The 71,129-nt window shown below is 41.9% G+C and overlaps 2 protein-coding genes across 2 annotated transcripts in view; one reads left to right on the forward strand and one right to left on the reverse strand.

Annotated features, from left to right (window-relative positions):
- Nucleotides 1-8,489: 8,489 nt before the first annotated feature.
- On the reverse strand, nt 8,490-38,690 carry SYNPO2L (synaptopodin 2 like). Its single transcript, XM_054382420.1, has 4 exons — nt 38,586-38,690; nt 26,176-26,327; nt 22,861-23,519; nt 8,490-10,813 (listed from the first exon to the last, which is right to left on the reverse strand). The coding sequence occupies exons 1-4, from the start codon at nt 38,688-38,690 to the stop codon at nt 8,490-8,492; spliced, it is 3,240 nt and encodes a 1,079-aa protein (XP_054238395.1).
- A 10,547-nt stretch (nt 38,691-49,237) lies between these two features.
- The window catches only part of SEC24C (SEC24 homolog C, COPII coat complex component), a 25,171-nt gene continuing 3,279 nt past the window's right edge, over nt 49,238-71,129 (forward strand). The window contains exons 1-21 of the mRNA XM_054382599.1: nt 49,238-49,412; nt 51,564-51,647; nt 54,135-54,276; nt 55,257-55,447; nt 55,920-56,369; nt 57,193-57,323; nt 58,574-58,642; nt 60,369-60,480; nt 61,334-61,461; nt 62,110-62,248; nt 63,243-63,358; nt 64,069-64,193; nt 64,456-64,647; nt 65,616-65,709; nt 67,033-67,149; nt 67,617-67,787; nt 68,122-68,218; nt 68,512-68,657; nt 69,137-69,275; nt 70,016-70,134; nt 70,510-70,689. Coding sequence (XP_054238574.1) covers nt 49,238-49,412; nt 51,564-51,647; nt 54,135-54,276; nt 55,257-55,447; nt 55,920-56,369; nt 57,193-57,323; nt 58,574-58,642; nt 60,369-60,480; nt 61,334-61,461; nt 62,110-62,248; nt 63,243-63,358; nt 64,069-64,193; nt 64,456-64,647; nt 65,616-65,709; nt 67,033-67,149; nt 67,617-67,787; nt 68,122-68,218; nt 68,512-68,657; nt 69,137-69,275; nt 70,016-70,134; nt 70,510-70,689 — 3,117 coding nt within the window. The remainder of the gene's footprint in view (nt 49,413-51,563; nt 51,648-54,134; nt 54,277-55,256; nt 55,448-55,919; nt 56,370-57,192; nt 57,324-58,573; nt 58,643-60,368; nt 60,481-61,333; nt 61,462-62,109; nt 62,249-63,242; nt 63,359-64,068; nt 64,194-64,455; nt 64,648-65,615; nt 65,710-67,032; nt 67,150-67,616; nt 67,788-68,121; nt 68,219-68,511; nt 68,658-69,136; nt 69,276-70,015; nt 70,135-70,509; nt 70,690-71,129) is intronic.

Raw genomic sequence — 71,129 nt, forward strand, 5'->3', positions numbered from 1 at the left:
AGCATTAATACCCAGTACTGTTTGGAAGATCCTGTATAAGAGTGCTGTAATATACCTGTGAGCAATAATCAGCCTTTAGACCCTGCTTGGAGTCAGGATATATATATGGCAATGTCTCAGCCAAAGGTTTGCCGTTTTTCGCTCACTTGCATTCATATAAGCACTCTGTATACCTCACATTGTGCCTGTAGCACTGCTTTACTCTCCCTCATTCATATCTACTGTAACATCATATTGTAAGTTTTCCACTATCCAAAGAGTTCTGCATCCTTCACTGAGCCCAGCAGATACACCAGAATGATTCATGGGGGCCAGACAGCCTGAATCCTGCCTCCACACTCCCATGCTGGTGATCTGGGATTAACTCCTTGGAGCTGTGCCAGTGTAAAACAGGTGTAGGGGATAGCACAATTGAACTGTAAACACCCACTGCTTGATCTGGGCACCATCACTGAGCTTCACGCCTGGTGAAGGCATTTACATTTGCACAAAGCTGGAGGGTGTCAAATACTACTATCACAACTGACCATCTGTCCACACTTCACACCCATTCTGCACAAGTGCAGGTTGCCACAGAGGAGCAGGTCTTACGGTGTTGACCAAGCTCTGCTCACTGCAGGTTGTACAAAGAGGAGTATTTTTTCACCACATTTATTTATCTTGGATTGGTTTAGCACCATGCTGTGCCAGAGAGCCCAGTGCCTGCTGTGAGGTCCAGTCATGCTCTTTGAGATGCTGCTCTTCTATTCAGGTTCCTGCATTCTAAACCTGATTTCTCAGGGGAGCTATGGCCTGTCACAAAGCAGTGGCATGGGGCAGGTGGGGACACGCACAGTGAGAGTAGACATCTTACGCTGCTGTATTGCTTAAAATCAGCAGGCCTTTGCCTCTCCTTTCCCAAAGGCACAAAGTACCGTTGCCTCTTAATTTCAAGAAGTTTATAACCCCATTTTGATAACCATCTAAGAAATTAATGTGATTTCTAAAGTGAGGTGAGAAGCTGAGAAATGCAACTACCATTCTATGTATAGCACTTTCTTGCAGTCACTAGAGTGGTGCTGAACTCTGCTTCCTCTCTATTTCCAGCAGCTGTTTTCAGACTAATAGCTGCTGTGTTATTTCTGCAGTCATCCCGTGTGCCTTCCTGGGCACAAATTGCACCTTAGGGGAACAGTTTGTGCCAGATGGATATCATGTTGAAACCTGCTAGGTTTTGAGGCATTGTGTAGCTGCAAAAGATGATATAACAGGGATGTATGTGGTTGCTCTTTCCTGCTACAGGCATGCCCTGCTGCTCCTTTGCTTCCTCACACCCCAGAGGTTCACAGCTGCTCCTGCAGGCAGCTGCAGGGAGAGGAGCTAAGCATGCAGGAAGGGAGGAAAGTGCCCATGAATAGCTGGTAATTGGAGATGAGCAGGAAATGCATGTGGGTCCTCTTGAAAAACTGAAGAGAGACTAGGGGAAAGCAATAGCAAGGAGATGAAGACAAGAAATGTCTAGCACAGTGTGTGAGGATGTCAGTCAGGATACGATCAGGTGTGTCCAGCAATTAGGACTAGGAACAAGGCACAGACAGCGACTCTAGGAGACAAGACTCCTCTGTGGATCCCCAGTCCAAAGGTCAAGAGACAAGCAGGGTAGAGGAGAGCCAAAGATCTTGACATCCAGCTTCAAGGACTGATGGGAACTGTGGTCTGATGGGAAGAAAACATTTATACACCAAGTTGAGGTCTCATGTGAGAAGTAGGTGGTGAGGAACTGGAAATGAAACAGATTGAGCAAATATGATGGTAAATGAGCTAGAAGTAGGCTTATCTGAAAAGATCAAATGGGGAAATTCCTTTATTCCCTAGATGCTGGTGGGTTCCTAGACTAATCATCAGACTCCTCAGAAAGTCTAGTAGCAAAATCCAAGGCTTAAACCAGTATGTTGCCCAGGTTTTCAGTGGTGTTGTGCCCATGGCTGTAGTCAGGCTCAAATTATGAAGAGATCTTGGCCACCTCCACTTTAGAAGATGATCCATAGCCCTCATTCAGTGCTACATGAAGTTGTGTTCTGTCCTTGCAACCCTGATCCTCAAGAGGTTATTTTCATCTGCATGTGAAGATATACAAACACTGGGTGAAACACAGGTCCTAAGAGTGCAGGTGAAATGTACTGCAGAGCACCTGAGTCTTAAACCCAGAACGAATGTAAAAGAAGGTTTATCCTATTAGTATGGCGCCAGGATTTATAGAGTGATTTGGATAAAGCAGTCTAGCCTCTGACACTTAAGCACCAAGGCACAGCTTTAACTGACACTCTCATCTCCTACTCTAATTTCACGTAAAATTATGTCTCCATTTTCAGTTACCAGGCTGAGAACTAAATCTTGCGCCTTTCTCTTCTCTATGCACAGTTTCTCCTGAGTGATAGAAATGTCTAAGTCACTAGTTTACAAGTGTCGATGGTGGATCTAGCAGACTTCACTGTGCCTGCTACAGTGCCAGGTTCAGTGGCCTTATCCACTGGGAACACGTTACCAATGATATGATCGTCTATGGTGAACTCAGCATGGGTAACAAGTTACGTAGGGCTCTTGCTGTTATCTTTCCTATTCATGCTACTCAGTGCTCAGTGTTGTAAACCATTAGAAGCCTTGCTTGATGAGCTGGTTTAGCTTTGGTTTGGGGTAGGGATGCGGATTTACTTGAGTGTGGTGAAGTTTGGTGGCTAAATTCAGTCTTTGCTTGAATACTAGGAGTTTCCACTTAGGTCAGGGAGGTATATATGTAGCACATATGCTGCCTGTAGGACATTTTGGCACATCATAGAGGAGCTTTTAATCATATGAAGAACTGTCTGTATCTCACTGACCACCTCCCTCTTTCCAAATATACCCTTTGCTTAGATGACTTTAGGAACAGCCTGTACAAAGCTTCACTTTCTCTGACTTCAATCTTCAGAACTAATTTGGGTTTGCACTGCATTGTTGTGCACCTAATTTCAAATGGCCTGACTTCAAATTGTTGATGTCTGCAAAACCATTTCAAGAGCAGCAGGTAAGATCTGCCTCTTTACACAGTGATAGATGGACATAAGCAGCATCTGAGACAGGCTTCGTCAGCAGGGCTGGCTCCCGAACACATTCTGATCATTTGGAAGTGTGGCAACAGCATTAGTCTGGAACTACTCTTTGCCATTTCAATCTCCCAAAGCGAGAGAATTAAACCTTGACCTTGCTCCCCTTTTCTCCTGGAGCCCAGAACTAAAAGAATTCATAAGCAGCAGATTTCAACATGATTCAGTGTATTCAGAAAAAAAAAAGTTGCAAAACTCTTGATTTGGCTTTTTCCCCCTAGTTGTTTATTGTTATGATTATGATTATGATTTTGAAATACATCATATAAAATATTTGTTATTTTAAAATATTTTATATGTACTGAATCTCTTCCACTTTTATGCAGACATTAGAAAGACTTGTCAGTAATTTGTACACCACAGTAAGAGAAACAGTTAGTGCTAGGCTCCCTTCTACCAATAAGTGGGCTTAATGCACAATGAGATGTAGAACTAGGACAGAAATATGTGGGTTTTGATCACTGAGCTGGAGATGCATCTGTTGAAATAAGTGATATGCCCATGGCATGTTGCTTGCTGGACAGCCTGTTAGCCTCCACGTCCCACATGGTACCACCCAGGAATCCGCTCCAAGCTGCAGCAAGCCTCTCACTGCCAAAACTTCTTGGCATGATGTTGGCCTTCTCCTTTGGTATATGGGACTGAGCAACACCATATGGGAACGCCAGAAAAGAACAGATTACAAAGAAAGGATTTCTTAAGATTTTAAACTCTGAGATTTACCACCACTTCTGGCAAAAGCCAAAACCCCAGGTAACTCAAAGAAGAACAGTGGCAACATCTAGTGGTCGTTGAAGTTATAGGCCTGTATTGCTTGGGAGTACTAGGGCTGTGTTTTTTGTTGGACATTTCTCCTTCCATTGGGTATGATTGTAGATAAATGTCTCCACTAAGCACCTTGCTGTTTTCTGGTTTTAAACTACTCTACGAGCAGCACACTGAAGTCCGAGTTCATCCCTATCCTGCTGCATAGCTCTTCTGTTATCTTTCGGCTTTGCTTTGTGCCAGTAACCTCAGGGATGTCTCCTGTTCCACCTTTGAAAGTCTGTTTGTCTGGCTCCTTCTGACATGATCTGCTTGAGAAGACATTACTCTCACTTGAGAAGGTTGTAGAGGTTAACAGGGAATTTAATCAGAGCTCTGGACACAGCAACTGACCTGCAATGTGTCAAACCATCTGGAGTAGTTCATAATCCTACTATGTCAGCTTTACTAAGCTAAACAAGATGCAGTCGTAATCTGCACCCTATGCATCTGTGTTCTTATTTCTTAGGGAGCTGTGGATAGAAGCTCAGGTCTGGTATCTGCAAACATTGCTGCCTCTTTGTGTTTCCTGTCCGCAAATCAATCGGAAGTATGTTAGATAGTCCCGAGACCCATTTCCAGACCACTGCGTAAGAAATCCCTCCTTGAAGTTAATCTGGAAAACATTCTCAAACTAGTACCTAGGCAAGTGTCCAGAGTCTGCAGTCTAAACCTACAGCTGACCCCAGCAGCTCCTGAACTACTCAGCAATTGCTGTCTGTCAGTGACATGCATCTGCGAAGGCAATTTGCTAATGCTTGTCCTAAACTAGGCACAACACACCTCTGAGGACTCAGAAATGTCAGAGACTTTAACATGAATTGGGTTAGGATTAGAGTTAGGAGTAGTCTTGGAGTCTCTGTTTATTTTCTGATTGATTTGGTTTTCTGATCTCTTGGTTAATACTAAGTTGAATCATTCAGTGGTTTATATTAGGATTTACCAGAGCTGACAAACTTCCATAGATACCAGAATTACAAGCAGAGGGTAGGGTTTAGATTAGAGCAGGCTGAGATTCAGGGCTGGGGCAGGACAGCTGGGGCTGGCCCATAAATTTCTTCACCATGTCAGTAAGAGTGGCTTATAGTGTGTAGTACCAAAGGTTTGGATCTCACGTTTTTGCTTGCATGGAGCTTTTTTAATGTATAGGGGGTTTAAGTCAAACTTAGGTGTTTCTATTGCTGAAACATCACATCCTTTTCTGGACTCCTTATATTCTCTTGGCCTTAGTAGTTTGTTGGAAGTGTTAACTGCATGTTCTGTAGACATGGCAATTCCTCCTGGGCACCATGAAAAGAAGAGGACAAAATGGCACATGTAAAGTGCATATCACAAGTTTATTCTGCACAAACAAATGGGAAGTGACTGTAAATTGGGAAAAACAACAAGAAAGAAAGAAAAAGACAAAAAGAGGAAAAAAAAAAAAGGACAGAAAAGAAAAAGAAACACATTTCCATAAACAAAGATGTCAACTCTCTCCTTCTGGGGTCATATCTTCCACCACATAGAGTACTGGGCTGATGGGCTCCCTTTTTCAGAGCACTGACAAGTCTGTTTTAGGAAGAAGGTCTGGTAAGGGATGCTGGATATTATAGCAGAAAGGGAGCACAAGGAACAATCTTGGCTTGCACTGTGCTCATGTCTGGCAAGCAGTCACTCCTCATCATACCAGTTTCTTCAGAGATACTTCCTCTCAGCTGCTGCAGGATCTTGAGCTTATCTCTGGCAAGCGTTCCCATATATCCAGAGGGAAAGGTCTGATACTTGTGAAGCAAAGATAAACTCTCAGAATTGCCATAGCTGCATTGTGTAACCTGCAGCATGTTAGAGAGGAGGGATGATAGGTAGCTTTAAATTGGAGCTCATGCAGACATCTTCAAATGCTTAACAAGGGAACACTGGGATTTGGCCTACCACTGCAGCTTATAACTTAACCAGGTGGGAGCTAAAACTTGTCAAGCAACCGTTTGTGTCTGTGTTTGTTCAACAGCTGAGGAATTAGAAATTTGGAGAGGCTCAAGACAAAATTAGGTGGTTCAAAAGTATTCCTGCAGTTTCGCTTGTGACCTTTCTACCAGGCTAGCCACAATATTTTCATGAGCAGGCACTAGCAGTAGTGCACGTTTCTTCCTTATAACTTACCAGATACATCTTGGCATCTCATGCTATGTACAACCACAGGTCTTCTTTGGGATACTCCACAAGCACTGTAGGCTTCATCTGCAACACCCTGTGCTTCTGCAGATGAAGCCTTGTGTTAGCATAGGATCCAGAAAAGATCAGGAAGGGCTGAGATCCTTCAGACTACTTTGGCTTTGCTTCTAAACTTAGCTTTGAACCAAAGATAACAGAAATGCAGGATCTCTGACCTCCTGATTATTTTCCTTGCTCTGATATTTCATATTTGTTCTCTAAAAGAACCCAACTTTTTTCATATCTTGCCCATTCCATTATCAGAAATGATGGGCCAAATGAAGTTATTCTGCTCACTTGGGTCCTGCATTTAACATTCAACGGTGTTTGGCCATCACTGTTCAGCTTTCATCAGTATCTCCCAGAAATCTGCAGCAGGACCACTGAAATATTACCCACATGCAATCTCCCTTACATGCTAAGACCTCTCTTTTTTCCAGTTGAATTTCCCAAGACACTTAGACCTTGTGAGTGTTTACCTTTAGGGGCATAAGGGAAAGGGACACCGAACATGATTCAGAATTTCTGCAGTTATCTCTTCACTGTAGAATTATCCTGAGTATCCTTTCTCTGCTCCACACAGTCCCTCTATACACCTAAGTTCGGTTACGGTTTCAGTCTGGACTAGCTTTCAGCCTCAGCTAAACCCACTAGCCACTGACAGCAGTCCACAAGGACACTAGAGATAGAGGTTTTGGAGCACTGCTATTCCTTGAGGTCCTTCCCATAGCTTTCCTAGAAAGACAGAAGACTCCTTCTCCCATGTTTGGGAAGAATCACAGAGATTCAGCATGCTACTGCACACAAGATTTTTTTCCAGAAACATTAAGAAGGCAATACAGCACAGGATGGGTGAGAAAGCAATTGTTCAGGTTAGATTTTGAATCATGGCTGCTTCCCTTCACCAGAGCTAAGTGGATTCTGCTTCTACATTATACAACTAGGTGTAGCACTTCTAGCTTAGTCACCTGTTTGCTCATTAACTCAAGACCTTCCTAAAGGTTTTCTCTCCTCCCTCTCCCATGGCTGATAGTCTGCCAGGTGAGGTGTAAGTGCTGACCTCCTCCCTCCCCAGTATGCTCATCCTATGTTTCAGGGTCCTCAGAGCATTTCAGTTCTTACCAAATAGACCCCAAGGATACTTAAATAACTTAGTATGAAATTCTGCTTGTGACTGACTGTCTTCCTGTCCTCTGCTTCCATACTGCAAGTGTCTGTAAAGGGGTTCTATTTCCCTGCTCATCACAGAGTTTTCAGTGTCTTATGTCAGGACCCATTTCCAATTTAGCCATGTTTCTCTCCTAAACTAAACCAAAAAAATGATGTGCAAAAGCATATTCAATCTTGCCTCCTTTTAAAGCCAACTGTACCTTCTCCCACGCAATCCTCCTTTGTACTTACAGCATCTGTATCCTGTTCCAGTGGGACTAATGCTGCAGGGCCTTCCTTGTGTCAGCCAGCCACTGCCTGAGCTTAGCTTTGACTTTGTGTATCCTCAAAAACTGATTCTTTTTTTCTGCGGTTCCTCTAACTTGTGATATCTCCATCAAGTCCATGCCACACCTCTCTTTGGCAAACTGCTTCTAGACCTGATAGTCCTGTTTAGCACCAGCTAGTATGACTCTCCTTTTCATCCCCAGCCCTGATGACTGGAGAAACAGGCAGACATGGCCAACCTCCTGTGCAGGGCACACTGCCAATGTGTGCATGTGCAAACACCTCTGCTCACTCTGCTCTCTTGCCTTCTTTGCCATGCCCCTCCAGAGAGGAGTCTGGCAGAAGTATCCAGGTGAAGCCCCACTTCTGCTTTTACTCCTTGATGAGTGTTGGCTGTGTGCATGGCTGTGTGCACACACAGGTGTGTGGCCACACGCTGACAGGCTCAGAGAAAAGTCTAATGAGGCTTCTATACAGAAGCTAGGGCTTCTGTACTGTGATCCTACCTCTGACCCTTTCTTCCTGGATAGCTTTTGCCCCACCCAGTCTCCTTCCATTCAGAAGTGACTGCAAAGCCCTTGGGAAGGGAAAACCACTACCATTGTCATGTCCTCATGTGAGAGAACCCCTGCCATTCCCCCCATTCAGAGGCAGGTTTTGCTGCTGTGTGCAAATTCCCACTCTCTGTGTACCACACAGGTGCCTTTTCTCCATATTCTTCCCTCTGCTGTAGCCACAGCCAGTAAGTCTTGCCATAAAGCTGCTCATCCGAGACCAAGGGGAAACTGAAGGAGAGGGTGATGCAGAAGAGGAGTAATTTTTTTTCTCTTTTCTTCATTTTATGTCACTCATCCCAATATACTCAGCTGACATGAAAGACAAAATGAGCACTATTTCTGCAGGGCCTGGGCTGGGATGGAAGGGGAGCCTGCCTCAGTGGTGGCCAAAGCTTGGCCTCCACACATTGGCCTGCATCCCTGTTCTTGCTGCTGAAAATTTAGGCCTGGCCACCTGAAACCGAGAGGCCGAGGCTGGGTTTGGGGAAGGCCCCTGACCCACCTGCCCAGTCTCTGGGGAGCCCTGGTATGGCTTGGGGGACTGGCTGAGCTCCACCTGAAAGGTCGCTGGTGTAGCAGGCACAGAAGAGGCCATTTCTGTTCTCCACACTGGCTCATCCAATGTGGTGGCTGAGCGGGGCACAAGCACAGTGGGTGCCAGGCTGGTGGACGCTGGCATGGGAGCTGGAGTGGAGAAGCGACGAATCTCCTGGGTTTTGGCTGTTTTCACAGGGACCTGCTTGGCTGCCATGAAGGAGCTAGCCTGTGGGGCTGTCTGCCTAGAAGAATCCTGAATGCTAGGGCTTGGGGGATCTCCGAAACAGAACATGGCTGACTTTAATTGATAGGGCTGGTGCCGCATTAAATCGATGACCTTAATCCCTGATTTCTGGCCAGGTGCCTTTTTCACTTTGCTCTCTGCTTTGCTAGCCTGAGATTTGCTGGCTGCCAGGGGATAGAAGGGGGAATGCATTGGGTTGTAAGCTATGGGAGGGGGAGCCCGGATATTGGGTGAATATTTCCAGGACGAGGGTAAAGAAGGGGAAGGAGAAGGGGTCCTGGGCTTGGACTCTGGCTTTGGTGTTGTCTCCACCACAAACTTGTCCATGCGGCTCTGGCGCTTGGCAAAGAGCTCTCCCCCCTTGCCTTTAAGCCGAGGCATGTCTTGGGCCCCATTTACCAGTCCAGCATCTTGCTGCTGAGGCTTAGGAGCCACTGGAGGTGGGGTCTTGAACTTGCGTCCAGAGGACTGCATAAAGTTGCAAGCCTCGGCACCCAGGCTGAGGAAATCTTCCTCAGGCCCAGACTCAAAGCCTGCCGCAGGGTGGTCACCTTTTGGCTTCTCATCCAGGTTTTGCACCAGAGACAGGAGCTCAGGGTTGGGTGAATTCTTTTTCTTCTCCTCAATCTTACTGAACATGGGTTTCTTGTTGCCCCGCCGGCGAGCCTCCTGCAGAATGCCTGTGCGGGGAGCTGGCACAGCAATCCTCTGCTCCCTGGAAGTTAAGGGCTCAGAAGGAGGTCGTGGCATTGCTGGTGAGACAGCAGGAGAAGGTTGCTTTGGTGTGGGGGAACTTATCATGTGCTGTGATGGTATTGGATTAATATATAAAGAAGAAGAGGCTGTTCCAGGGACTTGTGCTGTGGAGGCCACATCTCCTCCTGGTTTTGAGGGAGCTGACAGAAAGATAGAGGTGGTGGATGTGCGGGCAGTGTTGGCAGAAGGCTTAGTCTCTGGAGCACTTTCTCCCCCTCTTGGTTGTGAGTCCAGCAGTGGTGTTGGCCTTCCTGGTGCAGGAATATACAGAGATGTGGAAGAGCTGACTGGACCGCGGTGTGTTGGCACTGCTGCGTTGGCAGGTGTTCCTGGAGCCAGAGGTGAGGAAGGGGGAGCCATTGTGCTTTGCCCACCCAGACTTTCACTAGGTTTTTTGGGTGCAGATGGCCTAAAGATGACAGAGGATGTTGCTGGACGTTGGCCAGAGAAACCGGGAGTAAAGGGCCGTGCAGCCCTGTTGAACATGCTTGTTGAGCTTGCAGAGAAGTGGTCAGGGTTGCCTGGGGGAGGTGGAAAGGAAGTGAGGCTAGGGGCAGCCAGGAGCTGAGTGGGGAGGTTGGCTGTCTGCTTGCTGGACACTTGCACACCCTCCAGGTGGATGCTGAGTGGCACACTGCTTGCCTTCTGTGGCACAGGCATATCTCCATTCACTGAATTCTGCTGTGGCTGGGCAGCTGGAGCAAGCTGAGGGCTCTTCTGCACTGAGACTTTCTCAACTGTGTACTTCCCAGCCCGTTCCCTCTGCTGCTCAAATAATCGTGCTCCTTTACCTGAGGCCTCACTCAAACCTTTTTGCTTCTCCTCCTTCTGTTCAGAGTCAGACTTGGACTTTTCAATATCCAGGTAAATGTTGTCACAGTCTGAGTGATTAGTTAGGCTTCGCGCATCAGAGAAACCTTCCTCATCAAATTCAGACTCACTAGTTGGAAAAACTCCGTCTTCTTCCTCGTAGGAGCGGTCTTCGTCAACACTCCCAAAGCTTACCAATGTATACTTCTTAGCCCTCTGCCTGCGCTTCTTGAACATCAGCACCCCCTTGGAGTGGGGGTTGGGTGCATCTGTCAGCAGGGATGCAATGGTTCTGCACTTGGTTTTGGCTTCTTTTACATTCTTCTCTTGGATGCTCTCATGGCGGTGGAGCTCTGCAAGAGAAAAAAAAAGAGACAAGCTCAGAGCTCAGCAAAAAAGCAAGATGGGCAAAGATGAACACGGATATAGATATAGGTATTCTAGTGCCCATACCAGGAAACACATTGTCACCCCCTGCCCTTTTTCTTTCCTGCTTTTGCTGATAGTATCTTTAGGAACTTCTGATAGAAATCTAGGTGCAGTTTTCTCTTTCTCTGCACACACTGGCCCCACTTTAATGGCCAGTCTCTGTCTCTTGGTCAGACCTAGGATTTTCTGTTTCTTAAGCATGTGACCAAGAGTGCCAGGTTGTATCTCACAGCATTTTTATAGTGCATGCCCTTGCTTGTGGGAATTTTTACCGTTTATGTAACACATCTCCCTTAAGGTGGAGCCCTGCTTTTTGTAGACCTTCCTCCTACCTTATGGAAGATGCATGCATGCAATGGGAAAGGCACTCTGCAGGCTCAGCCGGGCTGCTTCTGCTCTGGGCCTTATAGTGCCAGCCACAAAGTCAGAATGTCTTGCAGCAGCATTGTGTGTAGGGCTGTTCACTGCTCTCTGCAGCAGCCCTGCAACAGCAGGAGGCATAATTTCACCCTTGCTGTAGTCCCTTGCCTGTGTTGCCTGCCCAGCAAGGAAGACCAGACCCCACAACTGATCAGCCAGGCCAGAACAAATCTACTTTTATAGACTTGCTTGGAAAAGCCAACACCTATTGGGTCACTGGCATGAAACTGTGGAATGATAATATTCCACCTGCTTTGCCAGCCCAGTGGTCAGTAAAGCCACAGGGAGGAACGTTGAATTCTCTGCCTCATGTGCAGGTACAGCAGGGGGTGAACAAGATTCAAACCAAACTCAGTTGCTCTAAGAAAAGTGCTCTAAGAATCAGTGTTCAAGTGACAGAAGTCAGCACTAAACTTGTATAGAAAAGAAACCCACATACCTAAACCATATATTAATTTCTGGTTCTTTCATTCTGTCATTTTCCTTACTCCTATTGTGTTTTTTTTTCTCCAATATGACAGTACAGATGAAATATACATCCACTGCCTGCACTTCATAATTTGTCCAAAAAATAAACATGTAGCACCTTATCCAGCCCTGACATTTTCAAGAAAGAGGTACCAAATTATGCCCTGTTGTAGAGAAGAAGAGAGGAGAGCTGCAGGTAGTACTAGAGGACAGTGTTAGCTCCAGAGAAGATGGAAGCTTCTCGGTCCTCTCAGGACCTCACTTCTGGCCTTTTATCACAGAGCATTCATTCAATGGGGACCTGCTAATGTGACAAGGTTACCTCCAATGGGTGGCAGAAAGCTTAGTTAAGGATACTTGTTTTCCTGAGGGCTGCAGATATTCCCTAAAACCTGGCTAGGCTGCAAAATTAGGGCAGGTGTCATCATTCCATACTGCACCCGTGTAACCACAGCAGAAAGACCTTCCCTCTCTGAACCCATGTTGAAAGGTGCTGATCTGCAGAATAGTCATCTTTCCAGAAAGCTTAAAATAAATACAAGGAAAGACTCTTCCCAAGGTTTGTGGCCATTCCATACTGCATGCTGCTATTTTGGGATTTCAGCAAGAGGATTTCTCTGGCTTCAGATCAGCTCATGTGGATGCACAGTCTTTTATTCTCCCTTGCACCCAAAAAACTGGGAGCAGCAAAAGCAGTGCCAAAAAGATGGCTTACTATTTGTACTTGCACTTGCAAAGTGAAGGCTCTCTATAAATCTTTCCTTACAGAATGACTCCATCTTGCTGATCCAAGACTAAAGTAGTGTCCAGATTTTTGTGGGGACTTAGTGCTCTTCAGGGCAGTTGTAGACTTGCCCTCAAAGATCTTCATGATGGAAACGAGCTACAGTCCCTAAAGATTTGTCCATTCCACTTAGAAATCTACATTCATACGTCTTTGGGGGTTGTTCACAATGGAGAAAATAAATAGGGATTTCTTTCTTGTTACAAGTATCCTTGCTACAAGCTACTACACCTCACCTGGCCTGTATTTTGCTTCTAAATTTACAAGGAGGACAAGCAGTACACAGAATCTTAGCCAAGTGCAGAATAGGTAAACTCTGGCCCCTGAGTGGTTCACAGGAGGATTTCTGGCATCAAGAGCTAACAGCTGGGAACCTACACCTCCCAAAGTGTCCATGCAGCCACTTCTGACAGCAGAATGTCACGAAAGCACTCAACTCTAGAGTCTGGGCTGTCAGAGAAAATATAGCAGTAGACACCCTTGGCTGTGCTTTCACCAACTCATGGTCCTGGCTCAGCATTAGCATCCATATACAACTTCACTAGGAAGTTCCTCCGAACTGCCTGATGCTCTGATGTAGCTGGCAAATAAGGTCCCCTGGGACCTGCCACTCACCTACTTCTTCCTATTTTCTCCTTATTGAAGGTAAAGCACATACCTAATTATTCCAAACAGGAAAATCATCATGCTATTTAAGCTGCAGTCTCCCACAACAGTTTAAGAAAACAAGAAATCTGTCTGAGATGACTTACTGAAGGCAAAGAGCAAGAATGAAACCAGAACAGGTGAAACAATAGGGGAAGGAGAGGGGAGGAAAAGGAGAGGAGAAGAGAGGAAAGGAAAGGGTGAAGAAAGAAAAAGGAAAAAAAGAAAAAAAGCAAACAAAAGGAAAGAAAAAGGAAAAAGGCAGAAAATAAAAATTTAAAGAAAAAGAAAGAAAAAAAAAAGAAAAGAGACATCTATACCTGCATAAGGCTGATCCAAGCTTGAGAAGGCAGACTCTAGACTTGGAGAGCTGGGCATGTCACAAAGCCTGTTTAATTCACAACTCCCCATAAACAGTGAGAGAGGCAATGAGAAGTTCCCTGCTGGAGCAGAACCAAAACTCTGAGGTGTCCAAGCCCTTTGCTATCAGCTCCACAAGCCTTTTAAAGCCTCTCTTTTGTCTCATAGGCATTGCTGCTCAAAGCCATGAGGTCACTTTGTCTATTTTTGTCTTCTTAGCTTCATCACTGAGCAGTGTGAAGGACATTGTCACCTGCCGTTTAAACACCCTCCTTCTTTCTCCCACCCTCTACTCCCTGTGAGGAGAAACTCCTCTTTTCTTATTTTAAAATAAGAAAATATACTCTGTACTCTCACTTTTGTGGTGCAAGCTTGAAGTTAGTGTTTCCAATGCCTCAATGTCCAACATTTTTGTGCTAAAGAGCCCTTCAAAGCGATGAGTCTAACATAGTCCAACATGCCCCTCTTTGGGCAGGGAAACCCACCCAAGAGGAAGACAACTTTCCTTGTCTGAAGCCCTTAGAGAGAGCACCCAGTTCCAGGTAAATGTAAGGAAGAAAAAAGATAGAGGTGCTTTCTCTTCTTGTGTATATCAATTTCCCTCTATGTTTGAGGAGACCCGGTCCATGACACAGATTTCTGTTGTGTACTGGGATTGAGAAACATTTATCAGAGGGCCATTAGGATCCTGGGTGCCTGCAGTGATTTGGTTTAGTTGAATTAAAATGGCAGATGCTGTTATCTCCACCACTAAAGAGTGTGGCTGTGCCAAGGGAGGATGACAGAGCGTTTGGGGGCCAAAGAGTGGTGTTTTGGCAGCACCATTCAGAGCTCCAGCACTGGAGACTGAGAGGTGTTGAAAGCTGTGATGTTGATAGTGAGGACTGGGGTGGACAGGGAAGAAGGTAATAGAGAGTGCTAGGAGTCTACAAATCTCTGCAGTTGTGGCCTGCTCAGCGTCTCCTCACAGTTTAGGTCTCATTTTACTGCCTCTTTTTGTAAACTGGCAATAGCTCCTGTGAGAGGATCCCAGAGCCCTGGCCAAGGGACACTATCCTGTGATTCTCCCTCCCAGTGGTCCCAATGTTAGCAACAGCATAACCCACACCATCTCCAGTGTTAGTGAGTCTAGAAAATCAAAGTTCTGACCATGTCTCCTGAAATCCATTAACCATTGCTTCATGCCAAGAAGACAACTTCCATAGGCAACAGAGACCTGCCATGACTCATACAGAAGGTTCTACACCAAGAGCAACAGAAGTGGTTCAGCCTTCTCTTTTCTAATGAATATTTACACGTAAAAGGATAGATAGACATATTGGGAAAACCTTGTAGAATCTGATATAGACAATATGCATTTGGAATTGAAAGTACAGCTCTACAGTACCTATTAAGAACATTGAAATGGAATAGGTAAGAGTAAATGGAAAGGTTATAAAACTCTGAAATTCTGTTTGTGTGGTTGATAATTTCTATAGAAAAAAATTGTTAACTTTTAAAGCACTTAGTTCTTGTCTCTACTAAATTCTGTTGGAATAATCCACCAAAAGGAAAAAAAATCTATTAAGCAAAGCATACAAAGATTTTTTTCCATTAACTTAATTTAATTAAATTTCACTGAAGTGAAATTACATTACTAATTACAGTAAAGAGAAGTATAAAAAGTATATTTTTTTTCAAGATCAGGCCCTATTAAAAGCATGCATTTTAATGTATGCCCAGGAAAACTACAAAACAAGCAGGCTTGCACAATGACAGATACTGTTCATGTTCACTAGGAAACAAACATGGTAAATTTCATTACCAAAGATCAAATACTAGAAAAATTGTTACTGTAGAAAATAGCCATACTGCAAGTTTTGGAGATAAAAAGCCTGTTCCTCAGAGATGAAATACTACATAGTCTATGATTTTTTTCATATAGGATCAACTAGAATTTTGTTCTTCCAGCTATTTATGTTAGACAAGGTCATTTTCCATGGCTAATGTTGCAAATATCTCAGTAAGTCATCACAGGCCAAAGCCATCTCATGCTTTTAATACCTGGAGTCATTTCAAAGTAAGAATTGGATAGGTTATATTTGCCTTCTAAGTATTTCCCTGTTGAAAGTTTCAGCCTCTCAGGCTTCAACCAATGTTTGAACTACAAACAGTGAAGCAGAGGACTATATATTCTTTTAGTTAAAAGAAGTGTTAAAACTCAGGAAAGAAAAAATTTTTCTCCTTCTTGGATATTCTTACTCTTCCACCACATAATCTATGCATAATGTAAAATATAGATAAGGCTTCAGCTCCCATTTAAGATGCTACAGGTAAATGCTTCAGTCCTATTCAAGTCTGCAACACTTAGGTGTGTATCTGAGGTTAAATACGTAGTTAAATACTTGTCAAACCAGTGTTTCTTCTTAAGTGGCTAGTGATTTAAAGAGATCCCAGTGGGACACAGCCGCATTGCAATGTCCTGGTTTTAGAAAAAAACTAATTCAAGCTTCTCTGCAGGTTAGACACAGCCCAGTAATTTTGTAGACTTTGACCATTCTTAGCTGTTCCATGACTCCCACACTGCTCCTGAGGGGCTCTGATAGGCAGTGGAGGTGTGGAGGCATTTGTGTTTGTGGCTGCAGTGTATTAGACTCATGGTATCCTGCTGGAGACTTGAATAGCTTATTCACTCAAAAAAAATCTCCCTCAGCTGAGTGAGAGTAGGCCTTTCTTCCTGAGGTGAATGGAAATGTGTCCTCAGTGCAAAAGGTAGCACACATGGCCAGCTTTCCTGTTCTGACAGCTCGCACTCGAGCCCTGGATATTCCCTACACAGCCGTCTGTGACACATCTGCCAAAGGAGAGCTTTCTTTTGCCAGGACAGGTAGCTCCTGTTGAATGCACCAGTGAATGTCTTTTGCAATTTTAGCCTGGTTTCCTAAGAAAGGTTTATGCAATCCTGATGCATGTCTTTCAGTCTTACTTGTTTCATGCTAAAGGCTTTTGAGCCCATTTGCTAATTCCAAGAGTCTAAAGTCACAAAGATGCAGTGCTACTGCAAGCTTGCATAAAAGTAAGTAGCTGAACAGACTTCAACATAGGATTCAAGAAGCTTGAGTGCAGTCTTAATTAGGTACCAAAACCTGAAGAACACACACACCACTGAGAGATTATGAGTTTTCATATTGAATATGAGAGACATCAGGCAGATTTGCATTTTACTAGATATAAGTGAATGAGCCATAAAATAGATCTGTTAATTTTGATGCTCACAAGCTTGCTTCATGACTGACAGCAGGACACCACTGATTCATCTTCTCTTCAATGTTTCCAGGATCTACTCTCTAGCAATACAAACATATGTTCACCATATGGTAGCACTTGCCATATATTCATGTTATTCATTTGATTTTAGTCCTTTTCTGCAACCAGTCAAGCTCCTATTACGTTTAAAAATCCAGCCTTTCATGAGACAACTGTATACCTTCCATACCTTATGTCATCTGCAGATTAACACAGCAATCTCTGCTGAATCCTCAGGTCACCCATTGAAAGTGGTGTTATTGCTATTTCTTGTTACTGCTTGCTGGGTACAACACACTCAGGAGAAATAAAAAGAAAAAAAAAACAAACCATGCAAAAAGCTATCAGGGATTTGCAGTTGAAAAAGCAGACAGGATGACAACAGTGACGTACCGGGAACTCCTCAATCCAGGTAACCTACTCCCTTGCCCAAGCCCCCCACATACCTGGATTTCTGTGAGAAGAAAAAACAGAGAAGAGGTGCAAGGTGTCCCAGACAGGTCCCAGTTCTAAAGATCTGGGGGCTTGGAGGGTCCCCCAGAGCAGATACTGCCTGTTAAGTCTAGATGCAGCTAGAGGACAAGATTAACTGACAGAAGAGACGAGGGTTGGGATTTTTAATAATCTGTCCAACCAGTCATGTACCATTGAGGTGGAGAGGACATTTGATTGACATATGTTAGCATTTAAAGTTCTGTGGGTGAAAATATAGAGGTAGTCTGTTAAATTCAGAAGCCCAGTGAAACACTACTACCAACTTAGCCAGTTAGCTAATCTGACATCATGAGCCATTAATAGTAATGTTTTCTGCTCTATTCTTAGCCAATTGTGCAGTCACCTTACAGTAGTCCCATATCATCCATATTTCTCTCGTTGAAAAAGTCATGTGGAACCCTATCAGGTATCTTGCAGAAGCTTGTGTCCACCTTGCTTCTCTAGCCACAAAGTCTTACCTTACCGAACAGGTCACAGAGTATCTCTTTCTCTAGTTTTTATTAGTCTATATTGGTTTTCCAAAGTGTGCTCAAAAGAACTACTTCATTTCCCCAACTGAAGCTATACATTATGTTTTTTTCTTATCCCTGAGGCTGTGTCTATAAGAAGGGTGCTATTCTTGGCCTTTTCCCCTGAGACCCTTCCTATTATTCCAGGGTATTTATCAAGGTCTGAGAACCATTTTGATACAATTTTTGCTAATTCCTTACCTTTCATCTCTACAGAGAGTATGATTCAGCCTTTTGGTATAGTCAGTGTAGTAAGATATGCTGGATCTACTTGTCCCTGGTCCTGCTCTTATTTCTTTTATATAAGGGGTTGAGTTCTTGGTTAACACAAGCAGTAGATACACTGATGACACTATCTTATAATCTCTGTCTTCTGCCCAAACAACTAATACATCAGCCTGAAAATATCACCTCTGTGCTTTTGGTAGAAGAACAAACTAAAGGCATAAGCTCAAATGCCATACTCAAGCCTAACACCAGAGGAACAAGACTCTGCATGCAGAGTGTTTATCTCACTGTGGTCTTCTTCAGTAAATGCCTTCCAAGCTGCAGAGAGTTCAAAATTGAGTGTTATTAAGTGGGATATTCTTAAGCAAAGGCATAAGACTTGCTTATACTGGTGTATGTCAGTTGATTTCCCAAGTGGAGGCCATTTCCAGTTTAATGCATGCTAAAGTGAGATCAAGACTCTCCATTCACAATTCAGCCATGGAGGCTGTTGTCCTTGTTTTCCTAGTGATTGGCTGCTCACTGAGTAGCAAGGTTATTCAGCATTGCTTCATACTGCTAGGAACAGACTTCTTATAAAACCAGTAGTTCAGGCAATTAAGCTTAATCTCCTAGTCTGTGTAGAATACTTTCCAGTCTACTTTAAAGCAGGTAGGATGGGAATGATTAACTACTAGCCTATACCTTTTAGTCTTCTAGACTGCAGTGACTTGTAAACCCAGTAACTGTGATCATTACAGTCACAACTGTCAAAGCTGAAAGCCAAGAAGAAAATGTGGTGCAGCAAGTTCAAACTGCCTTTCAGGTACTTTTTATCTTGTTCACAGCTCTTGTGGCCTTACTAGTTGTAACAGATGGCTTGCTGCACTCAACCCCTCTGCAGAGAAACATGACTGCAGTCACCCTTAGAGGCAGTAATCTGTATGACCCTCTGATGAATAGGCCACTTATTTATAAGAATCCTATCTTGTCAAGTGATGCTGCTGTACATCCGCTTGAAACAAGTAGGATTTCCTTTTCTGATATGGAATGTGGTGACTTTGATGACTCTGCATGAGCAGCCAGGTCCATATAAAGCAGAGAAGGAAATTTCCCCACCCATTTTTCTTTCCCTTCCCCTACCATACATGGAGAGGCTCTTGAGTCCTAGGAACTAAAAATAGTCTAATGGATAAGTTTAAATTGAGATATTTTGAAGCACTTCTTGCACTGACACAAATTCCTACAGTGTGATTGCAATTTAGGACTAGACTGCTGTCCTGGTATCTGTGAGCAATTGCTATTTCCAGTTGTGAGAAAGCCATTGTCTCTGAGAGGAGATTTAGGATGAAAATACAGGGGTGAAAATACAGTGCACCTTAGAAAGCACAGGTGGCTGAGGAGAAGCAGACCTGGGTACAGATGTAGCCAGAGGCTGGGTTGAGCAGAGAACTGTGGGGAACCAAAGAGCCTCACAACCAACTTCTTGTGACAACTATAGTATGTCCCTGTCACAAGTTCCTGCTTTCCATTAACATCCTGACAGTCATTCAGATTTTATATTTGTATTTTCTGTCTTGTTACATCTTCCTGTCTTTCTGCACTGTCCAAGGAGCCCAGAAATATATCAGGAAGGGATGTGCCTTGGCCCTTTACAGTGACGATGAACTGAGGCCCTGAAGATCTCCATTTTTCTCAGGGATTAATCACCCCTTTAAAGAGAGCAAGTTACTTTTTTAGTGGGAAGGAAACAAAGCAAAGATTTGATTAGTCACAAGTACAAATGCTTTCCTGTGCATTTAAAATACAGCACGTCCCTGTTTGCTGGCTGTTCTCTTGCCCCACTGAGCAACACAGGCTCACATACCAGCCCTGTAGAAAACACCAAGGAAACCAAGAAATCGTTTGGAAAACTGTTTGAAAATTTAGACAGGAGGGAGAATAAATTCTGTTCTTCCCCTCAGTGGGCCAAGATTGAAGCTATTAGAAGACACTCTCCTATGAGACCTGCTAAACAGGAACAGTACATGTCATAATGTATTCCATTGTCTCTCTTGTGTGAGTGTGGAGACAGTATGAGTAGATGGAATGGAAAAACTACCTCTGCTTTACACGCACAAGTATGCCATTCACAAGATAAAATAAAGAGAAGAGAGTTCTTCCAGGAAAGGGAAGTCTGCTCTGGTCTGCCGGGAGCAGTTCTCTAGTTGGAATACATGAGCCTCAGATCCAAATGTAAACAGTTACTGTGCTTTGGGCATTGCTAAGGAAAGGCAGAAAAACAGAGCTTTAAACTCTGTTGGCTCAGTGGGAGCCAGGAGCATCTGGAGGAGCTGAACTGATGCAAGCCAAAACATCCTTGCCAAGACTACATCTTTCTGGCGGGAGGTGTATCTTGTGCCTCTCATTCTGATAACTTTTCTGCAGGCAGCCTCATCATGGAGCCAATGCAGATCAGCAGTCCTACATCCTCCTGTGTCTATTTCAGGTGTAGGTGCTCCTTAACTCTGTTCAGGATATAATGAACATCTTCCAACCCTCTTCCTTCCTTGCTTCTGTCTTTCACAGAGATATTGGCTGCTGGTCATGACTTTGGTTTTAATGGCTGCTGTGCTTCAGCATGATCAGGACTTAGATTTTTACCTTCACATTTACCACCAAGATTCCTAACTCAAGAAAAGGCCAGCCTGGCCATATGAGTTGCCATCCATGTCAGAGTCAACTCATACAAGAGGACACCCATGGCCAAACGTAAACCAGAAGTGGGGTGAGCAGTGGATAGGTAATAGGAGAATAAAATATTATTTCACTCTGCAGTGCTTCTGGGAACCCAACCTCTAGCTGTCAATAGAGTTGCATCATCTTCTGCCATGGGATATTATTTTGCCATCATAAATGCTCTGCATTAAATGCATGGCTTTCCTGTGAGCCTTCTGTACTGACACTCGCCATGAAAATAAGTAGCAATTGCTCATCCACAGCTAGGACTATCAGGTGGCAGGGAGCAGCTGAAAATGCCTTTCTCGACATTCACCTCATGCTTGTACATTATTCCAAGGGGAAAAAAATAGCTTTATCCTCAGGGAGGCTGAAATTGCTACTTTCTTTGCTGGCGTAAGGAAAGCGCATGCTAAAGACTAGAAAGAAATAGTACAAGGCACCATACCAGTTTATTGCCCAGCAAAGCCGTAAGGGACCCAGATGAGTCTGTCCTTTCAATACAGGGTGAAATATTAAGACAGTGTCCTGCCTGATGGAAGCAGATTTGGAAGCAGATTTGAAACTTACCTCTATAGGATCCCTTGGGCAGAATAGATAAAGGAATGACGTTTAGCCTGAGGGAAAGATAGGCTTAACAATTGCCTTGTGATATAATATGGCCTAGGGAAAAATGTCTAGCATTTGAAGCAGAGAATCATAAGTTAGAATTTGTGAGCTTTATTTCTGATTCAGTCTAGTAACTTTTCAGTGATTCCATTTCCCATTCTGTCCTCTAGCTAAACCGCTTTAAAAACCTGCTTTACTGCTAGGCTCAGAGGAGTGTAAATTAGCAAATCATGCTGCATGCCAGGGTACTCATATGAAAACAAGTTTTGATTGCCTCATTTTTAATATTATTGGATAGATTGCAACTGTGAAATCAGTCATCATCTTATTCTGCCTTCATGCTTGGGTTTGAAATACTTCATGTGTAAGACAGCAGGAAAGATATTCACAATTAAGGTTACTTGAGGTCCTTCATCCATGTATTATAGTGGTTTTTTTTCACTATTTTGTTCCACTTAGAAAGGTCTTGACTAGTAAAGATCCTCCTGCAAGGAATTGTTCCTGTCCTTGCTGGCGGCTCTCCACTGCCAGTATTTAAAAACGATAAATTCTACCACAGCTCACCAGCTGCTGCCAGACATGGACACCCTTGCTGGAGTAAGTGCCCACAGAGAAAGCATCCTTCGAAAGTTGATGTAGAAAATTCCCATCCTGAGCCTGACAGGGTGAGAGAATTAAATGAGCTACTGACAACAATCTTTTAGGGATATGCTGACTAAAAATTATGTCTACTTAGTACTTAATTGTTTGCAATATTACATTCCTGTGTGCCCATGGAGAGCTGAACTGAATAGGGGACTCCTCAGAAGGCCCTTGGAATAAGCACACGGTGTTTGGACATGCAGATAGCTAATGTGCAAACTGAGCTGTTTTAAGATATATTAAAGGCCAGGCCTGGGAAACTGAACCCTTAACTTCCTTCCTAACATTGTCATTTTCCCTGAGTCTTCAGCCCAAAGGGTTGAAGAAATCAGTGTTGAAGAAACCAATAACAAATTCTTTACTGTGAGGGTGGTGAGACACTGGAACAGGTTGCTCTGAGAAGTTGTGGGTGTCCCCTCCCTGGAAGTGTTCAAGATCAGGGTGGACAGGGTTTGAGCAACCTAGTCTAGCAGAAGGTGTCCTGACCCATGGCAGGGGGATTAGAATTAGATGATCTTCAACGTCCCTTCCAACCCAAACCATTCTATGATTCTATGACTTCCACTGTTTCCAGCATATAATGTTGCTAGTGCACAGCAGAGTGCGACTCCTAGGTCTCAGACTTTCCCTCATCTGTTCCATCTTAGGTGAGATAGACACCAGTGACAAAGCTGCAAGAGGTGGCCCCAGTCTCTGCAGATCTGACGTGACTCTGTTTCTTCCCAAGCTAGAGGAGCTAACTCACTTGACCTTTGCAGGAATTAGGCATTTAGAAGGAGATTCAGCATAAGAAGGGGCATGGGTGAGTGGCAGAGTGCAGAGGACTTACTGGCCTGCTTGGCTTTCTCTGTGTACGAAGTAGTTAGGTCTTCATCAATTGGGTGCTCCACTGGCCCCACCATGGGGATGAGATGGCGTTCTGCTAAGATAGCCTTGGTGGCATGGGGCAGAAGCATCGCCTCTGGAGAAGGCTCCCGTCCCTCTGTTGATGGTGGCTGCAGCTGTCCCTCGTTCTCAGAGAATGGAGTGTCTGTGCGGCTGCCAGGCAGGCAGATGATCTCCCTCTTAGCCACTCCACCAGAGCTGGCCACCTTGGCTCCCTGTGCAGCAACCTCTGGCATGCTCTCATAGCCACTCTGTTCGGACAGGGACACCTCATCCTGAGGCACATCCGCCTTGCTGTTGATGCTGTCAGGTGGGGAGCGTGGGCTTTTCTTGCGAGCCCGGCGGTGCTTCTCCTGGGCCACGTTGTCAGCATCACTGTCTGTCTCGCCATAGTAGGCTTCACTGTCTGGCGGGGAGGTGAGGCTCTCCAGATGCCTCTGTGACCTTCGTTGCTGTGAGGGCTGTGCAGTGGATGGGGCTCCTGCTGGTTCAGAGCTGAGTAGCTGTGCTGCTGGGCTGAGTGGGGATGGTGGGGAGAGCACTCGCTGCCCTGGAGAAGGGGATCGCTGGAGCCATGGGCCAGTCTGGTCCCCACCAACTATCCTATGGAGAGAAGAAAAGTGGTGAGTGAGGTCTAATTGTTGGGGCTGAGCTGGAAGGAAACCCTGACATGTGAAAGAAGGGTAAGGATTAAGCCAGTGTTTCAGGTGTCTGTCATGTGCACCTGAAGTGCAGACACCAAGAGCAGACTCATGTCTGACATCAGCTACATGCTTTCATCCTGATTTTCTGCTTCAGGACTGAAAACCAGGTGTTAAACACTTGCAAATCAGAATGCTCTGAGAGCATAAAAACGTACCCAGACAGCTTAATCAGCTTCCCCGGCATTTCTCCTGAGGAGGTGAATGCTTCAACGGCAAACATTCCTCAGGACAGTCACTTGCCAGAGGGGGCTGGGTGCCTCAGCTACCCTACCACACTCCAGCTGCTCTTGCAGCTGGGACTGCACCCCCAGACTGCTTTATTCAGAGTAGGCTCCAAACATAGTTGGTGCTGTTTGTTTGCTCTGACTTCTATGTGGGAGTAGATAGCAAATACATAAAAGAAAAAGGCCTGAATGGCTTGGAGGGGCAGGTTGATTATCCTGTGGTAGGAGTTCACCCTCATGTATGGCCTACTCACTTTGGGCTGCTTTGTAAGCTAGCTACCAGTGCCTGGGTGTTGACACCTGCACTGCAGTCATGCTAGCCAGCCCAATCCACGCTGTCATTCACCTTTGGCTTAGACATAGCCACTTCTAGCCAGTAAGCCGGAAAAATGACTAGAGTAGGGGCAGGGCAGACTGGGGCACTGAGCCCCATTGCTTACTGCCAAAGGGAGGGAGAACTGGCTGTGCTGATGGGAAAAGAACCAGCCTGTCCTCTCTCTTCTCAAAAGTGAGTCTGGATTTCAATGGCAGTTTGACTCTGGATGACACAGACAGGGAAGGGAACTTCTTTCCATTACTAGGGTCACCGTGGCTTGTTAGAATTATAAAGAAGCCCCAGGTATTTGCCTTTTGAGCATGCATACTGGCAAGCAAGACAGACAGGATTGCCTTTGTGAAGTTGTGGAATTCAGGACTTGAATCTTAATTCTAAACTGAAAAATTATACAGTCAGTCAAATGCAAACCTTTGTGGAAGCTAAGAGTGGAACAATTTCTCTGACAGTTTATTTTTTTAATATTTGCTGTTATGAACTCTCACTGGGGAGCAAAGCAAAAGAGCATAGTCCTTCCTCTTCTTTAAATACTTAACTGGATAACTGAAAAGCATTACTGCTTGAAAGCCACTTTCTCTTTTTCTGCACCGTCAGCTCTCTCCACACACATCCTGCACTCACAGAAGTACATATATGACCTTGCATACTACAGAGGCATCCAGCTACCTCTCCTTTCTGAACAGGATTGATTAGTATTTTCTATGGGAACACAGGTATGAAGTGGGAATAGAGATGCGACCAAAAAGCAATACTTGATGAGTTCTTCTCTACTCTAAGATGGAGGTTACGTTATTTCTAAATCATTGAATCTTGCAGCCCTATAGAGCTGCAAGAAGCCTGCCTTTATCATTTTGCTAATTTGAAGTCTGCTGATTTTGGACCATTGGAATTTGCCCAGGCACCTGTTGACTGCAGATAGGCTCCTGTGGGGTGACATAAGGCCTTGGCAAAGGACCAGGAGCTATTCTGGACACCTTGTGCAGGGCTCACTCATCTCATTTAATCACAGCTAGGGTTTAGAGTGAGCACATCAGAAGGCACCAGCACTGTCCCTAAAGCCAGAGGGAAAATTGTACACATTCAGGCTTTCCATCTCTGAGAACTGCCCATCTCTGCCCCAGCTTTACAGATGCCAGCAATCAAAGTGGCTCTCCCTCCCCACTGCCCACAGTGTTCTGTCTTTTCAGGACAGTAGAAAATCCCATCTCCCAGCCTTCTTCACCAGGGCCTTATTTCTTGAGGGTGACTTCTCTTTTGGCATTAGTGTGAACTAGCTGGGACCTCACACAGTTTTGTTGCCTTTGCCTTTATCTAATTAATTTACAGCTTGGGCCTTATCCAGCGTGCACTGAGGTGCTGAGCTAGCTTAGCACAGCTAAAACCAGATAATTTACTGGGACCATTTTTTGTGCTTAAATTTGAGTCCTGTCTCCAGTATCCATCTGTACTAGTGACTACCAGAGATACTGCTTCCTTTGAAAACAGACTCAGCTACACATCTTTGTGGAAGTCAGTTCACACCCCATCAGACTACAGTGGCGTCCTGTTGTAATATTCAGGTAATCTTGTCAGCTCAATTATCAATGTGTAGTCAAATCCATTTCTACAGAACAGTTATTTACCCAGAATGAACTGATGTCTCTGTTAATTACCAAGATAAATTGCCCTGAGGCATCTGCTTGCTTAGAGCCTAAATTGTTCATTCTTTGCAGCATAGCCCTCATACTGCAAACACTTCCGTCCAGCCTGAGTGGCAGTGAGGACTAGGTCAGTCCAGCCCCAGGGCTAGGCACTCTGGAGAGCAGCCCAGAGAATGCAAAACTTTTGGATGGCCATATGCTAGCCATGTGAAAGTCCTCCTTAGTACACTCTGAACTATAGACAAACTGAAGGCTTCCTGCCAGCCTTCTTTCTGCCAGGTGTGGATAGCTGCTGTGCTGGATGACTCTGCTCTGCTGCTTGCACTGTCACAGTACTAGTGCTTGGGAGTAGGTTACCTTTTCACACGGATGTTGAGCATGCCATTGGAGGAATCGATGATCTGCATGGCAGTAGCATGGGAGAGGCCAGCACATGACTTCCCATTGATAGATACTAGCACATCATTTTCCCACAGGCCTCCACGGCACGCTTTACTTCTCTTTCTGATCTGGAAAAGCAGAAGGGAGAGAATAGAGGTGAAGGGAAGAACAGTAGCTGTTTGGTTCTGTTACTTGCATCCTGTGCCCCTTCTATTGCTCTGTCCCTGACAGAATAAAATAAGGCCTAAGCCTAGTGCGCTTGCCATGGTGGAGGACCAGCCCTCTTATGTGAGACCTAGGTATGCCTTTTGGTCTCAGTATTCCTCTTAATTCTAGTAGTCACTCTGCTGAGCATAGGTCTGATCTGAGCACCAATTAGAGTCCTTCAGAGCAGGTGAAATACTCAAGAACATCCATATGCTCTTCTCTTTTTCCTTTCTTCTAAGTTGTTAGGGAGTCTGTGTTTCAGAGAGGGAACAGGAACTTTTTCCAGACTATCCCTGTACATGGCTGTGTGCCTTCTATACACCCCTACTATGCTTCCTCGCTATGATCCCAGGCTCATGCAGAGCCCGTGCAGGTACCATCCATAGGGAAGCTTACACTGGGAAGAGATGGTGGCTCCAAGGCACTTCTTACTGTCAAGCCTTCGTGCTCTAAGGGCTTTGGCCAATGTATTTCTAGACATTAGCATCAGGCCATATGGTGTCTTGTTACACAAGTGTATATTTGGATCAAATCTTCTGCCTTAACAGGAACTGTGCAGGATATGCATTGCTGTATCTGCAAACAGAGCCTGTCTCTGTAGTTCCAGCCTAGTTCTCACTGAACCTTGCAAACCAAATGCCCACTCAGCTCAAAACCCAAGACCTCTCCAATTCAGGCAAGCAATGGGATAATCTTGTAGGACAGCTTGGCACAATGCACTCATTTTGCACATAAAAGAATAGCTGTGCAAAAACACTGGGTCAAGGCAAATCAGGTGCTTCTAGAATATTTCTTCAGATCTTGCAGTTAAGCAAGAGACAAATCAGTGCAAAGCTATTTAACAGAGGGTGAAGTGAACAACTTTGGCAGATCCCTGCAGAGAAGTAATAACACAGCAGGACACTTTCTGCCGTATCTTAGAGCCTTGCTGCTCAAGCAACCAGATTCAGCTGTAAAATTGCACAAGCTATTTTGTCACTTTGCTTGCACTCCCATAGCAGCTACTCAAAAAAGGTGGATGTGAGAGAATTTCTGCTCTGTCACTGTTCCTGTAGGGGCAGGAGGGGAGCAGGAAGAGAGAAAGCTGAAGCCCTGAGGAGATCCCATGGCATGGCTGGCTGTTGTCAGGACCCTCTGAACCCATGTGTGTGCATGCCCAAGGGCTCAGCCCTGCTGACTTGTGTTGAGCAAGCAACAGCAGCGCTCCTCCCAGGTCAGCCTGTCAACAGGACTGAGAGGTGTTGGGGAAGCAGATGGAAAGAGGAGAGCTATGCTCCAAGTTGTTTGTGTGTTCACTGACATTTTATCACTCTGTAACTTCTCTGGCTTAAAATAAGGACCGGCTCATTTCAGCTGCCACATCCATCAGCCTCTGTCATTTTAGTCCTTTATCTCTCTCCTTGTTAATATAAGCCTGGAATGAGAATGTGTGGGTCTGTAACGAACTATTGCCAAAGAACCACTTTTCTGTTACAGTATAAATGCTGCTTCCCAACACTCCCTCAAGGTGCAGCTGTTAACTGAGAAGAGATAGCAGACACATTTCCCTGTCCTGCCTACCAACACAGCGGCTAAATTGGACAGGAAGTTGAAGAGAGATTAGAAGGAGGGTCTCCTGGTATTCCACAAAAGGCCAACTGCTGCTCCATGACCAAGTGCTTGGGGCACAGCACTGGATGGGAACACGCTTGCTGAGTATCTCTCCCAATTATGGAATGAGGGGATTAGGGGATAAAGGCTTTCAGCAGGTGCTCAGAGCATTCCTGACATCCCATGATACTCCTCCATGTTCATTAAAATCAACTGGATGTGGACTGGTGGCCATTCAGAGCAGAGCCAGTAAGCTTCCAGCAATCCTCTGGTCCCACAGTACTGCAGGACTTCGAAGGCAAGTGTTTGGAATTCCCAGGCAGGGAGGGTCAGGCTGTACTCGCTACACTGCCTGCTGTTGCTTCAGGCACCTTTAGATCAGAGTAAGCTGGTGGGATGCCTGCTGCCCCATGCTGGCTAAACAACACAAGCAGGCAATGCACATCTTTTGTAGTTAGCAAAGATGCTGGCTTTGGCTTAGGCTATGCTCAGATTCTACTGGCAGAAAGCCCACGCACTAAAGCAGCTATAGTTACTTCCGTGCTGTTGAAGAAGCCTTCAAACTAGTCCCATAATGTGGGAGGTGGCTTTGGGAAAATATACCCAGGCCTCTTCCAGCACAGGAAGAGACATACAGACTCTGAAAAAAAAAAGCACATAAATGTTCCTGTCAGTCTCCCCCAGTTTTATAAAGCCCTCCCTGGAAGTTTATGAATCTGCTTCCCAGGAGCAAAGGGAAACAAACTATTCACAGCTTCGTTTGAACAATTTGACAACCCCCTACCCACTGTGTTTGTCAGGAAGGAAAGCAAAAGGGTTAAAAGCAGAAGAGGATTGTGCAGGGGGAGGAGGAAGAAAGCACAATGATGTGCAGAAAGGACAGGACTCAATTCACAACCATGACAGGCGAGTGCAGTGTGCTGGAGGTTGAAGAGCCTCTGGACAGAGAACAGCACAGGCCTGCTAGTTTTTATATAACTGCAAACACAGTGCTGTTGACACCGTATGACAACCCATAGCCCACATGACTGACTCACAGCAAGGACAGCATGGAGCCTTTGAGGCCTCAGGCCAGGGTGGTTGCCCAGTCAGAAAGCCAGGCTAGCTGCCCACTCTGAAGGTCAGGCTGCCCTTAGGCTCTGCCACTTGCTCCACATGTCCAAAAGATGCCACCTCCTGGGCACCCAGTGAGCCACATGAAGTGTCATTAACAGGGAGCTTCTGCTTAGGTTGCAGACAGATTGAAAGGTATCACACAGCAGTTGTTCTGAAGAGATGAGAAAGCATGGGAAAAGTGGCATTTCAGAGAGAATCCTCTCTGCTTCCTGTAGCAGACCGTTGAAAAGCTTTCTTATGCAAGTGAGAGGCAGCACTGAGGCACTCTGATAAGTAGTCGGGGTTAGGCCCAGACCTAGCCCTTGCTGATTGCACTTTCCAACCTTCTAGCACATACTGTGAGGATTGACCTCTCCTTTTAGGAGGCAAACTCCACAAATTCTCTGAGCCTCTTGTAAGCAGCTGCCTGTTACACTTTTCACTCCATGTCTCAATGAACACACTCCTCCTGGCTCACATGGCAGGAATGTCCTGTTTAGGGAATCCCAGCTTCAGGGCATTGTTGATTTAACTACTGGAAATACAAATTAGTGTGGAAAACTGGAACTATAAAATACTACACAGTTATTTGTAAGATGATCTATCTTACTACCTTTTTGGTGGGACTTCTGTTGTGACAAAGTTCATGGCAGAGAGGTTTGGGTATCTGCAGCACCTAGGTGCATGCACATCCGTGTGCATATTTTCTTCATTACTTTGCCCTCTTTCTATCACTGACCACGTTGAATCAAATAGGAGGGGAAATGCAGAAGCAGAAGAGGGAAGAAAAAGGAAAAGGGTGAAGGTAACAAACGAGGAAGAAAGAATGAAGAAAAAAGCACTGAAGGGAAAGCCAGTGCTAGGAGAGGCCAGGGAAGGCCAGGGCTGGGATCAGGCTTTCCCAGTACAGTACAGCTTTCTTTGTACAGCTCTAAGGAGACAAAAGGACATGCTGATAATTGGACGTGTCTTGGGTGAATACAGCCTAGCTTTTGGGAACAGAATGCAAGCAGGGAGGGGGTCAGATGCAGCTTGGCAGCATCTGTCCTTCAGTAGGGACTATATTTAGATAGTGGCATGTGGGGGTTGAACACAGGCTGCGATGCTAAGAATAGAGTAATCCTGATAGTAACTCAGTGGCTTCACATCTTGCCTGAGTACAGCCCAGGGAACCTGTCTTGAAACTTTGCAACCACCCTCCCTGCTGGCCAGCACCACTTCTTCACACAAACAGAAATTTGCTCTGAGTAATCAGAAATGGATTGCAGTGCCTTTCAAGAGTAAGATATAATAGATTCATGCCATCTTCCCCCTTCCCTCTCCAAGGCACCTTCCACCTCCTCTCATTGAGAGAGATTGGTCTATAAGGCCAGAAAACAAATTACACTTCTCTGTTTAGTTCTAATAACTTCCTGACCAAACATCATATTCATCTTTAAGATGTGATACTGGATAACTTGCCTCTTGGTAAAGCAGGTATGGCATCTCTGCAGACCAAATTCACAGGTCACTGTGAAACTTAGGGAGACTTTATATATGGAAAGAAGGGAGAGAACATATACTTTCTGTGTTGAACACAGCAAAGGAGGGTGATGAAACAATGTGTCTTGAGTGACAGAATAGGCTTGGGTGGCTTCTGGACAAGGAGTTTAGAGTGCAAATTGGTAGTGGCAGAGGATGCTGGTGCTGTAAATACTGTAATATGTTATCATCTGGAGTACTGGTGAGGGGGATATTGCTGTCCCAGTATAGGAAAAAGAACAACTTTGGTGCACTAGACTTAATTCTGATTTGTATCAGTGGGCATAGGCACTTTCCTAGGCAAGCAATCAGGTGTTGTTAGTTTTCTCTCTGTTGTAACTCTGTGCCTTAGTAAGAGCATTTTGTTGTGATAATACAAGGGGGGTGGCAAAGAGAAAACCAACCCCAAACAATCCACCTTCTTTGCCTAAGTAAAAAAATTTAGCACAGGGCTGGTTGCTGGGAGTACCTAATCCAGACCGGGTTGCAAGTAGATAAAAAGAGGTTTTATCTCCGTGGACTTCTGCTACTTGATGAGAGATTAGTTGAAAAGTGAGTGAAGCATAATATCAATGATAAGGAATAATGCCACATGTACTAGAATAGTACTAAAAGAATTTGATAAGCATTTTACTTTCAACAGAGTAAACAGCAGGATATCAAGGGATTTTATATGAAGCAAGGATTCAGAAGGGATAGATATGTTTGTCAAAAAGCAAGAGTATCTAAGGGCTGGTAGAAAAGGAATTGAGTGTGTGAAAGAAGCATGCTTATACATGTCACACATAGGTCCTTTTCTAGAGACATAGCCTTTCTCCTTTCGACAAAAGATTTTAGGATAAAAATCTGAGGGAATTAGAGCTCATAAGCAAATCTAGCCAACAAAATGTCTTTATACAGGGACAGGTGTTGAACTAGGATAGAAGGAGTGAAAAACCATTGAACACAGGACAGAGTCACCCAGAGACATAGCTTCAGTGCTCCTGAACAACATGTTCTTGACCTTAGCACTGCTTGCTGGCACTGTGCTCTAAAGGGCAGTGAGGATGTGAAAAAAAAACCTAACTCAAAACAGACTCTTTTCAGCTACTATCAATTGCTGTACAACAGCAGTCTTTAGTATAATATGCCTCCACAGTATTTATGCTGAGAAAGGGCAAACTATAGGAAGACATACCTACTACTGTTTTGATAGAATAAGGATACAATCCAAGACAAAAGAACACTTATGTTTGAAAAAAGGTTTTGTACAAAGCATTCATCGTATTTACAAGTGGTGGATACTGTACCAAGAACAGCACTCAACAACCCTAAGAGGACCTCTTAGCAATGGTCTGAGGTGCATAGGCACCATTGTTCTGCAGCAGCAAGGGTAGGATCAGCCACAGATATGGATTAGCCAAGTACCCCATTCTCCTGGTGGATTCCAGGAGAACGTTGGTATAGAGAACTTCCTGTGCTTTACAGCATCTTTGTAAGCATCATGTAGGTAAGAACAATCAGGAAAAAAAACAGGTTCAGTCTTCAAAGATGTATTCAGTTGTTCTAGCAAGTAGCAGACTGCATAATGACAGTGAATGAACCTCAGCTCTGAATTGCAGCTGCCTGTAGCATTAAACTGTTGAAATGATCCTCGGCACATCTTTGTCTTAGGACAGGTAATTCTCTCCAGAATAATTCCCAAGGAGAGTGTGGGAGCTAGAGCAGACCATTCTGCCTATGGGCTGCTTGCATACAGCCATCTTGCTTGGTGGAATAGAAGAGGTTAATTGCTGGGCTTTCTTCCATTCTGCAGCAGCGGACATCAGTACCAGAGGGTGGTCCCAGGTACATTTAACACACCAAGTATAGATGTAGCCTGTATGGTTTCACTGCAACTGCTGATAGTCATCAGTCAAGAAATTCTTCCAGGACTTGTGCTAAAGAACAAATACAATGCAAAGATGAAATTGCCATCTACAAGGAGAGGGAAAGCTTTTCTAACAGTTCCCTTCAAAGAAAAGTCCGTGGTCACACAGCTGAAGACAAAACACTCAGGACAGTAATGTGTGAGAGATCAGGACCCAACATCACACTGTCCCAGGAGTGATTGCCTCATATTTTTTAAGGGAAGGGAGGAAGTGGAAAATAAGTAAATAAACAAACAAAGTGAAGTGGCTTGGGCAGTGTGAAAGGAATACTTTAACAAATTGTTAAAGATTATATGAGACTAAATGTAGGGTATAAATCAAGATTCTAATAGAGGGAATGGCATGACCACTGATACAGTCTGTCCACAGAGCCTGTTCCCTGTACTTGTTTCAGAAGGGAGTTCCTGTGTAAGGACATGTCCCTTGCAAAGAGCTCCAAGCCCTGGTAAGGCACAAGGAATTGTGAACCCAATCAGCAATGGTGATTTGCAACCATGATAATACGATTTTCTGTTTAGGCCACCTTCTTACCATTATCCTGGAGATCTTACACCTCTGTCCTTGGAAAGAAGCACGGAGCTTCTTTCCAATTTTTGCTCCTTGCTCACTGCTGTCTCAACACTGTGCAGAGCTTGCAGCTACTCGTCCAGACAGCATCTCTGGAGCCCCCCACATTCTCCCAGCATGTGGTTACTAGTGGGCCCACCTGCTCCTTGGAAAGTCCCACCAGTGCCATAGTCCGGTCTCCCTCATTGGCAGCCAAGGGTGGCACCTGCCTAAGTGTTGATGGGCCATAAAACATGTCCAGAAGCACTCTGAAAGCTGCCTGAAGCACTCCTTCTGCAGCACTGGCAGATATATTTGGCCCTCCAAAATCAGGGTTAGGAACTGCTATAGACTAGGCTGCCAGCAGTGGTTTTTAAGATGTGACAGTAAACATTTGTGAAAACAGAAAAAGAACACTGGAAGAGAAGGTGCTTGCAATTCTGGAAGCTGTCAGATCTATTTGGGTTAGAGCTGGCACCTCCAGCAGGAATAACATGACGTGAGTAAAGGTGAATGGGACAGCCAGGCCATGAGTCACAGAAACAGTGAACTGTGACTGGAGAAAGATACCGGAGAAACTGAGGATATGGAAGAAAGAGGTTAAAAGGAGGTTGTGATGAACTGCTCTTGAATGACAAAGAAATTTTTGGTTTTAGAAGCTATACAGTCCTGTGTCACTGCTTCTCCTAACAGTTCACTCCATTGCTGCAAAGTATTAGTACAGAACAGAGAAACAAAAGGAGCTTCTTCAGTTATCACCACCAAACCCCTGTTGTTTCAGATGCCATACTGCCCAACATCTGTTTGTAGACGACAATCATATAGCTCAAGCTTTTGCTGGGTGAAAGAAGCCTTCCCTCCTCCTCTTCTTTTCTGCAGCTGCTTTACCTTACATTCATTTTCCTTGAAAGTGGCTGGCTCCATAGGTGTGATCTTTCCAGTGAATTCTCACTTGTGCTTTAGACAGTAACCTTGCTATCTCGGATATTGCTACCTGAGGCTCCTTTGTTTATATTTGCCTTTTTTTCAGAGATGCATCGTTTTGCTAGCTCATTATCTTCCTGTGATGCAGTAATGCGCCTGGGACTTTCTCCCCTACTATCAGTACAAGCTAGAAAGCTTCCAATTCTTCAGTATTGCTTGTGTACCAAACTACACCTTGGAGGGCCAAGGTAACAGTAAGTAACTGGATTTCCCTCTCCTGGGATAAATCTTGTTTTGTAGCAGGATCCCTAAATGCCAGTTTGCATGCACTTGCACCATCCTAAAACTGACCTATACATTTTCAGAAAAATTATTTCCTTAATAAAGTTTCATGTTATGTTTCTGCTTTGGCTGATTATGGACTTAATGCTTATGTCCTCTCTTATAACTTTTCTCAGACTAGATATTTAACATTTTGTTTAGTTTCAAGTGTATTTGATGCACATATCCTTACTGCAAAGAAAACCTCCATTTGCAGTTATAAAATCTGGAACCATGTAGTCAATTGGCTTTAATACTATCTTTCAGTGTTGATCATGTTACTTAAATATGAACTTATTCCTTGATATCCACTGAGCACTGCTGGAAGAAGTGCTGTGTGTTTCCCTGATCCTGAGGCAAGCTGAGCTAGATTGCCTCAGATTAATTGAACATGAAACTAGTTATGTATGGCCCAAGAGGCTGTCCACAAGGTAAATAATTCCAGCACCTAGCTCTAGACGTGTCTCTGAACCCATAACTCCCAGGAAGTCCAGCATGTAAAGACCCAGCTGCTTTTCTATCTCTTTGTGCTGGTTGGACTGAGGTTTAAAATGGATTCCTTGCTTGGTCAAATATACATCCTTTTACTCTGTAGAAAAATAGATTCACACTTGATTTCCAACATGTTAATTTATTTTCTTTAGTAGTGACCATTTGAATATCTTGTGCTAAAAACGATGGTTTAAAATCCATCTGCTCACTGCACATTCTGAGTTAGCTGCAACTTGAAAAAAGACAATAATTTAAGCCATGACTGTGAACAGCTTGTGACAGAGCAATCGATTACAGGCCCACTAATGTATTTGAAGAGGATAAAGAATAATGCTGAAAACATTTGAATGTCATTAACTACCATCTCATCTCAAAACAAACAACCAACCAAATCAAACCAAAACAACAAAACAAAACAAAAAAACCCTGAGAACAGTCCTAAACTGTTCTCGCATATGCCTATGAGAGCCCATACTGACTATTTTGTTCCACCCAAACACACACTTGCAGTGTCTAGGTGCTAAAAGTGTCTGATGTGCATATGAATATTACCATATTGATATGCATATTAAAGGGATACCATAAGCATACTTCTAAGAGTGGAAGGTGAGACAAAAGAAGAAGCAAACCAAACCAAATAAAAAGATGATGTAACCTTTAAAAAGAAGACAAGAGAACCTGTTACTTTGTAAACTGATCATATAAGATGATGAATTATGCAGGGATTTGTGAAACAAGAGTGACTCAAATAGGAAATCCCATTTTGTACAACATTTAGTCTTCAGAATGCCTGGCTGCTTGATGTTACCAAATCTTCATTAGGAAACCAGGTCAGATTTAGTCAGACATGTAAAGAACTATCTGTTCACAAATAATTCTCTCTATGTGTAGGGTAAACTACCAGGTCTGTCAGTTCTTACTGACATAAGCATGCTGATAATTAACTGAGGTGAAATAGCTTCCTTCCACACAGCATTACTAGAAAATTAGATGCATTGGTGAAGTTTACAACTTCCTCTTAAACGCTTGCAGGAAAAACAAAGGAAGCAGGAAGTGGGAGATGGAGTGACCGTTAACCAAGTCTGGTCTAGCAATTCCAGCATCTCTACATAGCTATAATATAAATAATCTCTAAATAACTTATTATTTGTTATACTTAAATAATTTCCACTTACTAGGCCCCAGGTACCTTTTTATCATTCTTTTTCATCCAGAAAGGTATATATATAAAAATATTTGATTTGGCATCCAAGAATAAGCATCTTTTCTTAGTGCTATTACCATGATTTTCTAGTCTGGTAGTTGGAATTGCCTAAAATGACAGCACTGGAATCCCGTGACTGCATCCACTCAGTTATCTCCTCACACCTATCAGATTCATGGCTGTATCTCCCATCACATTTTCTCCAAATTCATCTATGCTCCTGTTCTGTCCTTCCCCATTCTGTCCAAATGGGTTTTGCTGCAAGAACCAAAGCACTAATGTTTCTGGTTTTCTAAGCCACAGTTTTTCTGGTCTCATATGAACACTTCCCTTTCTCCCTCAACACTTCTTTCTTTGACAGCAGCTTACTAGTAGACCCTCTCATTTATCTAATCTGTCTTTCTATACACGCACAACACATTCTTTACTGTGCTAATGAGCATCATGTTGTTATTTGACCTTACATCTGCTAGGCAGTCTCCATCTCAGTGACACCTCTCTCTGACCACACTTCCAGTCTGCTCTGATCTCCTGGATGGAGGCTGAAGAGAGCAAATTGCTCATCCATGTGGGTCCCAGCAATAACAAACCAATAGAGAAACAGACAATACTGCCCTCTTTCTCTATGCAGTATATCATGTGGCCACAATCACTTGTCAGGCTTCTTTAGTGATGGGACCTTTCCCATCTGTGGCTCCTAAAATGTCCAAATGGACAGTGCTAATGATGTTAAGAGTGTTGGAAGATGCTTTACAGACACCCTGCTGGTGTCAATAGCAGAATCTTAACTGCAGAGAAATGAAGAGTTTATCTTTCAACTCAAAGACCTGAAAACTGAGATTCAAACTTCTACTTTCTGCATAGTGAGAGGAGGACAATTAGGTTACTTCATGACTACTGGGGTTTATTCTTTCCTAAGTAGTTAACAATCAGATATGATCTTACTGTGTTTGTTGAAAGGATCCAAAAATCCTTTGTTTGGGGACTGTTTAAATACTGTTGCCTTTAAGACAGTGAGTACTTATGGTCACCTGGATGCCACTTGATTCTGGAAAATAATAGCCCAAAATGATAATTATAAAATCTAAGCTCTGCTTGAAGAACAGTATCTACTTTGAGCTTCAAATGGATTTGTATCAATTATATTTCCATAATATCCAAGTGTTGGAAAATAATGTGTGTGTGTGTTATATATGTGCTGGGTTAACACAGCCTGCTCTCTCATCAGCAGATTCAACCCAACCCATGACATTCTATTTGCTAAACTTAAGGTATGACACCCAGTTCTGGGTCACAGCTATTTCTACTTAATATCTTTCTAGACATGCTACTAATCCTTGAGCAATATTCCATTCATCTTAAGGTGCAGCTTAGCCTGGGTTATGTCTAGTTCTTGCTGCTGTTCAATCCTGAGTAATCTTTATAAGACACTCAGCATCTACTCCCTTTTCAGTCCCAGCTTCTTGTCTATTGAGGGAAAAACGAGAGTCAAAATAATTCTAGACTCTACAGAGTTTATGTGGCCATTGAAAATCCCATTTCCTAACAACCACTGATGTCAGATACCTATTTCAAGGACACTGACTCTTTGGCACAGAAGTTGTTTTCCTTGGGGAAAAGGGACCTTTCTTCTTTTAAGAAACATCAACTTTGGGTCCAAGCTATGGGATGCCAAACCATCCGGCAAAAATTACAGACGCTCCTTGACCTGGGGTGAGCCAAATGATACAGAATACTTCATTTAAAAATTGTCAGAGGCACAGTCTACTTAAGGAAACAGAAGGAGCTGGGCATAGCATTTTTTCATTCTTGTTGCCTGGTGCCCTCCAGTGAGACATCCCAAGATATCATTGCGTCAAGGCTGATGCAGTTGCTATGAGCTTAATAAACAGAAGACTTTTTTTCCTCATTTTTAAGCTACTCAGTAGTCTTCATGAAAAGAGAACAGTAACAGTTGCTTATTGAATGTAGTGCAGTTCAAGGTTTATATATATTCCTTTTGTATTATTTCATCTCCTATCCAAACAACTGCTTAATTCGTCAAATGGGACCAATATTTGTCGCTTACAGCATCAAAAATACTCACTTCAGACAGTGAAGAAACAAGAAAGTTTCATCAACAGAAGAGACCTTAAGAAATGTCCATCTATTTTGAAAGTTGGAATATAGTCATGAAGTGTTAGGGCCAGTTGAACTGAATTACAAATATGGCTTTTGTTGCTTCAATTAAAATATTTTTTCTATAGTTAGATATCTTGCACAAGTACTGAGGTTTCCACTTTTGAGCCCTGCTCCTTCTTGCACTGTCACTATGGTTATATCTCTGCTGATAATTGGGGAGAGCTGTACTAAGTGTCTGAGCTGTACAGACACTTGTATGTACCTCAATATTTCAGGTCCCACATTCCACCCCACACCCTGATTGACCATTTCACCAAAGTTTGCCTTTTAAGATCTGCTGTCACTGTAAGGAGGTCCTGCATTCCTTAACAGTAGTGATAGATGTCCAACTCAGCAGGAGTATTTGAGTTCAGCGAAACAACTCTGCCCTCACAATTCACATCTCAAGGTCCTACCTTTGACACTTGAAGGGGTCTTTTCTGCTCTGAACCCCCTTGCAGCCGGAAGCCCCAGGGGGCACCTCCAGACAGTGTGATGAGCATTTCTTCTTCAGCTCCCATGATCTCTGTGCGATGGTTATTTTGTCTTCCCAGTTCAAAACAGACTCCAGTTCTTAACAGGTGGTATCTTCTACTCCCATCTTCACAATTCACACCACAAATCTCCAGTTCTCCAAAAGGTACTCTGCTTACCTTCTCTTTTAGGCTCAAACACACACAAAAGAGGAGTTGAAACTGTCAACCCCAGCCTTCAGTGCTCTTCTGGACTCTCAGCTGCTGCTCTGCCTATGATTAGACATTTGATTCTACTCTTGGTAAGGGGCCAGAGTTGCCCTACACACGTGTCATGTCAATCTCACCCTCTGTGCCCCCTCCCCCCCATACACCATAGATCTCTCACCAGAGCACTGCTGAAAATAGCACACCTCCTGTCTATCCAGAGCTTTGTCTGACACTCTTAAAGCTGGAAGCATTTCAGAAAAAAATTTGTTTCCACTTTCCATTCCAAATACAAATCCTAGAGTCACCCAGCACTCAGTATTCATTAGTATGAGTTTCAGACAAGGACATGACACCGGCACAAACTTATAAAATATCAGGTGATAGCACACGATCCTCAGAAACTGAACAGAACCAGCTTACAAGTGACATGCTCTTTACTTGTGTTTTCTGTGTGCAGCTAGCATTACTACACAGTAGTGCTATGTCTACTCGGAAAAGAATAACAGGCAGACTATAGATGTAATGTGCTACCTCTGCAGCTTCCTGTTCCCTGACATCTCCTACAGCAACTCCTAAAATTAGACATGGAACCAGAATAGTCAGGATTAGCTACACATATGGGATTCAGTTCTCTGCAGGGCACTACATACATATGCTCCCAAATGACCAAGAGAACAGCTCTGCACCTGGGTCATGGAATCATAGAATAGTTTGGGTTGGAATGGACCTTTAAAGGTCATCTAATCCACACACCCTGCAGTGAACAGTGACATTTTTAACTAGATCAGATTGCTCAGAGCCTCATTCAACCCAACCTTTAATGTTCCAAAGCTTCACCACCCTCATTGTAAAAACTGTCTTCCTTATATCTTGTCTACATCTGCCCTCTTTTACTTTAAAACCATCACCCTTTGTCCTCTTGCTACAAGCCCTACTAAAGAGCCTGTCCCCATCATTCTTATAAGCTCTTTTTATGTTTCAGAAGGCTTTTAGTAGGTCTTCCCAGCACCTTCTCTTCTCCAGGATGAGCACCCCAACATTGTTGGCCTTTCTTCATAGGCGTTCATCCCTCCAATCATTTTCACGGCCTTTCTCTTAGTGTGCTCCAACAGGACCATGTGTTTTCTGAACTGAGGAGTGAAGAAGTGGATGTAATACTCCAGGTAAGGTCTCACCAGTGCATAGTAAGAGTCCTTCACACTTTTCTCTTTTGAACCATGACAGACAAGGTCTCCCGGCTGTCCCAAGCCACCTTGATTCCTTGGGAGCAGTAGGAGAAATCCACGTTCCCCTTTGCTACAGGGCTTAAAAGAATTGTCTGTTAAGATCCTAAGAACATACTTACTGTTACCACATTTTGCATGTGCTTAGTTCTTAGTGACTAACAAGTATCTTACCAATCTCTGTGAGGTTCTTCTAACATTGAAAGGAAACAGTTTTGCTCTGACACCATTGCTCACTTGACTACTCCCCTACCAGTATTATAATACCACTCATTCAGTGCCACTGCATTTTGCTGGTGGGCACACATCAAAACTGTAAGTAATAAACAACTCTTGCACAGGCATCACATTTCAATGTAAAATTGGCCCTGGGTGCTCCTGTGTCATTGCCTTTCGCAGGTTGCTGGCAGGACACATGGTCAAGAGCACTGGGGAGACTTTGCAACTAAATTTCAGTATCTGAAGGGGATCTACAGGAAGGCTGGGGAAGAAGGGCTCGTAGTAATAGGATGAAGGGCAATGGTTTTACATTGTAGCAGGGTAGATTTAGGTTACACATAAAGAGGAAGTTCTCTACAATGAGAGTGGTAAAATAATGGAACAGGTTGCCCGGGGATGTGGTTCAGGCCCTGTCCCTGGAGACGGTCAAGATCAGACTTGATGTGGCCATAGTGTCCCTGCTCACTGCACGGGGATTAGACAAGATGACCTTTGAGGGTCTCCTCCAACCCGATGCAGTCTGTGAATCTGTGAGGATCGGCAGCGTTGGCCCGCAGTTGTGCCTTGGCTCCAGCCCTCCTGAGGCCAAGCGCTGGTTCTCGGTCTGTACCGGCAATTTGAGAAAACGGCCCCGCTGCTCTGCCCACCACCACAGCTACAGCGGTCATGCAAGTTGCCCTCTCGCCCTACTCGGGGCTGTCCTGGCTCCAAGGGAAAGGCAGAACGTCCGTGTGGACAAACACGGCTCTGGCCTGAACACCCCAGCAAGGGCTGCCGTTGGAGCGGCAGCTGAAGTCCCGTCAAGTTGGGCCGCGTTCTCCTCGCCCGCCACGGCTCAGCACTTCCGCACACCTGACCAGGACCGCCCCTGCGAGCGCGACGTCCGTCCAACGGAGTGATGTCAGCGTGCGGAGGCGGTGCGCCTGCTCGACGTCTCACAGCGCCTGTGCCGTATCCGGGCCTTGCCGGGTGGGGCGCGGCGGCGATCGGAGGTTGGCGGGGAGTGCGGACGTGGCAGCCAGCGGGTGGGGGAGCGCCGCTTCCGGGGAGCGGCAGGGCCGGGAACCGGAAGCGGGCCCGGCAACAGCGGCAGGAGCGGTGGGCAGCGGCGGTGAGTGAGGCTGCGGAGCGACTTTTGCTGGGCCTGGGAGGGGGGAAGGCGGGGTCGGGCTTGGGGTGGCTGCCGCACAGGTGCCCAGGGCGGGCAGCTGGCACCGCGCATGGGGGCCCGGCCGGGGGCTGAGCCTGAGCCGTTGCTGTCTCTTCTCCGCCAAGGAGTTGAGGCCTGGCGGCATCCAGCCCAGTGTCACGTCGGACCCGTCGTGCCTGCGCACCACGTCTGGCCTCTACAGGAGCCCAGGTCTTCCCCAGTAATACGTCTGGGTGAAAGCGCACCGCCAGGGGCCAGGCCGGCCTGGCCTAACGAGGCCTGCGGGGCTAGTTGTCGGCGGGGCTCTTTACTGTAGGGAATAGGCTTCTCCAAAGGAGCTGTCAGCGTCCCGGGGTCTGTAAGTCGGGCTGTCTCTCCCTCCTGGGGTGCCGGGCACTGTTTTTTAGTCCTGGTTGCGCTGTGAGGTAGATACCTCCTCAGCAACGTCCCTAATCTCTTGTAATCCACAGATCCCTCCCCCAGCGTTCGTGTTGTGCTGTTCAAGCTTCCATTCATTCGAGGCTTGTAAATGATGGTGGTCCCGTGCAGAGACCTGATGACTGAGTTTGATTAGTGTTGGTAGTAAAACTTAGGTAGTAGAACTTAGTGTCAGTGGCTTTGAAAGAGGACGGAGGAAAGGTATGGAGATGGTATGACCAAAGCAGAAGTCTAATCTTGAAAGAATGGTTATGTGAAATTTACCATGTAGATGGTGCATTAAACGTGTTTAGTTTGTATCATTGGAGCTTGCTTTTGCTCTTTCTGAGCAATTTTTTTTAAAGTAGAACGAAGATTAGTTTACATATTTTTTATTTTTGAGATATACTTGGGTATTTTTTGGTATGTGCGTGTAGTGTCTTAACTCCAAAATCTCTGTCAGAGACTTTGCAAAGCTCCAGATAAACTGGGCCTTCTTGATAACTGTCACACTGAAGTTCTGTTTAGACTTACTGGATGATGGAAGTGGCTGCAGAAACATTGGTGAAATGGTTACATCCACATGAGAAGTTATCCACCAGAGTTAATATTTATATTGTCTCATTCAAATACAGATTTTTCAGTTTGGTACTTGATGTTGATTTACAGCTATTAATGTGAAGGCTCCTTACAAATGTTTTTAGATCCTTTTGAGCTGCACAGCTCCTTAGTCAACTTTACCAAATGCTGGGCAGGGGATGTTAGAGGGAGAGAAATTACCATCTGATGGATTGTTGTTTAGAAGCAGTGTGGAATCACATCTGTAGAATTGGGAGGTGTTTTCTTGCTGATTTTGTACTAAAGTCTTTACTGTTTGTTAATATGAAGTTGTCCTGAATAAGTTTAGAAAGCTTTGGCTTTAACTTTCTTTTTTTTTTTTTTTTTCTGTCTTTTATCCCCCCTTCTTATTGAGTAGGTGTTCTGGTTATGGGGATTGATAGAAATATACATGGCTTGGCTCTTTAAAGGAGACTTACTTTCCATCATGTGTGTGGAAGCACAAGTATTTCTATACAGTTTTGTGTGGAAAGAGTTCTTGCTTCTGGAACTACCCTTCTCTGGTTGGAGCTGTACCACTCAGGATTCTTTATTGCTACAGACAGGCTGTGTAGTAGACATTGATAAAAGAGATATTTCTTCTTAATATGCAGTGACATTCACTTCAGGCTGTAATGTCATGGCTGAAGGCTGAGTTGTAACAGCCTAGAGGATTATTTCTTTAATGAATCATTTGATATTTATACCTCTTTCAATGTTTTCTCATATTACTGTAGGACTGTATTTTCTTCCTGTAACACTTGCTGTCAGGAGGGTCAAAAATCCAGGAAAGAATTGATGGTTGGCTAGGGAAGGGCAAGGTGCAAAGAGTAACTAAAAGTCATCAACAAAATGGTCTCCATGGAACAGAGAAAGTGGGTGTTTTTTGTTCTTTAGGTTTGGAAAACTTTATCAGAGATGAATTGTGAATAGTAGTTGTTCTTAAATGTTCAAGAAGATTCATTGTTAACATATAGAGCACTAAAAGTACAAATTGCACAGTATGTATAAGGAAAAGCTAATTGTAAACTTAGTTTCTTGTGAGTGATGGCACTTTTGTAATGCATTTCTGAGTAGAAGCAGTTGGAGTAGTTTTGGATGAAAGATCATCGGTGTTCCGATGTATACAAAGGAAACTTGTTTAGGATTATAGCATTTTTAAATTATATTCTATGTATTCCTATTTATCTATTCTTCCTTCTGGCCTTCTCTCTAAATTGTAAATTACTGTGGTAACTTCCTAATCAATTATACTTGTGCAAAGTTCACAGAAATGAGTCAGATGACTTCACATGTTGTAACATGCATGTGGAGGTAGCTAAGGAAGAGAGAAATCTTTTATTGTGATTTAGTCGATGCCATATTTTGAATGACTTTTGCTCCACAGGATTACTGCCATAACTAAGTGTTCTTGATACCTTTTCTTAGACCTTTATTACAGAGAGAGAGATGTAAATCAGTCCCACCAGGATGTTTAAGTCAATAAAGAGTATAAAATACTACTGAAGTGAAAATCTGGTGATGATGGCAGCGGTTAGAAATAATGGTAGGTTTAAGGTTAGGTCAAGACTAAACCATTTTGTATTCAGTTTTTAAGCAATTTGACTCTAGTAACTTGAACGTTATATTGGGTCTTGCCCCATATGATGAATCAGCCTATTAAAACAGGGTTTAATGTGGCCCTTCCTTAGGAGAATGTAAAAGTAATCTCATCTTTTGCCATGATTTTTACGTTCCAAAGCCTTCTTTTAATCAGCCTGGGAAAAACAGGGCTGCAAAAATCTGCTCCAGTACTTGTGTCAAGAAGTTCTAGCAGGTAATCTATCCTTTCTTCTCCTGAAAGCATCTTCAGTGAAAATACGGTGTCTTCTGGACTCTGACTGATACTCAATTGTTAAATTTCATTTTGAAAACTTTGCCTTTTACCTTTCATAACAAGATATTTCTGGCAGTGACTTAAAATGCATAGGTGGAGAAAATGCTACCTCAGATGTGACAAGTTGAGAATCTGTCCAGGTGGAAAGACAGAGCACCACAAAAATAGAACCAAGTGGGAAGATCAGGTCCAGTAGTGCCATTTGGATTGATTTGGACAAATGTAGAGGAGGTATTTGTTAAAATGGCCTGAGTGCTTGCAGATCAGTTGCCAGTCTGTTTTCCAGGATATGAGATTCTCTTCCAAGATACTCTGTATCTGAAAAGAACCAAGGGCTCCATGAGTACTTATAGAGGATCCAGTCAAACTATCAGTGAAACAAAGGCAAGGATGTCTGCCTTTCAGAAGTGTTCTTATCTCCAGAGTGTAAACCTTTATAAGAACAGCATAACTTTGCTGCTTCTTAAGAAAGTTGCAGAACAGAAGCATTAAAACCACTGTAGATAATATTCTGAATTGGTTTCTAAGGATGCCAAATGTCCCTTTCTGTCCCATCTTTTGGAAATGGTTTTGGTTTTGTGTTCAGAAATTAAGTAGATGTATTACTTCTAGTTTCAGCATAATGTAGATGGCCATGTTTTTGATTCTTTATAACTTTTTTTTTTTTAGGATAAGTCTCCCCATAAGTTGAAGTAAACATGTCTTATTTCTCTGGGACCAGTAAAAAGGCACTAGCATCTTTTTGAGGGAAAGTAATTTTGCTGTCTGTGTGCGTTTCCTTTAGGAGGAGATCAAGAACTGATGAAATCAAGCTTTTTTGTTTCAAAAGGGAATTAATGGTGAATCAAGAACATCAAACATAAATGTGCGGTTTTCAATGATTTGGGAGATTTGCTAATTGAAACAGTGGGTGTATTTTTTTTATAAAACCAGCCCCCAAAAAACAGGCTGTAGAAACTACACTGTATTCTTTGTTTTGATCTGAGAACTATTGTAAAAGTTGAAAGATCCCCACCCTGCAGTATTACTGTGTATTTTTCTAACATTAGTTTGTTTCTGATCAGCACTGGTTGTCCATCTTGTGTAATAGCTTTCCAGTATGAATTTTAGGTGTGTAACTGTTTTGACCAAAACTTCCATGGTCAACTGCCTTTATACGGAGGAAGAGAAAATGGCATAGAGTGACTTCTGTGCTTTGCCAGAAAATTATTTATGTTAATTGCCACGTGTCATAGCATTTCCCCAATATCATGAGACCTTATTTGAGTTTTGTGTATTACTGTACCTGCTGAGAAGTAATATGGTGTTCAACAGTGTGTTTTAATGTCGTGTTTGGCTTAGTTTTGGTAATGTGTGTTAAAGAAGAGCCTCAGTATTTTTATCACAGAAGCAGCCTGTTTTTTCCGTTTTTTTTCCTGTCATGTATACATTTAATTCTTTCTGTGTGACCGGGTTCTAATGTTTTGGTTTTTTTGAATGGAGACAAAATGAATGCTGATTGATACAAATTACTTGTACTGGAGAGAATGAAAACAGATTCATTCAGTGATAACTGTCTTATGCCTTCTCTGAGGTTCATACTCTTGGCCCTGCCCTTTTTTAATACTCCACAACAGTGATGAGCAAGCATGGCTCTAGCCTTACGTTTAGAGGAAGTTGAGCAACCAAAACAATAAAGCAGCCCTGTCCCCAGCTTCAGCACTGGGCTTAGTCTTGAGTCTTCCTCCTCCTTTACAATTCCCTTCTTGACCCTCTGTCAATATAGAGCAAGCACCAGCTTATGCTGTGGTGATTAGCCTGTGCTCACCGCCACATGGGCTAGGTCTGAAACATATCTACCTTCCTCTTAGTTGGGAACACTGAATTAGAACCATTTCCTTTGTGTAGCTACCTTTTCCACAGAAAGTGTAGGAAATGATCTCAAAACTCTTTGCTTCTGTAAGCCTGCATTAAATAAGCTTATCTCTTGATTTTGGTGTACTGTGAGCCAACAGATACTACCTACTCAAGTGGGAAATACTGGTATTCTTATGAGGGAGGAGAGGGAAGTTTGAAAAGAGAACAGTAAAAGGTCATTGAGTAAGATCACTTTCTGCATATACATTCAGAACAGTAAGTCAGAAGTGGTTTGCAAGGGATATGCTTGAGTTCTTGCCCCATCATGCTTTAAAAAAATAAGAGAGAAAAAAATGTTAAGATTGATCTTCTCCTGCGCTGTAGTAAGTCCTTGCTCAATTATTAGATCTGTTCAGGGATTTCTGTAGGTGTAACTTGTGAAGAGTGTGCTAATTATTGTAGCTCAGGAAATATCCTGCCAGGATGCTACTACTTTGCCTGCAGATCTTCCTGGAGGAAGGAGCAGTGACTAGAAGCCAAATTACTCATGCACAGTCCAATAAGCAATATTGGAGCAGCCCTCCTTTCTTGGCAGAAATCCAGGTCCAGGTGTTCCAAGATGTAGAGCAGTCTTTTCAAAGCATTTTCCTTTCCCTTAAACCCCCACCTTTGCAGTCAGACCCATCCTGCTTTACTGAACAGGAAGTTATTGTGGGCAGGTCTGTGATTGCAATGTGGTGATATCAGTTGCCTACCTGGGGAGGAAGAGGTTAACCTTCAGGGGAACTTGGGAAGGGAGCAGGTCTCAAAGTCCAGATTTTCTGGCCTCATGGCAGCTCAGTTTAGACTGTTCTGCAGAACTAAGTCAAAGGTGGTAGTTGTAAACCAGAATCATTAGAAATTATTCTCTTGCTGCCATGTTTATTATGTGTAATCATGTTTAAAAACACTGCAGGCTAATCAGAAATTGTCACACTGTAGTAAGATAAGCAAAATTTTCTGTTACTTCGAAGAGCAAATTACTTTTAAATGTTTAAGTTGTTTTTATTAGCAAGCCCCCTATCACTGTATTTATGTAACTAGAAGAATAAAAATACAAAGCTTTATTTCCTTTCATATAAAATGTAACATCTGATTTTGGAGTAAGCATTAGCATTCTTAGTATTGACATGACAGGACAAGGCATAATGGCTTCACATTGGAAGAAGCTAGATTTAGATTAGACAGACATTAGGAAATTTTTCACCATGAGAGTGGTGAGGCACTGCAGCAGGTTGCCCAGAGAAATTATGCAGGCCTCAACCCTGGAAGTGTTCAAAGCCAGACTGCATGGGGCCTTGAGCAACCTGGTCTGGCAGAAGGCAGAGGATTTGGAAATAGATGATTTTTAAGGTCTTTTCCAATCCAAATCATTCTATGGTTCTACATTCTGTCATGTTTACCACCTGGAGGAGGTTAAATGTAGTTTGTATGTATTATGCTAGCTTCTGTAAATAATTAGATTGATTTGTTGTGATATATTTATTTTCCCTCTATATATGGATCTGAAATAATTTGTGTGGATGGTTCATACAGAAGCTGTAGTTATTTTAGTACCTTTGCTGTACAACTGTGTTGCCAATTGTTTAAATAATTCTCTGATGTCATATTTTTGGCAATGTGTAGAACCAACCTTAGCATTGGTTGGCATGCTGTAATCAATGTATAGGCGAAATAGCTGGAGTGTTTGTTAGTGTAGATTCCTCACTAGCATTTGCCTCAACTGGCTGGTGGCTGATGCAGCTCTATGTCTCCTCTGTGTTAAGATTTACTGTGTATCTTTTAACACACAAGCTCATCATGAGATGTGGAGCAAAGTATGGGGGCAGAATAGTTGCTTGCTTTACCTCACCACTGCATTTTTATATGAACTGGAATGTTTTAGTAAAAAATTTAATTTCTCTAAAGACATATATTTTTACAGTGTTAGTGTTGATAGTCTTAGCTGACGAGGGTAACAGTGTCACATGAAGTGTCCAGCAGAATATGGGTGATGCAAAATATCCTTGAGAGACCATGAGAGATTCTCCTGGCCACGAAGACATCTCATGGGCTCTCCACAGCTCAAGGGCTCTGTGGCTTATTTACCTGCTTGGTACCATGATATTGTAAGAAATACTTGATTGGTTTGGGGTCTCCCAGTGCCATTTCTGCTTTTCTCTTTATAAAGTCAGTCTTTATATATAGTTAGTCAGAAGTATATTGGGAATCTGACTGGTAAGCAAAATTTCCTGCATGGTTTTGCTAAGAAACATCTGTCTCTGATGCTCTGTTTCAGGTCTTAACAATTTTTTTTTATACCTCCTTTAGTGACAGCTTCACATGTGATGCCTTTCCATTTTGAACATCTTTCTTAGGTGAACATGCTGCTTTTATGTAATATTTTCATTTTCTGCAATTAATGTACATAGCAAGAACTTTAAATTGTTGTTTAAAATTATTTAGATCTATTGTTTAAAAACAAGCCAAACCTTGAGTACTTCTTGTGTTCTGGATTCTGTCAAACACATGAAGTTACGGATGGTGAAGTATGTGGTTCTTGTACTAAGGAAACACAATCTAGTAGACTAACAGACGTGAAAGCTGACCTTGTTCAGTGTTTTTGAGGCTTGTGTTAGGGAGTCTCTCATCTGTGCCACGTATTCTGTTTTCTTTTGGTCTGATCTGTGAGGTGAAAGTAGTTTTTAAGGTGTCTCAGAAAACTTTGATAATCATCTGCTATTGAATGGCAATTTAGGGTATTTTTTTCTAAAAAGGTGATTGCAGATCTGGCCAAGATGAAGCAGTGAATGAGTTCATTAGAAAAGAGTTTCTTAAAATCCTGTTTTCTATTTAGTTCTTGTAAAGCATTTATCTTACTTGAAAAAATTGCTGTGCGGTTACCTTTAATGTTTTACCTCTGTTTATTTCAGGAGTTTTAATTTCTGTGGAAAATGGTAGGGAAGTCTGACCAGTTTGGTTTTACATCTGCTAAAAGGAATTTCCCACCTCTTTTTGCAGGTGAGATTAATTTGGGGATGTGAATACAATGAGTGTAAACCAGCAAACTCGCACAGGACCTCCTTACGGGCAACCTCAGCCTGGATATCAGGGATACCAGCAGCCTGCCTATGGAGGACAGCCATTGCCAGGGATTCCGCAGTTGCAATATGGAGCTTATAATGGTCCGATGCCAGGATATCAACAGCCAGTCCCTCCACAAGGTATTTCTGAATCAAAACTTAATGATTGATAACTGTGAGATACTGTGTGTGGATTTTTTTTCCTGTATAGTTCCATAGTCTTTATTTTGTGTTAGCAGTTACCTTATTTTTTGTATGTAGCTTATATGATAAAAATCATGTTCTTGTACCTTCTAAGGTTATTGTTCTTTTATTTGTCCATTTTTGGAGGGCTTACTCTTCTTTTAGTAGGTCATGAAATTAACATGTTGAAAAGCACAGACTGTTGGTTTTTTTTTTTTCCTATATGTCCCTTCCCCTGTAGTGCTGAAGCACCAGACTAGGACTTGAGAGGCAGTACTTAGGTACTGTAACAGATTTATAACTGAGATCGCTTTACGTGATTATTTACAATGATTTATACTCCATCCTGAAAGGCTACAACATATAACTCTAGGCAGAAAGTATAGTTGCAGCTATTTTCATTAACACCTTTAAAATCAATGGATGGTTTGTGGATACTTGGCAAGCTAATGCGTTCCATAATTTCTCAGTTTCTGCAGGATCATGTAACTTGGTTTTTGTTCATCTTTTCCCCCCCCCCTCTCTTTTCAACAGAAAGGCTAACTTAAAATTATGGAAGAATTTTAGATTTTTTTTTTTTTTTCTGAGTACTTGAATGGCTTTGGGAGATTAATAGTGACTTGAACATCTGAGATATAAAGGAGAGGTCTTCTCCAAGCAAAACAATTCTATGATCGCATGGATGAATTAATTTCTGTGATTACATGGATGAATTCAGTTCTGCTGAGATAAGCACAACAGAAACTTTGACTCTCAAATGTTTGATCTGATTTCAGATTATTATTCTAAGGAAATTAGCAATATGCTAATCATGCTGATAGTCTCTATATTGTTCTCCCCTCCAAATACATCTTGAGGTTTTGCAGCTTCTTGAATTTTAAAGCAAACTCCGTGAGAAGGATGGAACTATGAAAGTGCCTATAGTTGTCTGGAAACTAACAGAAGTGGGAGACAAATTTGAAAGCTAAATTATTACGATGTTGTGGTTTTTTTGGTGGTTTTTTTTATTGGATAGAAGAAATGTTAGTGTGGCATGCTAAAGAACGGGTACTTCAACTGCTCCATCTTCCTTTTCTTTCCTTAATTCGCTTCCTTCAGTCCTCTCGATAAATCTTTTCCAACGGCACTTTTCATCTGAGTTTTGAGCTAGTTTCACAGAGGGTTTAAATTCCTGCAAATGTGTGAAAACCAGCACTGCACAGAAGAAAAAACCCTGCTTCCTGCGAAGACAGAGGCAGAGCTCAGCCATTGAGTATCTCTTTGACTGCCTCAGTGTAGCCATTGATGAAGTAGAGTTTGCATCAGACACTTCAAGAACTTTCACTTAAGTCTTAAAAGCACTTCTTTGTAGGGGAACTAACCTTTTCCTTCTGAATTATTTCTGGTTTGCCTTTTTTTAATTTTAGAACAACAGAAATGTGGTTCATGACAGCTCAGTAAGGATATACCTAGAGAGCTTGCTAATACGTGTATAAACTCGTGCTGATGAAAAATGCAGATTTTGTTTGTGCTAGTAATGATTGAAAGGTGATATTACACTGAGGGCAACACAGGGATCTCATTTGAACAACAAAGATGTATTGCACTACTCTTCAGTAATATTCCCTGTACTTTATTTATATATGGAGCAAAGGCCACCCATGGTTTCTGGAGATTTCTTTTCTTTGTTTCTGAGATCATCGTTCTTAGACTTAGCAGACTGTATTAAGGAAATCTCAGTTGTCAAGTCATGTATTTTTTTGACTTGTTGTTGTAAATCCAGGATTCCTATCTCTGGAATGAAGCAGTAGCGTAACAGCCAGAAGCTGACCCGTTGCTAGCTGCTGAATATGACTTTCAAGTGTTAAGAAAGTGGAAAACAGGTGCCATCCTTAGTCATCGAGCCTTTCACTTCTGGTTTCCGTAACAGACTCTAGCTCTAACTATAATATTTATTATGCAAGGTAGAACAGTGAAAAGGGAGTGTAGCTTAAGGAATAATGTGGTAAATGTGTTGTGAATTCTTTGTATGTGATATTTTCATCACTGCAGACTATGCTCAGCTTTGGAAGCACTGTCTCACAGTTCTTTCTCTCAGGCTTGCTTTACTGGTGTATTCTGTCTTTCCAGGTTACTTTCCTTCCTTGGGATTCCCTTTGAAGGGCTCTCCTGTATCTCTCAACTCTGACAATTCTCTTGCACCTAATTTCATAGGTAAATGATGTTCGTCCTTTCTGTGGGAGTGTTTGTGCCACTTCTTCTGTGCCAAGTTTCCATTTAATACAATTATATTTTTCAGAGGTGTGGGTACCTGATTATTCAGGCAGAGGTGGATGGGACACCGCAATCAATTTGTAGGCAGCACTCCAGAAACATAAATAGGACATGAAGAAATAATCCTTGTGGAAATCCCTTTTGCCTGCAGATTCATAGCTAAAGTTTGACTTGTGACTGATGTTTTTCTGAAGACTGATCTCAAAACCTGTTTGGGTTCTGTTGGGGACAATCCTTAGTTTAAAAGAATGCAGTCTCCCACTTAGAACTAAAATGTGAGGTTTTAAATTACATCATTGCAATGAGGAAATGGAAAATCTGCACAAGCACTGGGAGGTCATTATTGGAAGTCATGAGATTTTTGTAACTTGTGCTTTCATTAAGGAAAAAGTTTTTAGCTTCCTTGGCTGTAGCACAGAAACCAAGTATGTTAGGAGTAGTTGTAATTGCAAAAGCTGTGGCTTGAAGAAAATACTTTTGCAAAGCTAGCAATCAAAGAGTGAGAATTAGAAATGGTGCAAGAAAATGTGTTTTATTTTTTTCTTTCTAATGAGTCATATTTTCAAGAGCTATTTCCAGTGGTACTAATTTGTTAATAAGAGCAGGGAATCAGAACTGAGCCAAGACCTTACAATCTCAGGGATTTGAGTAAAATCACAAGCACTTCTTTTTTTTCTTGCAGTTTACCTCCATTTTGAGGTCTGTGATGAGCAAGAGCAATATCTCAAAGGTGTTGAAGGGGAATTCAGGATTCCCCAATGCTAATGAAACTTAAGCTAGTAAAGTGCTAGGTATTCATACCTTTTCAAGTGAAATTTTTTCAGTGGCTGTTTGACCAGTCTAAAAGTACCAAAAAAGACTTCAGAAGCTTTTTCCAAAGTAAGCATCTATTTCTGTGATTCTATTGGTCAAATTGTATGACTGTTGTAAAAAAACCAAACAAACAACAAACCCACCAAAACCCCCCAGCAAAACCCATCCCAAAACAACGTATAGAATCCCTCCAGGAATTGGGTTAAATATGCTTTCAAGACTAAATATAACAATGCCAAACGGTTTATATGTATCAAATGAAAGAGATTCCAAAATAGATGAAAGCATAGCAGATTAATTGAAAAGGTATCACAAAAGACATTGAGAAAAAGAAATACCACACAGCATACAAATAGAGATCATGAAATGCTTAGCCAGAGGAACAGTAAGATGAAGATGCTCTAATAGTATTTTAGAAAAGACAAGATTTAATGAGGATGAAGGTATATAAAAATATTAAATGTCTCCGGAAATAATTAAGTCCTGAGTCTCAAAAGGAAGAACAGGAGGTCTAGTAATGAAGGAAAAAGATCAAGAAATTACTGGTTATTCATACAAGGTCTTAAATTTTCTATCCAGCTTATTAAAAATTATATGTAGCAGATAAGATAAAAGTATATATGAGTTGAAACCTCATGCCTTGGTGTATAAATTATGCTGTAGAGTTGCGAAATGGCTTCTCTTATTATATATTTAATAATGATTCCTCACAAGATGGTTTCAAGAGTCCCTTTTAAACTTGTCATGCTGGTCACTTTTAGAGATACACAACAGTGTGCATGTTCTGCCTTGGTCTCATGGGACAGTTTAACTATATCCCATGCATGAAACATGTTTCCCTGTGGTTAGCAGGCGTGGTTGTTACATGGTTGTTCTAATTATCGTAAGTTTTAACGTACTATTATAGAAATAGAAGTTCATATACTGCTTTTTGGAAGTAGACACCACAGTTGGTCTGCTGGTATTGTATCCAGTACTGCATTCTGCAGAAAGTGTTTCTGAAGCAAGTATGTTCAGGTTGTGGCTGAACCAGCTCAGTCTGAAAGCTGAGGAAGTTAGCCTTCAACCTTGAGAGGTTGTGAAGAACAGTCTGTGGTGGACCTCATTATGCTAACGTATGAAAGCAACTAGATGTAATTTTGGAAAAGTGACTCTAACTCGCGTAACCTGCTTACTTTTCCAGTAGGGAAGACTGACCTATAATAAATCATTAGGTTCCACGTGAGTGTTCTCTTTGGGCTGGATAAAAATAATTGGATGTGGAGGAGGAAGAATTTAATAGGCTACTGACAAACTAACACTTGGTTTGGTTTTTTTCATCAAAAGATGCTTTTTGAAGACCTTCCATGGTACATATTTTCTGCTTGGTTTGTGTGGAGATGATGACTTGTGACAGTGGCTAAAAACATGTGCTTTCAGTTTTGCTACTTCTGATGTAATTGTAAATGGTTTGTTGCTCATGGAGTACTGATATATCAGGTTGGCCACCATGAAACTGTTTCTGCAATCTTATTTCTTGGATTTCTCTTAGTAGTTGGTTCAAATTCTTGTTTCTGTGAGTAATTTGTGATTTCTAATTTTTTTTTTTTTTGGTCTTCCTCCTGATGTCTCTAGGTACATTAAGAGCCCCTCCAACATCTGAAGCTTCTCCTCCAACTTCTGGAGTGTCTCTTCCTTCTGGCCACCTGGCCTACAGTCCGGTTGGGTATGGCGATGTGCAGAATGGAATTCCAGCCTCAGCGGCCCCAATGCAGAGGTACGTATATTAGGAGCAAATCATAAAAATGCTCCTGTCTTGGTAGACCTATGGTAGCTCTAGACCTTTTAGGATCTCAAATGAAGTAAATACTTTGTTTTTCTTGTGGTGGACACTGACTTTCTTTATTGTTTCCTTATTGGTTTAGAACAGCATTTTGGCACAGGGCTATTTGTTAGACAGTAAGAATCTCTGGAGATGAAAAACTTCTGGAAGAATGTGAGCAGATGTCAGTGCCTGATCAAAATCACTTCTGCTCGAAAGACTTTCTTTGTGGTAGTAATTTTCCTATACGTAATTTTCTAGTTCCCATAATATATCTTACTTTAAAACAATTGAATCCACAGAGCCGTAGTATTTGATTCCTTGGCAGTGTGAATTGATCTTTGTCTGGAGCATGTTGCTATCTCTCATTACTGAGTAATTTCTTAGTATTGGTTCTGGGGCTTTCTCTATCTCTTACGGATCACTGAGTTATTTTCATTTAACGCTCATGAGCGTCTTCTCCAGAAAGATATTACCATTACTCCTGTGGTGCAAGTAGCAACAGTTCTTACCAGTTTATTCTGATTAGTGGTTATAGCAGAAGGTGGTTGTTTTTTGTTTCCTTCTGATGAAGCCCAGCACTGTCAGCTGGAGAGTCCACATCCTTTGAGCAACAGAGCATTATTAAATAGCTGTGCAGGCCTTACTATTGCTCGGTCTCTAGACTTTGTTGCAGGTTTCTGATTTGTTGTGATAATTAAAGTGGAATTAACAAAAAGAAGCAGTAAACAGAGTATGTATTTTATGAACTGGTAGATTATTTATGTATTATCCACTCAGGATATGTATTTTTTTTTCCAAAATTAAGCTACAGTGGTTTATGTAAATAATTGAAAACCAGCTAGTGTTTGTGGTGGAACAATTTTAAAAGGCAGAGAACTGTAACTGCTTGTATAATGGGGAATCCAGTGAGGTTTTTTTGTCTGTCTTCTCAGGCCACCTGCTTCTCAGCCATTTCTGCCAGGCTCAGCACCCACGCCTGTCACCCAGACATCTGCGTTCCAGCAATATGGTCCCACCCCAGCCAACGTACAGCAGCTTCGCAATCACATGGCAGGGATGACAATTGGCATTACTACTTCTACTACTACTACTTCTGCTCCTCCCCCAGCTGGACTGGGCTATGGTGAAGTTTCCTGGCTACAGAAATACTCTACTGCTTTTCATTTATACTAGTAATTTCATAAAAGACTTGCTCATCAGTGATTCATTACCATATGATGATGGGAATTCTCTGAGTATTGATATCTGTCGTAGTAAATGGTAGTCTCCTTGACTAATAACGTGATCTTAGAAGTCTTTTCCAACCGTAATAATTCTGTCATTGGGGGAAAGTAAAACTGAGACTATTGTAAGGGACTCTGCAGTATGTACTACAGGATGTGAGTAACAGACGGGAGTAACAATACCTCTGCTCAACTGGGTGAACCTTGGTGTCAAACACAAAGACAGTCTATCTCTAAACACTGGCAAATCCATCTGAGAATGAGAAAGTAGTAGACCTGTTTAGATAATCTAGAGCATATGGATTTTGCTTGTATCTTAACTGTCTTAAACATAGAAGAAAATGATGTTATATCTTCTTTTCTTCTTACCAGGTCCTCCAACATCAGTTCCTCCAGTCTCAGTAAGCGTTAGTGCAACGGGATCTGGTCTCTACATACCTTACACTGCAAGCCCAGGACCACCTCCTACCAGTGTGTCTCAGGATCTTCCTTTGGCACAACCTCCTTTTCCTGGTCAACCAATAACAACTCAGCGCCTGCCTACTCAAGTCCCTGGTTTTGCCCCACTTCCCCCTTCTACAGGGATTGTACCTTCCTCTTACCCTCCTACCACAGGTGCCCCAAGGCCTCCTACCATGCCAGGCCCACCACCGCTTGGGCAGACAGTTGCTGGACCATCAGCATCACAGCCTAATCATGTATCCTCACCACCACCTCCATCAACTGTGTCAGGGCCACACGCTGGGCCTCCTGTTAGTGGCCTTCATGGACCACCTCCTCCCACTCATCCTCTTCAGCCAGGATACCAAATGCAGCAGAACGGTGAGTATTCCTAGCATAGGAATTGAAAGCTATGGATTTCAGGCTTGTTAGCTGCAGGCTCCTGGCTCCGCTCTGGAGCTTTCCTCACATTTCTCTGTGCTCATACCTGAAGGGCAAATCCAAGATAAATAATAGGATATGTCATTCAAAGTTAAATGTCTTACAGGTGTTAATCAGTGTAATGTAAGTAAACAAATCCTAGCTTACTTGGCCAAAAAATTGCTTAATTAGTACCATAACACTGAAAATTTACGATCAGAATTTTATTATGAACTTTATTTTGATGTCTGCTTCCATAACTGATTGAAAGTGTCTACAGTTCTAAGAAATAACTTCACATAGTTACAAAACAGGTTAATATGTGATTATCTCTCATGACTGTCCTTTCCAACAAGCCAAAACTACCCAGGTGAACTCCCAGTATACCTTTAGGTTAAGTAATTATGGGTCATTCACTGGCTTATTTGCCTGTTCTGTGTGCACTTTATATTAGGCAGTTCTGCAATTTAACTTAGGTGTTCATAGTGCATGATCTTAATGTGTCTTGTAATGTTACTATTCTAAAACAATTTTTTCATATAAAAAGTTATGTTTCCTTTTGTCTGGTTTTAAGAAGGACTGTATCCATCAGTTTATGGAATCATTGATAGAGAAGTACAGGCCTAAGATGAAACACTGATAAATATGCTTAATCTTAATTAACTGAAAAGCATATGACTTTCTTTTTCTTGTTTTTTGATGATGACAGAAAAAGTGGAGAGTGCCTAATGAGGAAACATCTAGTGATAGCCATTGTTTGATTTTGTTGTCCCTTTCTTGTCAGGTTTCTTTGGGCAGGTAAGGGGTCCCCAGCCAAACTATGGAGGAGCCTATCCAGGAACACCAAATTATGGAAGTCAGCCTGGACCACCACCTCCACCAAAACGCTTGGATCCAGATTCCATTCCTAGCCCTGTAAGCTTACTTTGTTCTTACCAATGTGAACTCTTCCATAGTGTCTTTATATAAAAAAAAAAAAAAAGATAAATACCAAAGCTGAAAACAGGTTTCTCATTCCAAAGAACATCAGACTGTTTTCCTGCCTACCTTTCTCTGGTATATCCCACTTCCATCTTTTATGATTAAGACCAGAAGCAGTATTTTTTTTTTTTTCCCTAACTAAAGAAAGGCACTGCACATGCAAATCAATGCTCTGATTCCTCAGGTGTTTTTCTTTATTATGTTATATTTTGGGAATCTGGAGGACTCTCATTAAGCTTGTTTCTCCATTTCTGAATTCTTGCCTAAGGACTCCAAAGTGGCTTCAAAGGCTCTGAGATGAGAGTCTATGAGCTGTCTGATCCACATTTAAAGTGTGGTTAATAGGAGATGGTTGTGCTTTTCTGTTCTCCTTTAACTTGTCAAAAAAATGATTAGTGTTCTCTTGGGACATTGTCATGACAGTACTTCAATCAAATATGGACAGTATCTCAGGGTTTATGGAATGGAGGTTCTGAGAAAGGACAAGCAGTGCTGTATACTTGTCAGCAATGATGAGTTGCTAAGCTTGGCTCTGTTACTGCTACTAGTCTAGCCGTACTGTTATGTCTGCTGCTGTTCTGTTACTGTCTCAGAAGGTCACAGTAATTTGGTAACAGGAAATCTTTCCAGGGCAAAACTATAATGAGAATTTAGTTTCGAGTTACATCTTAGAACTGGACTGGTGCTGTTCAGAAGTTACTGCTATTCAGAAAAGATTATGTGCTTAAATGCCAGGTTTATGTGAAGTTTATGACTGTGGTTTTTTTTGTAGAGTATAGGAAGTCTTCAGTTGCTTGTCTGCTTCTCTTTTACTAAATTAGATCTCAAATGGCTTGCATCAGTTGCCTTCTTTTCAGCATGTTCTTGAAGCATAAATTCCCAATTTCTAACGAAAATGAGCATGTGAGCCACTACCTCTGTTAGCAATGTGTTCAGAGCTCAATCCCAGTATCCTGTCAAGGCTAGTTTTGGGATCTGTGTATGCTGCAGAAGCTAATGTTTCCTGTTGCATGATCCAATGTCCAAGTGTATTTTAATTCCAGTGCTACAGGTTTGGGTAGAGAGAAGTAACAGCATTATTTTTTGGTTTATTCTCTTTTTTATTTTCTCTTCCTTTCTTTTTTCATTTCCTTTTTTTTTTTTTTTTTGGTGGCACTCTTACTTTTTATTTTTTTTAAATAAAGCAACTTAATGAGCTGCCACCCCAGCAGAAACCCAGACACAGAATAGACCCAGATGCAATTCCTAGTCCAGTAAGTGCTATATATATGTCAATTTTAGTGTGTGTGTGTTGGTGACCATCCATGCATGCCTGGAATCTGAACTTCACCTCGCTAACCCTCCCATCATTAATCCTTTACCCTTTCCTTGCTATCTTCTGCTTGCCTTATTGAAAAGAGTAACATTACACTGCAAGAGGTTGTTAAAAAAAAATCTTCTCTACTGGGATGGTGAGACAATAGAAAGCAGACTGTTTCAGGAACAGATCATGAAGAATGTTTCCCCTTCATGTTGTCTGATCTTTAGAGTATTTTCTTCATCAGATTCCAGCTGGCATTTTCAGTGTCAGCTATCAGTGCAATTGTCTTATATTAACACATACAAAGAGCATGTGCCTTTTTAGCAATATTTTCTAACAATTTTGAACAGAATTTTATTACTGTTCTTAGTATACAAGTACTGTATATGTTAATGCTCTGAAGTTCTAAAATTGCACATGAACATTTTTGGTTTGGTGTTACTTCCTGATAGGAATCTTCCAGTAGATTAATATAAGGCATGGGGAGCCATAAACATTCTCTCATTATCTGTGCTCATGCATAACCATTAAATTTTTTATTTGAAAATTTAATGTTTATGTGTAGAGAATATTACATAAAGAAAGAAAAAAGCAGCTACCTTTTGGATGGAAAAAAACCCAAAAAACAAAGAAACAAAAACCCCAAACAAAGAAACAAAAAAAAAACATCAACAACAAGAAAAAACACAAAACACAAACACATTTGGTTTTCCGTTACCCTGCTATCATTTCTTCCAAAGCTGGTGATATAACAGGTACCAGTGATGTGATCACCAGTGTCAATCAGTCTGCAAAGTTTTGAATTGGGACCAAATTTATCTTAGAATAGTCACTGTCACTGGGAGACTTTCTGCTGGCAACTTGGAATCCTTAATGGTAGAGTAGTTCTGTCATGCAAATATCTTCATTTCATTATTTACCCTAAGCAAAGGCATGTGTGTTGGGTGACAAAATCAAGTCAGAAGAACGATTGCTAGCTTTAATGCTTCATTCTGTCACCAGTATAGAAATGTAGTTAGAAGTTACCAAATCACGTTTTTCTGTTCTTAGGCGAAGATCAGTGGATATTTCAGTCAAGTAAAACTCTTTGATACGTTTCCATTTTAAGCGTATTTGCATTAACGAGGAATTTGAAATACTAAGAAATTTACTATTTTTACTAGCTTTAAAGTTTAAGCTTCATTCATTGACAAGTCTATTGAAACTTCACTTTTCGCATCTCCAGAATTCAAATCACACTTTTGAGCACTATGGAGTAACGAAGACTTCCACCTGAGCTTGCAAGCATCTTTCTCTAGGTCAGACTTAGTGGTTAGAAATAAATGCATACTGTGAAAACTGGAAATAATACAGAAAGCTAAAGCCAGGTTATCCATAGAACTTCAGTCTGAGGCTTACAGAAGATTCTAATTTTAATTTGACTAGGACCACTATACAGGGGAATACTACCAAAAATTCCTTTCTTGATATATGTTTGGCTTGTAATTTAATGTTAGTCATTAAGTACTACTAAAAATCAAACTGAGAGGTGACTGCTTGATAAAACTTACTTGCTTTAGATTACATTTCTAGAGGTAGTAGTATTTGCCTCGGGTCCCATTTTCCCTGCCTTACAGATAAAAATTTTAGATTTTGCAGCACTTTGAAACCAAATATTAATGTGGTGTTTCCCATCATAGATTCAAGTGATTGAAGATGACAGAAGTAACCGTGGGTCAGAACCGTTCGTCACTGGAGTGAGAGGACAGGTCCCACCTCTTGTTACGACAAATTTCCTGGTCAAAGATCAAGGTAAAGTATTTTTCTTTTCCTAAACAAACAAAATGCAACCCCAAATAGTCAGTGACAGAACTGTCTGTCTTTAAAGGAAAACTTTGAGGAATGATTTCAGTGGCTTGGCATGTGTGCTTTACCAGCAGAAGCTTAGTTCGAAGTCCTCTGTGGATCTCAGTTTAGATTTTTATGACTGGTAGCTACTGAGCGATTTGCAAGTAAAAAAAAGCAGCATTTTGCAAGACATATAACTGGGACCAGCATTAGGAGGGATGTCAGAAAGCAGCAAATGAAGCCTGTTCTATAGAGCTATATCAACAACAGTTGAGAACTGAGATTTACTAGCAGTATCCTTGAAATTGTGCTGGAAACTTTTTTTTTTTTTTTAATTTAATTGAGTGGGATGTCAGTTGGTCCATAGGCTTCATAGGGAAAGGACGTCTCATCTTTTAACTTCCCACAGTTTTTGAGATGTAAAACTCCCTTAAAACTTCAGAATCTAATTCTACAATCAAGTACTTCCCTCTTCAGCCAAAATTACAAAATCAAAGCACTAGAAATGTTTGAGTTTTCTGCCTATAGTATGTTGCATTCTGCAAAAAGAGTGAAATAGGAATGCTTTTTTAGAGGTTTAACTTGAAGTGAAGTCAAGTTCATTTGCTTTGAGTTAAGGGATTTTATTATACAGTTAATCATAAAGAGGCATTTTGTTTGGAATTGAAGCTTTACATAGTTTGAAATGAATTGATTGTTTAGATAAGCTTTTAGTCTCTGTGACTTAACAGCACAGGTGAAAGTATCTTTGTTTCTGTTTTTGAATATAAATTTAACTTCTACTGAAATTTGTGGGGATTTTTTCTTTGTTCCCCAGGTAACGCAAGCCCCCGCTACATAAGATGTACATCTTACAATATTCCCTGCACCTCAGATATGGCCAAACAGTCCCAAGTTCCCCTAGCTGCTGTCATAAAACCGCTGGCTACTCTGCCCCCTGAGGAGGTGAGAACTGTGTGCATAGTTACGTATGCACTATATGCACTCTGAACACATCAGAATGCTATTAGATACCAACATTTAACAGATATGTTGAGAAGAAATGTTTAGGTAATCAAGTCTAGGTGAACAGTGATTGTTCCACAAGCGTGTGGTAGAGATCAGTGAGGCAGAAGAATGTTGTGTTCATGACATTGATCGCCATGACAATTTCTGCTTTTCTGTAGTGACTCTCAAGCACTGTGACCAAAATACTAGGGTGGTCACAAATGCGTGTGTAACTTCCAATGGGTCTCAATTTCTTTCTTGGCCTGAAGTATTTAAATGATTGCCAGTCGCTGATGTCAAGTCTTTTGTAGGATGTCAAGTTGTGGAATTGGATGAGAATGCACCAAGCAGCACTGGTTAAGCTGTCCAGCGTGCATGTGCTGTCATCCCACACAGTGCTGTGCATGTACAAGACTGAATACTGGGCACTGCTGAGCTGCACTGGTGTTTCTGCCCCTGCTCTGTGTACCACTCACTTCTAATGTGTGGCTAGATAGGCTTTTATCCTCTCTGTCTGGTTGCTGAGTACATGAAAGCTTTGAGAATATCATGTGACCCCTTATTTTCTTTTTCTTTTTTCTTTTTTTTTCCCCCTTGCTTCCACAGGCCCTTCCTTATTTGGTAGACCATGGAGAATCCGGTCCTGTCCGATGTAATAGGTGCAAGGCTTACATGTGCCCTTTCATGCAATTCATTGAGGGTGGAAGGAGGTTCCAGTGTTGTTTCTGCAGCTGTGTCACTGAGGGTAAGATTTCTTCTAGAAATTGGTCTCTAGGCTCTATAGGAGGGGTCTTTGAACAAGACAGAAGCAAATAAATCTTTATTATCTTATAATAATTTATAACATATACTGTGCTTTATTGTGTGTTCAGTCTTGTAAAAAAATTGTAAAACATATTCAGTGCTCAGTTGTGAAATTGTTCAAATTAAGTAAGTGCTTATGCATTATTCTGACAAATTTTTTAACATGAGGTACTTGCAGCATGAAGCATGGTGATTTGAAAAATTACTTATGCTGTTTTCTTAGAGTATTTCAAACTTAGATTTTTCTATGACAGACTGAGATGTACATCTAGCTTAACTCTCATTTTACTTTCTGATGCCTGGTACCAGCACAAAAGTACTGTGTGCTGGGCATGTAGTTATACTTGAAGTTCCTCCTTAATGCTTTGCAGTCCATTGTCAGAAGTACCCTGCCTATTCAGATTAAATGAGTATGGCTGAGTGCCTAGAAGGCTTTACTCTTGTACAGCAAGGGAAGGAAAGAGCTAACTTACATAGCAAAGTAGGGAGCTCAGTCTTTGAGTAAGGTTGAATTGAGTCAGCAATGTTATAGCCTGTAGTTTGCCTCAACCTCTGTTGTAAGTAATTTGTTGCTACTACAAGATCATTTTCTTTTTCATTTGGATTAAATCCTTCAGAATAATCCTAAGAGCCTATTGTAGTGACATTTCTGTTACGAAACACAAAATGAGAATGTAAAGGAGATTGAAGAAAAGTTACAGTAGTGACTACGCAGTGTGTCACCTGGTGCGTAAGACAGACTGAAACCAGTTTGTCTGTATTTCTTGACTTTAATGGTGCTCTTAAATTGCATTAACATTTAATATTTGTGTCCTAGCACAGAGTGTTAGCTGACTTTCCTGGAGTTTTATTTGAAACAACTGTTGTCATGTTATCTCTCTGTTAAGTGTTTATCATGGATGTGTCAGAGAACTTAATGACTTTTCCTTTCTCAGTGCCACCTCACTATTTCCAGCATTTGGATCATACTGGAAAGCGAGTAGACTTCTATGACCGACCCGAGTTGTCACTGGGTTCTTACGAGTTTCTAGCAACAGTTGACTATTGCAAGGTACGGTAGTATGTTTTTATTACTGTCTTTTTTTAATTTCTAAATAAAAAGCCTAAAATTAAGAATTACATGAATTGTCTGGGGCTGCTTTCCAGATGGCAGAGATAATTAAATCATTAATTCAACCCACTTAATTGTGTAAAATAAAACAGAGGACATTTTGACCACTTGGGACATAGTATAATTTGATTATAGTTGCCTCTGTCATTTTCTTCTGGAGTTATATAAGCAGCCATAGCTGCTGTTACAGTAGCAGTTCTACAGGAGGGGTTCTCTTGCAGTAGTCCTTGGGACAGAAAGAGAATATAAAAGTGATTAAAGTACAATAGTAACTGTGCAATGTGCCACCTGTTGCCCAAGATAGAATTTACCTATTGAACTTAAATTTCAAATATAGCTGTAGTGGCTAAAACCAAGAATAGTATGAAAATACATATTTTACAAATACTTCACTTTTGAATTGTTCTTCACTGCACGATGGTGAAATCAGTACAGGGTATGCAATACCAGTTGATTTCAAGACCAGTGTACGTACATGTCTGTTGGGCAGGGATGGGAGAATGATCTAAAGAAATAACTACTAATGATGATTAGAAAAGTACACAAAAGCTGTTAAGAGTTTTGACCAGAATTAATTTGTCCATGTTTCAGAGCTATTACATGGGCTTCATTACATGTACATAATACGATTTCTTTCTTCTCTTCTACAGAATAACAAGTTTCCCAGTCCACCTGCTTTCATTTTTATGATTGATGTGTCTTACAATGCTGTGAAGAGTGGCTTAGTGAGGTTAATATGTGAAGAATTGAAGTCACTCCTAGATTACTTGCCCAGGTAGGAATTTAACTATAGCCAGTCAAAACAGAAGAAACTGCCTTTTTTTTTTTCTGCTTTAAAAAAGATAGAAATTTAAAAATTGTTTCGTGATCCTATCAAGCTTTTCTTCAGAAAAGGCCAAACAAAACACCTTACTGGATACTTTTCTAGATGAAAAGAAATTTTCCTTTCATTTGTTTTCCTTACACTTTATTGTGTTAGTTTCTGTGTAATGATTTTGCTGTCTGCTTAGATGTCAAGGCAAGTATGTTTCTTACAGGGAAGGCAACATGGAAGAATCAGCCATTCGAGTAGGCTTTGTCACCTACAATAAAGTGTTACACTTCTATAACGTGAAGAGCTCACTGGCACAGCCACAAATGATGGTTGTCTCAGATGTGGCAGATATGTTTGTGCCACTCCTTGATGGTTTTCTGGTGAATGTGAATGATTCCAGGACAGTTATTGCCAGGTAATAGAAACAAATTTACAATGTCTATAGTAAACTTCTTGTTTGGTAGATTGAAGTATTGCATGCTGCTTTGTCATGTTATTCACCTAGAAGTCACTCCATGTATTTTAATTTCCTATACTATTTGAGATGAAGCTTCCAAACTAGGATGGGAAAATTAATGGCTTGTAATCCAGTTTAGCAGAAAGTATATATAAGGGGATTTAGTGCAAAAGGGTATTTCTGGGGGAAAACAAAAGAAATGGGTGTGGGAGTGAAGAAAACCAAACAACAAAACCACAACTAGAATGATGCAGAGTGAAAGTTGTAAGAATACTGAATCACTATCTTTAAGGTGACTGCTTTAGCTGTGAACTTAAGACAACAGTGGAGTCTATTTTTGATTCTTTGGAGAAAAATCAGTAGGATAGAGAAGATGAAAAAAGAAAGCAAAGTGTTTAACATACTTGAACTGTAATTAAACAATGGTGCGAAGCAAACTATGTTTTGGGAACTAGACCTGGCACTGCATGTTTTTGAAGAAAATGTATAGCCTGTTTTGAAATGCTTTAACAAGCATAAATAGGAAACTGTGGAGTAAACCTGTTAAGCTTTGAACAGTATATAGGATGCTTTGCAAACAGGCCAAGTGTCACTGTTGTTTCCTAGGAGTATATATTGGAAGTATATATTGGAGTATATTAAAAGAGCAGGAATACAGAAGAGATATTGGAGCAGGTGTCAGCTGAGGCTTACACAGCAAGCACTGAGGATGTGGATGAGAGAAGCCAATGAAGAATGACAAAGCATCATTTTATTTTTTTTCCACAGTGAAATGATGATATGCTAAATACTGTAACAATTAAGCAAATTTACAGATATGTTAGGGACTTCTCTTTAAACTGCCTCGGTCATTCATGGACTGCAACTGTGTGACTTTTCCAATTAAATGGGATATTGAATTCCTTCTTTTCCTTGTTCTTTGCTAGTTTGCTGGATCAGATTCCAGAAATGTTTGCAGATACAAGAGAAACAGAAACTGTTTTTGCACCTGTGATCCAAGCAGGGCTGGAGGCACTCAAGGTTAGTAAATGCATTGTCATGGCAAATTGTTTTCAGTTTAAGTACTCTGAAGTTCATTGCTGCTAACACTTGTAAAGCTTTTTGTAATTCTCCTTGTGGTAGATGTGCTACAGGTAGGGAGTATGGTGAGGGACTTCATAGGGTGCCAGGTAGTGATAGGATCAGGGGGAATGGATCCAAGCTAGAGGAGGGTAGATTTATATTAGGAGGAAGTTCTTCACCATAAGAGTGGTGAGACACTGGAACAGGTTGCCTGAAGAGGTGGTGGAAGCCCCATCCCTGGAAGTTTTTAAGGCCAGGCTGGATGGGACTCCGGGCAGCCTGATCTAGTGGAAAGTGTCCCTGCCCTTGGTGCAGGGGGTTGGAACTAGATGATCCTTGAGGTCCCTTCCAACCTTGACAATTCTGTGATACTTGGCTCGTTCTTCAAGTGCATATACCTCTGTTCTCTACCCAGTTGTTTTTTAACAATTTTTCATCAAATACAAGACAGGTGGCTTACTCTCAGTTACCTGGCTGGGTTTTGATCCGTTTACAGAAAACCCACCAACTGAAGCCTAGTCATGTCTCATTGAGTAGTTCTGTAACACAGCATCTTTCTAATCCTGTGCTTAAAATTCTGGTGTAATCTTAAATAAAAGGAGAAAGCAGTCCAAGTTGTCCACAAAAATGTGCTAACCAGGTAAACGTTTCCTAAAGTTCTTCCATTCCAGTACTTCATCAAGATAATTACATATATGATCTAGCTCTCATTTGTATGTACTGACCGAATTGATGGCCTGTATGATTCCATCCAAACCTCTTTATATAGCTCTATTTGTCTGTCGTCAAGGTCCTTAGAAGTCTCTCTTAAACTCACATTTTCACGACAGTTATTCTGTCAAGAAATAATACCAATTAGCAATTGATTGTTTACATACTGCATGTCAGAGAACATAACTTAATGAATTTTGGCCAGTATTAATATAGGTTATTCATTTAAAAGTAATGATCTGTTGAAACTCAGATTACAAAATCTTTTGCTGTTTCTGTGACTTTTTCTACAAACTCAGTAGCCACAAATCAGAGAAGGAAGAGGCTAGCACATTTGCACAAATCCTTTTGTAGTTAAGTCCTGCTCTGTGTTTCTTTGGAACCAGTTCTTTTCTCTAGCTGACCAGTGAGCTGTGCTCCCTGTGTTACCCAGCCACTGAAGTAACCAAGTGATCACTGAGCCTCTGTGTGCAATAGCCTTCCTGATGTAAAGAAGTGAAGAAGATGCTTGAATACTTGCTCTTACATTTCTTACAGAAGTTTCTAATCTGTGTTACTGTGCTCTTGCAGGCAGCTGAGTGTGCTGGCAAGCTCTTCATTTTCCATACCTCTCTGCCTATAGCAGAGGCCCCAGGGAAGTTAAAGAACAGGGATGATAAGAAACTGATCAACACAGATAAGGAGAAGGTAATAATACCTTGCATGATGCTTAGATAACACGTCTATATTACACTCTATGGGATAAAATAACTCTGAACCAACATCACAAAAATTACAAGAGCAGCACATAATGTAACCATCCCAGCTATTTTTTTTAACATTGCACTTTTCTCTTCTGTTCTCAAGCAGAGCTGTGTAGACTTGACATCATAAGGACAGCTCTGATATGAGAAGAGGAGATAGATGTAGTCTGTTATACGGGATAAAATTCCGTATCTGGATTAAGGTACATGTGCTGAACTACAATTCAAGCAAGATGTGGAGTAATTTTTATATTAAAGAGTTCTTCAAAAGCAGGGTCAGGAGGAATTGATAAGATCTTAATTTTCCTGAAGAAAGCCTTAAAGTATAAAAGCGTATTGACTGGGCTGATGAACTGGATCTCCCTTTCCTTTCCTTATCACAAACTTCTCATCTCTGATTTCCTTTCTTAGACTTTGTTTCAACCACAGACAAGCTTTTACAACAACTTGGCCAAGGACTGTGTGGCCCAGGGCTGCTGTGTGGATCTGTTCCTATTTCCAAACCAGTACTTGGATGTGGCGACACTGGGTGTAGTAACTTACCAGACAGGAGGCTCCATTTATAAGTATGCATATTTCCAGGTAAGAGTGACACTGACCTAAGTAACAATTACTGTTTAGTTAAGATTTCCTTTCCTTAGTCTGAACCACAGCGAGCAAGTACTTCTTTAGAAATAAGTTGCTATTTAAATTTCAAGATTTCACCAAAATTATTTCATTAGCTTTATATCTTTAGACAAAATAGCTCTTATTAATAACAAAAATAAGGAAAGCTAGGCATGATACTTTTGTAGCAGGGCACTGAGCCCTTTACTATGGTTGATTTTTAGAGTAAGACTGCAGGAGGAACTACCTGGTTTATGAAGCAGCTCTGATTTATTGGAGTATGGAATTAGAATTATTGCTTGTGTTCTAGCTGGAGACAGACCAGGACAGGTTCCTGAATGACTTGAGAAGAGATGTCCAGAAAGAAGTGGGATTTGACGCTGTAATGCGAGTACGCACAAGTACAGGTGAGTGTTAGCACAAATGAGTCTTAATAAGTTGACCACTTCAAGCATGCCATACAGGAGAAATACCAGATTTTTTTTTTCTATTTTAAAAGATCTTGAGACTAGGCTATGCAAAAAGCGGTGCTGGAGCTTTGGAATTTGAAGACATTTGTCAAGACTGAGCAAAGATCTGTGCTGAAATCTGTCAAGATAATGTGGTGTCACTGATTACAGGATTTTCAGGGGTTCCAAAGGCTGTCTTGTTACTCTAATGAAAACTGTGGTTCATTTGTTTTGTTTGTTCTGGATTTTAGGTATTCGAGCAACTGACTTTTTTGGAGCTTTCTATATGAGTAACACAACTGATGTAGAGATGGCAGGTTTAGACTGTGATAAAACAATCACAGTGGAATTCAAGCATGATGACAAACTGAGTGAAGACAGTGGTGCACTCCTTCAGGTGAGAGAGAAGGCTTTCTAGGAGGAAGTGAGTTGACTGTTTGGGACTGTCAACAAAAGTGTATCAGGGCAGAACCAAACCTCACCTGGGAAGAGTGCAGAAGAGGATAAGATTGTTCTGAACTGAATTATTAAACGCTCCTTCAAGGAAGTGTTTGTTCTTTCGTTCTGCCCCTTACTATACCTTTAAGATTTCAGCATACTTGTTCTCAGGGTGACTTAGACTGCTTCAAACTAGGTCTGTTTTCCAAGACCAGTTCCCTTAATAGAAACTGCTAACATTGCTGCTTGTGATCTTCCATGAACCCTAATTCTTAGCATATGATTTTAGCTTTTTTGTTGTGCAAATCTTTTACCTAATTAGCTTATATTTTTTAGGCATTTGAATCCTAGGTTGTAATGAATTATATGCGGACTCAACCATTCTTATTATAAGAGGACTTCATTTTTCCATATCCTGGCATTTTTTGTCTCCTGCAGTGTGCTCTGTTGTATACAAGTTGCTCAGGACAGCGAAGACTCCGCATTCACAACCTCTCCTTAAACTGTTGCACCCAGCTTGCTGACCTCTATCGAAACTGTGAGACAGACACACTCATCAATTACTTGGCTAAACATGGTAAGTGTAAATACTGTAAGTGTAACAAGAACTGCAACCTTTAACTGCTGTTAAAATGCCTGTTGTCATTCAATGACACCTGTTTATTCTCTTTGCATCAAATGTCAGGTGGCAATCCTGATACTTCAGTCATTTATGGCAAAGAGCATAAATCTCTGATAGTAGTATTATTGCTTAGGATGAGAGATACAGGCATAGGGGCTTATCCTTCATACAAATTCTTGTCTGTATTTTATTAAGAGGTTTGTATTGACAGCTGTCTGAATTAACCTTTTTGTTTATTTTTGAACTATTTTAGTTCATTCTTTAACTGTTCCAGAATTTTGCTCTGAGAATAAGAAATGGTGGCCTTTGCTCATAAATCTGGGTTAAATATCATGCTTTTGTGCCTTTTACCCTATTTACCCTTTCTAGTTTGCAGTAAAAAGCCTACAAATCCAGCAGAGAGAGATCACCTCTAAAATGTAAGAAATGGTCCATTTGCAGTCTGTTAAATAAAAATGACTAGGCTACATAAGGGGTTTTTTTTTATAGGGCACCATGCTTTAAAGTGTGTTTTAAAGTACATAGGAGATGAGAGTTAAAGAATATGTAATAAAATAGAGTAAATGAGCTTCTTCACATCTCCAGTAGGAGCGTATCATAAAGACTTTAATAAACAGTAGTTTTTTAGTATTGGGTTTTGTACTGTTCATGCACAGCCACCTGATAGTGTCCATCTCTTTCTTCTTTCTTTGCAGCATATCGTGGAGTTTTGAATAGTCCAGTAAAGACTGTACGAGATGCACTGATCAACCAGTGTGCCCAGATTCTAGCTTGCTATCGAAAGAACTGTGCTAGTCCCTCTTCTGCTGGCCAGGTAAACTCCAATGCTTTCACTGGAATCACAGGCTTGCATATTAAAAGGTGATCAGGTATTCTCCTGACTTAACCTACTCAAAGTCAATTGCTTTGCTCAGCAGAAATTTGCTAAGAGAAGAATCAGGTAGAGAGACTGCAAGTGAAATTACAGTTGAGAATGACTTACTGGACACCTTCCAGGAGCCCAGAAAGTACTTCCTGCTCCTGGGAAAAGTTTTGTGTTTCTTTTGAAAGTCCTTGACAGAACTAGACTATCAGCTTTCACTCCTTGCAGCTGTACCACACTTCCTTGGTTCATCTGAGTATCATTTTGTCAAATGTATGCTTATTCAGTATTACAGGTAACCAACTTCTCTCTGCTTTTGGCTTGTAGCTGATCCTTCCTGAATGCATGAAGCTGCTTCCTGTGTACTTGAATTGTGTGTTGAAGAGTGATGTCCTTCAGCCTGGTCTAGAGGTCACAACAGATGACCGTGCTTACATTCGTCAGTTGGTCACGTCCATGGATGTGGCAGAAACAAATGTTTTCTTTTATCCCAGGCTTTTGCCCTTGGTGAGTAATTCAGGATATTCTTGCCACTTAGGAACTGCTGTTGTCTTGACTTTTTGTAAGAACGGGCATTTTGTATTTTAATAAGGGACAGTGATTTTAGAAGGATTTGGGGTCTGCCATTTGTAGGGATACTTCACTTAATTCCACTGAGTGATAGATGCATTACTGCATCTTATGAATTTGATGTGAGAATGTTCTTCTAAGCTGTGAGCATGCGATTAGTGGTGAAGATGACATTTTTGACCTTCTCAGTCTTCTAAGACTTCTTGTTACTTTATGTAGTAATTTTCATCATTGCAGGGCGATTTTATGTTCTGACTTCTCCGTACCATAGTTGCTGCAAGAACAGTAACAGCTAATTGCAATATTGGAACTACAGAATAGTTTGTTTTCTTTTGCTGACCAGTAATCTCTGATCTGTCTGTATAACATTAGTAAGA

This window comes from Indicator indicator, chromosome 7, assembly GCF_027791375.1.
Source record: "Indicator indicator isolate 239-I01 chromosome 7, UM_Iind_1.1, whole genome shotgun sequence".
Classification (NCBI taxonomy): domain Eukaryota; kingdom Metazoa; phylum Chordata; class Aves; order Piciformes; family Indicatoridae; genus Indicator; species Indicator indicator.

Coding starts and splice junctions, on each gene's coding strand:
- SYNPO2L (XM_054382420.1), bottom strand. CDS start 38,690: ATGGGAGCTGAAGAAGAAATGCTCATCACACTGTCTGGAGGTGCCCCC. Junction 23,520..26,175: donor CTCAACATCCGTGTGAAAAG/GTAACCTACTCC, acceptor TTCTCTCCATAG/GATAGTTGGTGGGGACCAGA. Junction 10,814..22,860: donor AGAGAAAGCCAAGCAGGCCA/GTAAGTCCTCTG, acceptor TTTCTCTTGCAG/AGCTCCACCGCCATGAGAGC.